Source organism: Somniosus microcephalus, chromosome 1 (genome assembly GCF_052327205.1).
Source record: "Somniosus microcephalus isolate GS21.2 chromosome 1, FLI_Smic_1.0, whole genome shotgun sequence".
Taxonomy (NCBI): domain Eukaryota; kingdom Metazoa; phylum Chordata; class Chondrichthyes; order Squaliformes; family Somniosidae; genus Somniosus; species Somniosus microcephalus.
Window position 1 is genome coordinate 163,502,585 of NC_140987.1, and position 72,089 is coordinate 163,574,673.

The 72,089-nt window shown below is 44.5% G+C and overlaps 1 protein-coding gene across 1 annotated transcript; it reads left to right on the plus strand.

Moving 5' to 3' along the window:
- The first annotated feature begins 385 nt into the window (after positions 1 to 385).
- On the plus strand, positions 386 to 29,823 carry cdo1 (cysteine dioxygenase, type I). Its single transcript, XM_085987076.1, has 5 exons — positions 386 to 641; positions 17,635 to 17,712; positions 18,561 to 18,715; positions 25,450 to 25,619; positions 29,363 to 29,823. Exons 1-5 carry the CDS (start codon positions 472 to 474, stop codon positions 29,390 to 29,392), a joined length of 603 nt encoding a protein of 200 aa, XP_085843202.1. The 5' UTR covers positions 386 to 471; the 3' UTR covers positions 29,393 to 29,823.
- Positions 29,824 to 72,089: the final 42,266 nt, after the last annotated feature.

Below are 72,089 nucleotides of genomic sequence, written 5' to 3' on the forward strand. Positions count from 1 at the left end.
CTCCTCAGCGCCTGCGGTGCCTGTTGTAGTTATGCATTGCATTCTATGTCATACACTCTACTACTTCCCCGTACCATTGGAGACATGTAACAAACATCTAAATCATCTCAGTCTCCGGCCATTCACGCTGAAATCGCTCTTCGTAAATCAAAGGGGGTAATTGTGTGCGGGTTATTCATTAACTTAACCAAGTGAGATAACAATTTTTTTATATATAACTATGTGCAATAACATTACTTTATCAGCTTACATCACTTCCACGCGTTGCACTGAAAAGTTGGAAAACATAAATTAGTCAGCGAACGTAATTAGACATCCCCTTGAGCCGCATTGGTTCTTTCCCAGCTTGCTAGATTCTATAAATAGCAGGACGCCAGCAGCCCCCTGATTGACTGAGGTTGGAGGAGTGGTTGTTTGTCAGCAGCAAACGAGAACGGTGTTATTGGGCTAATCGGCTCAGTCGGGTTGACCATGGAGCAGACTAAAATGCAAAAACCTCAGAACCTGGCGGATTTAATTCAGATTTTGCACCAAATTTTCGCTAATGACAAGATTGATGTGGACGAGGTGCAGACTCTTATGGAATCCTACCAGAGCGACCCTCGCGAATGGATGAAATACGCTAAGTTTGACCAGTACAGGTGAGGGGTTGGGCAGGGGGAAGAAGAGAACTGCATTGTATCACAAGTAGAGGCTTGCACTCAGTGAGGGCTGGTGGGGGGGATAGTTCACGTTGTACACAAGCAGAGGCTTAAACCGGTGAACAGTGAGGAAAGATTTAGCTCCTACTGTACCAGCCTAATGGAGCCTATGATCCTGCAAAGGCCTGCAAATGACCAGTAAACATTGGTAAGGCTGCTGTGGGACCCTTTGCAAGACCATTCCCTCCGCACAAATTTGCAGGGATCCTGCGCTGGTTTTCTCCAAACTAGTGAAGGAATATTGCAGCTTTAAGTTTCTGTAACTTCCGACAATTGACACGTATACAACTATTTTGTAACTGGCTCCTCATTTTTGCATTTGCCCGTTTGTATTTCATGATCATTGCTGAATTATATCTTTCAAATGTTTTTGACCACGGCATGTTGTCCTTGGGCAAGATTTTTTAAATTCTCCAATCCAGTCTCTAAGCTAAACTCGAGTTGTTTTTCTAAAAGTCTTGTGTACTGTGGTATTTCTGGAACGTGTGCCATTGGATTGTTCGCACGTTGCTGCCTGACTCTTGGGATTGGGTATTTGCGGCTCGGAATGTGGGAGGTTATTGCAAAGCAGAATTTCACAATATTACAACTTCCCCTCGGCCTGTCTCTTCCTGGAACAAATCAAGGCACTTGGCAAATGTTGATGAAGGAGCAATGCAAATCCACAATAATAGGCCAACTTTTTAAAATAAGGTTGTAGTACACGGTGATTGAAGTGGAATTTAAGAAGGGGTCTTGACCTTTAGTGCTTTGTGTAACCTTTGACCCTGACCCTACCGTGTCATAGCCAACTCGCTCAATTTTTGGCTTTACTGATTTTACTGTAAGAAGAGCGTATCCACAAAATTCTGGTGGGAAGGGCATTAAGTGACTCGTTACAAGATTTTTTGTTAATTGGTTCTGCCAACTTCATGGTAAAGGTTGTGGAGAGTTTGGTACATTTGCTCCATTGATGGCTAGTGGGGGAGCTGAAGAGGAGCAGACAGTTGCATTGAATTCCGTGCAAGGTGTGATGAAATATTCCATTCATCACTGCCTGTGACTGTGGTTGGTTTCAGGTTCCCCCTTACCATTGTATTGCCTGTGACTGTGGTTGGTTTCAGGTTTCTCCTCACCATTGTATTGTGTATTGGAATGTATGGAATGTGTTGTGTGTAGGGCTCCGCCCATACCTGGCCTCTATGTAAGCCAGCTCAGTCTGGCCTCACAGCCAGTACTGCAGACCTCCAGGGAAGATACCTCTCTCCACTGCGTGTTATCTTCTAAGTTAATAAAAGCCTTGTTTTGTTTCGCTAACATCGAGTCTCGGGATTATTGAGGCACATCAATTTTATTAACTTATTTTTCAACACAATGGATCAACTCCTGAAACCCGAACGTTTGGATTTGGATCAGCATGCTCCGGACGCATCAGCACGCTTCGGACACTGGTTTATGTGTATGAAATTCTTCCTGGACAATTCCGCAGCCGTCAAAGACGCTACGGACGCTGCGAGTATGAAACTCGGAATTCTGCGGAATTGGGTAAGCCACCGGGTTTACCCCCTCATCCAAGACGCCGACACGTACCTGGCCGCCTGCGACATCTTAAAGGCGCATTACCAGCAGCCTACGAATGAGGTGTATGCTAGGCATCTGCTCGCCACTCGCGCACAGCGACCTGGGGAATCAGTGGAGGAGTTCCTAGGCACCCTGAAAATGCTTGGCAAAGACTGCAAGTGCCGAGATGTAAAAGCCGCAGTGTACACCGACGAGCTTGTTCGCGATGCCTTTATCACAGGCCTCAGCTCCACTTACATCCGGCAAAGACTGCTGGAAAAAACGGGATTGGACCTGAAACAGGCTGCGGACACCGCGCGATCCCTGGATGTGGCCCAGAGAAACTCGGATGCCTACTCTTCAGCCCACGCCGCCACGTGTGCACCAAGGGCGCCGCCATCTTGGAAGGCATCTTCCCCGCCCGACACCGTCGGGGCCCCGCTCTCCCCCCAGAAGCCCTACGACAGCCGCGACGCGTCGGGGACCCAACTGCTGCTTCTGCGGGCAGCCAAAGCACACCAGAAACCTGTGCCCGGCGAAAGGCACCACCTGCTTTAAGTGCGGTAAGAATGGGCACTTTGGGAAGGTGTGCAGAGGGAACCCTGCTGGAAAACCAAAACCCGCCACCGCCGCGTGTGCGCCGTGGGAGCGGCCATCTTGGACGCCATCTTGCCCGACCTCGTGGGGTCCGCCATCTTGTGAGCAGACAGCGCGGACGCCATCTTGTCTCGATCAGGGCCCTACAGTGGCATCGGTCACAGTGGACCAGACCAGGCCCCACCCGCTATCCAAATCAATGGTGGACATCGAGGTAAACGGGTGTGGGGTTAAATGTTTAATTGACAGTGGAAGCACGGAGAGTTTTATCCACCCGGAACTGGCACGACAACTCTCCCTAAAGGTGGTCCCTACTCGGGGTACCATCTCTATGGCTGATAAAACCCAGACATCGACCATTCTGGGTTACTGCACGGTACAATTGTCCGCTAACGGGACTGTATACGATAATTTTAAAGTATTAATCATGAAGAATCTATGCGCGAGCGTGATCTTGGGCCTGGATTTCCAGTGCAACCACCAAAGCATCACGCTCAAGTACGGTGGGTCCCAGCCGCCCCTCAGTGTGCGGCCTGGCTACCCTGAAGGTAAAGCCGCCTTCGCTATTCGCGAACCTCACCCCTAACTGCCGGCCAATAGCGACCAAAAGCAGGAGGTACAGCTGGGAGGACAGGCGGTTTATCGCAACCGAGGTAGACAGGCTCCTGAAAGAGCGCATTATTGAATGCAGCAATAGCCCGTGGCGCGCCCAAGTGGTGGTAGTAAGGGGTAGCGAGAAGAAACGGATGGTGATCGACTATAGCCAAACGATCAACAGGTACACCCAACTAGACGCCTACCCGCTACCCCGCATATCAGAAATGGTGAACCAAATCGCCCAATACCGGGTGTTCTCCACCATCGACCTCAAGTCAGCGTACCACCAGCTCCCTATCAGACCAGAGGACCGCCCGTACACCGCCTTCGAGGCGAACGGACGCCTCTACCAATTCCTCAGAGTCCCCTTTGGGGTGACGAATGGGGTCTCGGTCTTCCAGAGGGAGATGGATCGCATGGTCGATGACCACCACTTGCAGGCAATCTTCCCCTACCTCGACAACGTCACCATCTGTGGTCACAACCAGCAGGATCACGACTCGAACCTCGAGAGGTTCCTGAAAACCGCACAAAAACTCAACCTCACCTACAACGAGGACAAGTGCGTTTTCAACACCACGCGCCTCTGCATACTAGGCAGCGTGGTGGAGAATGGGGAAATCGGACCAGACCCCGACCGATTGCGCCCCCTACGGGAGCTGCCCCTGCCCAACACTCCCAAAGCCCTGAAAAGGTGCCTGGGGTTATTTTCTTATTATTCCCAATGGGTCCCCAACTACTCCGACAAAGCCCGCCCCCTCTTGAAAGCATCCTCTTTTCCGCGCTCTGCTGAGGCCCACGCCGCCTTCAAAAGCATTAAGCAGGATATTGAGCGGGCCACGCTACAGGCAGTGGACGAGAACACTCCATTTCAAGTGGAAAGTGATGCGTCTGACTTTGCCTTGGCGGCCACCCTCAACCAGGCGGGGCGGCCCGTAGCTTTCTTCTCGAGGACCCTCCAAGGGCCCGAGATCAGACACTCCTCCGTGGAAAAGGAGGCCCAAGCCATCGTGGAGGCAGTGCGCCACTGGCGCCACTACCTAGCCGGCAAACGCTTCACCCTACTTACCGACCAGCGGTAGGTAGCGTTTATGTTCAATAATAAACAGAGGGGGAAGATCAAAAATGATAAGATTCTTAGGTGGCGGATCGAGCTCTCCACCTTCGAGTATGACATCATTTACCGGCCAGGGGCCCTTAACGAATCCCCAGATGCCCTCTCACGAGGGATGTGTGCCAGCGCCACCGGGGATCGGCTACAGACCCTCCACAATGACCTCTGCCACCCAGGGGTCACGCGGCTGTTCCACTTCATAAAGTCCCGCAACTTACCCTACTCGATTGAGGAAGTTCGGTCTCTGACCAGGAACTGCCGCACTTGCGCTGAGTGCAAGCCTCTGTTCTACCACCCTGATAGAGCCCACTTAATCAAAGCTACACGGCCCTTTGAGCGGCTCAGCTTAGATTTCAAGGGCCCCCTCCCGTCCGTCGACCGCAATGTTTACTTCCTGAACATTGTGGACGAATACTCCCGGTTCCCATTCGCCTTCCCCTGCCCAGACATGACCAGCGCCACGGTCATTAAATGCCTCAACAGCCTGTTCTGCCTGTTCGGTATGCCGAGCTACATCCACACGGATAGGGGGGCGTCCTTCATGAGTGAAGAGCTACGCCAGTACATGCTGTCCGGGGGTATCGCCACGAGCCGTACCACCAGCTACAACCCCCGGGGTAACGGTCAAGTGGAGCGAGAGAACGGGACAGTATGGAAAGCAGTCACTCTAGCTCTAAGGACCAAGGGCCTCCCTATCTCCCGCTGGCAGGAAGTCCTCTCAGATGTGCTCCATTCGATACGGTCGCTATTGTGTACTGCCACCAATGCCACGCCTCATGAACGAATGTTTAGCTTCCCCCGGAAATCCACCTCAGGCGTATCCATGCCGTCATGGCTCTCCACCCCGGGTCCGGTATTCGTGCGAAGGCATGTGAGGGGCCATAAGACGGACCCTCTCGTGGAGCCAGTGCACCTACTCCACGCCAACCCCCAATACGCGTATGTCCGGCACGCCGACGGAAGGGAGGACACCGTGTCAATAAAAGACGTCGCCCCAGCCGGTAACGACAACGACAATAGCAGCAACAACGACCACAGCAACTCTTACCTACCCACTACTCTTTCATCACCCCCGGAAGAACATCGACCAACGGCACCCCCACCAACTTACCCCTTCAACAACCCTGGCGGCACCCCCGGCAGAGACCCAGGAGGCCACCGGGGACACCCAGCCGACACCCGCGACACCACAACAGCCACGTCGGTCGCAGAGGACTACCAAACCCCCGAACAGACTAAATCTATAGAAGGGGTGAATGTGATGAAATATTCCATTCATCACTGCCTGTGACTGTGGTTGGTTTCAGGTTCCCCCTTACCATTGTATTGCCTGTGACTGTGGTTGGTTTCAGGTTTCTCCTCACCATTGTATTGTGTATTGGAATGTATGGAATGTGTTGTGTGTAGGGCACCGCCCATACCTGGCCTCTATGTAAGCCAGCTCAGTCTGGCCTCACAGCCAGTACTGCAGACCTCCAGGGAAGATACCTCTCTCCACTGCGTGTTATCTTCTAAGTTAATAAAAGCCTTGTTTTGTTTCGCTAACATCGAGTCTCGGGATTATTGAGGCACATCAAAGTTTAGTTTTCAATAAAATTAATAAAACGCCAGACTTCAATTGCAACTTTTAGCTAACTTCAACTAAAAATTTCTCCATTTCTTCTATTTGGTTTACTCACTTCCCCATTTCTGTGGATTTTAAACACTATTAAATGACTACATTTGAATTAAACTGAAAGGTGCTTGGAAAAACATAGCAGGTCCACCGATAAAGAGGACAAATTAAGTTAATGCTTCATGTGTAGATGCTGTCAGAATTGAAGTTTTATTAAGTTATGGGGAGACCTGATTGAGATCTTTAAACTATCTCCATGTATCAGTGACACAAAAACAATATACTACAGATGTCGGAAATCTGAAATAAACAGAAAATATTGGAATACTCAGGTTGGGCAGCATCTGTGGACAGAAACAGTTAATGTTTCAGGTTGCTGACCTATCCATGTGTATAAGTGAATTGGTAAATAGAGACTTGCACTCCATATCATCACCAGGAGAGGACATCTAAACTAAATGGTACAATCCTAAAGGGGGTGCATGAACAGAGACCTGGGGGTATATGTGCATAAATCATTTTAAGGTGGCAGGGCAGGTTGAGAAAGCAGTTAAAGGCTTATCGGATCCTGGGCTTCATGAATAGAGGTATAGAGTACAAAAGTGTGGAAATTATGATGAACCTGTATAAAACATTGGTTTGGCCCCAACTGGAGTACTGTGTCCAATTCTGGGCACCACAATTTAGGAAGGATGTGAAGGCCTTAGAGAAGGGGCAGAAAAGATTTGAGAATGATTCTAGGAATGACGGACTTCCGTTACGTTGATAGACTGGAGAAGCTGGGGTTGTTCTCATTTGGAGCAGAGGAGATTTACCTGGCATGGACGGGTTGTCTTATGAGGAAAGGTTGGACAGGCTAGGCTTGTATCTGCTGGAGTTTAGAAGAGTAAGAGGTGACTTGATTGAAACATAGAAGATCCTGAGGGGTCTGGACAGGGTGGATGTGGAGAGGATGTTTCCTCTTGTGGGAGAATCTAGAACTAGGTCACCCATTTAAGACAGATGAGGAGAAATTTTTTCTCCGGGTCGTGAATCTTTGGAACTCTTCCTCAGAGGTTGGTGGAAGCAGAGTCAATGTATCTACCTCTGCCTTAAAAATATTCATTCTTGGTAAGCAAGGGGGTTAAAAGTTATCGGGGGATAGGCAGGAATGTGGAGTAATTGGATCAGCCATGATCTTATTGAATGGTGGAGCAGGCTCGAAGGGCTGAGTGGCCTACTCCTGCTCCTAATTCGTATGGTCAATTTGATCGAGGTGCTCAAAAGCATGAGGGGTCTGGACAGAGTAGAGAGAGAAACTGTTCCCATTGGCAGAAGGGTCGAGAACCAGAGGATACAGATTTAAGGTGATTGGTAAAAGAACCAAAGGTGATCTAAGAAAAAAAACTTTTTTGCACAGCGAGTAGTTAAAATCTGGAATGCACTGCCTGAAAGGGTGGTGGAGGCAGACTCAATTTTATCTTTCAAAAGGGAGTTGGATATGTATCTAAAGGAAAATAATTGCAGGGCTATGGGGAAAGAGCAGGGGAGTGGGACTAGCTGAGAGTCGGCATGGGCTCGAATGGCCGCCTTCCGTGCTGTAACTTCTGATTCTATGAAAAGAGCAAAATAATTTTTTTTTTTAATTTTTTTTTTTAGGTTTGTTAGGTCATGGAATGCTTGACCAGACACAAGTGTAGAAGCAAAATCATAAGAATAGTTTTTAAGAGATAAATATTATAAAGGATAACTTAAAAGAATATGGAAAAGAGCAGGGAATAACTAAGTTGTTAGCTGAGAGCTAATGCAGTTCAGGCTGAATGGTATCTTTCAGTGCTGTTAAATTCTGATTCTAAAACTTCTAAATTTTAATCCTTTTTTGCTTTATGGTTACTGACTGTTGTATTTTCAGTGTTTTATTTCAGACATCTAGCATAGCATAGCCTAGATTTCCTATACTTGATTTTGATTACATTCACAAAGTTGCATCAAGTTTACAGCTGATGAACTACTATTAGTTAAACTTTGAACTTTTATTGGATGACTTTTTTCCTTGACACATAAATATACTTAGAAGTTAAACATTGTTTTAAAAAAACCTTCTCGCCCAATTAACTTTTAACATTACGCTTTGGATTGTCTTATTTGGACACACATTCTTTAAGTGCTTTGAACATTAGTATGTCGAGCTAAAGAACAGAAAGGGTCCACACTTACGGTGGTTCTGCTTTGCACTGACACTAAAGTTGTGCAAATCTGTATCTGGTTTGGGCCTTGACTGCAGATTTACACTATAGCTTCCGGCAACATTGCAGAGCAAAACTGATGCTATAGTTGCACTCTAAAATGTGACCTCTGTCTAATTTTAAACAGCAGTAAACAAAACTAATTTTGAGACTCTAATGGAGATTCACAAAATTGCTGTTGGTCTGCAGACCTAATGCTATGCAAACTCTTATTTGCTTTCCTGGCACTCAAAATATTTTGGTGGAAGAAAGTTGATACTTCTGTCCTCTAATATTAGTATCTCTGCTATGACATTCAAAATATATGGAATTGTACACACTTTGTTGTATTTTTTTTTTGTGGGGTTTTAAAGACAAATCTTGAATGTTTTTAAAAAAAAAAAAAAAAAAAAAAAAAAAAATTGGCCAAAGTGTTGAAAACTTGTTGAAGTTATGGTGCTGGGTAGGGCTGGTATTGGGAGGTGTGCCTCAGGGCTTGGTGTTGGGCAGTTTAAATTGAATTGTACAAAATATGTATGATTTTTGTCTACCCCCCCCCCCCCCCCCCCCCCCCAATCACCCTACCTCTTGTACCCATCAGGTATGGTTATTGCTAAATAATATAAATCCAGTAAATTTTCCTGCCTCCTCACTGGAGTGCATAATTGGGCTGGAGAACCAAATTTTAATTTGATTATTAAGGTTTATTTGAAGTTTTATTGGTTTATTTACAGTTTTTAGTTGTCTAAATTTATGTTTTCTCAAAAAAGAGGATGCCTGGGCATGAGGTAGGAGTGGAACCAAATTTATGCAATTACTTGAACCTGCCTGTAATTCCAGATTTAGAGCAGTATGCTTCTGGTGTGCCTCCTGATGGGGACTTGCAGCTGGAAATGGGGGTAGAAATAGAGACCGAGACTTGAGCAGTAGAATAGACACTGGCTTCAGGGTGTCTTGGCTGCTGTTTAAAAACCGCAACCAGATGGCCTCCCTGTACAAAGATCTAGGGGGTGCCTGAAAAAGTTACACAATTTTTGGGTCTCCTTTGCCTTGTTAATTGCCCTTCAATCTTCTGGTCTGAGGAAAGACTGGTGCAATTAATTAAACAATTTAATGATTCCTCTTCTTTCTTGTCTGTTAGTCTTGAGTTTAATGTTAAAACAAAGTGGCTAAATTATTAGGTCATTAGCTTAAATTGGTACACTCTGCTAAACAATAGGACTATGAATGCTTTTCAGAAAACATTTTTGCTGGTCACCTAGTGCATCAACTCCAGCATTCCTGATTCTTAACATCTATCTTCCTTTTCCTGCTCCTTGGGGTGGGGTGGTGTGTGAGAATGTGCAAGTGACGAGCTGCCTGAGACGTGAGACTCTTGCCTCGTGATCCCATTCTGCCTTCTTAAAGCATGAGGTGATCAGTTTTGAACCTATCTATTCGCCCGTGTTTCAAATGCTGATTTGCTTACCTACTTGAATTGGATTTTTAGGAACATTCATCAAACTCCCTTATTACCATCTCCCCACCTGAGACCAGACCCAAACCAATTTAGAGCCCAGGTCGAAAATAGGTGTCTGGTTTCCACACTTAACCTCTGTCTTTAGTTTTTTTTAAAGAAGGAAACTCCAATGGCCTGTTCTCTCTCGGCTTCGGTTCTGTTAACTAGTTAAAATGTAATCTGGCTGAAGTATTTGACAAAAGGGGGGGTGGGGGGGAAATGCATGTTTGAGATTCCGGAGTCAGTTCCTGCACACACCAGAATAGGTATGAGGAGAGAAGGAAAGTGCTCTGAGATAGGGCATACTGGGGTCAGTAGTGGCTCTAGTAAAGGAAATTCAGTTTCACAAGTAATTGGAAGATGGAGGTTAGAGTAATATGGAAATGATAAACGGGGCACCGCTGCATAGTATAGTGGCACTACTGCACTCTACCTCTTTCCTCTCTTTTCCACCCCCCCACAATTCTATTTACAAATTTACATTTTCACCAAATCTGCAAAATACAAGCAAAATATTGCAGATTCTGGAAATCAAGAGAAAATGCTGAAAATATCCAGTGGGTTGGTTAGGACCTGGGAGAACAACTGGTCTGTTTGGGTGTGTACCCTTAATCATTGAAAAATGAGATGGACAGGCATATTATGCATCAAAAAAATTGATGTATGAAGAAGTGTCCGTACAATGATGTCACATCATCTCTATCAAGTAATAGAAGCAAAGGATGTGTAAATATCTTGAGGAAATGAGATCGGAGGTAAGTGAGAAAATGGCAGAGTTGGAAAACCTGGGGTCAGTTATGAAGTTAGAACTTGTTTGAAATTGAGGATGTAACTGAAGTCTGAATTTTGAAGAAAAAGTAATGAAGCCTGATTCACCTTAAACTGCATACAACACTTTTAATGCATTGGGGAGAAAAAAGCATTGATTTTCTTTTTCCTCCAACCCACAATTGGCTGCAGTCATTGTCTCATGAACATACAACATGTCTCACTCCAAACTTGGAACCTGCTCAACAAAAGTGAGGGCTTCAATCAGAGTCCAAATCATTAATGTAAATAGTGAATAACCGTGATCCCAGCACTGATCCCTGTGGAACACCACTTCCCATTTTCTGCCAGTCTGAGTAACTACCTTTAACCTCCCTACTTTCTGTTTTGTAGCCAGCTTGCAATTCACTCTGCTCCCTGCCCCCCTGACTCCACATGCTCTGACCTTGGTCATGAGTCTACTCTGCAGTACCTTATCTAAGGCCTTTTTGAAAGTCCATGTATAATATGTCCACTGCCTATAGATAGACTGAGTGGGCAGTAAGGTGGCAGATGGAGTATAATGTGGGGAAATGTGAGGTTATTCACTTTGGTAGGAAGAATAGCAAAACAGAATATGGTGAGAAACTTTCAAATGTTGGTGTTCAGAGATTTGGGTGTCCTTGTGCAAGAAACACAGAAAGCTAGCATGCAGGTACAACAAGCAATAAGGAAGGCAAATGGCATGTTGGCTTTTATTGCAAGGGGGTTGGAGTATAAGAGTAAGGAAGTCTTGCTACAATTGTACAGGGCCTTGGTGAGATCACACCTGGAGTACTGTGCACAGTTTTGGTCTCCTTATCTAAGAAAGGATATACTTGCCTTGGAGGTGCTGCAACGAAGGTTCACTAGATTGATTCCTGGGATGAGAGGGCTGTCCTATGATAAGAGATTGTGTAGAATGGGTCTATACTCTCTGGAGTTTAGAAGAATGAGAGGTGATCTCATTGAAACATACAAGATTCTGAAGGGAATTGACAGGATAGATGCTGAGAGGTTGTTTCCCCTGGCTGGAGTGTCTAGAACTAGGGGGCATAGTCTCAGGATAAGGGGTCGGCCATTTAAGACTGAGATGAGGAGGAATTTCTTCACCTGACGGTTGTAAATCTTTGGAATTCTCTGCCCCAGAGGGCTGTGAATGCAGAGTCTGAGTATATTCAAGGCTGAGATGGATAGATTTTTGGTCTCTAGAGGAATCAAGGGATATGGAGATCAGGCAGGAAAGTGGAGTTGAGGTCGATGATCAGCCAGGATCTTATTGAATGGCGGAGCAGGCTTGAGGGGCCGTATGGCCTACTCCTGCTCTATTTCTTATGCTCTTACCCTTGTCTACTTTCTGTTAGTACTTCAAAAAATTCAATAAGCTTGGTTAAGTATGACCTTCCCTTTTGAAATCTGTGCTGACTACTCTTATACTTTTGGTTGCTAGATGTTTTCCTTTTCCATCTTTCAATAAAGATTCCAATATCTGTCCTACCACTGATAAGCTAACTGGTCTATAGTTCCCTGGATTTGTTGTATCTCCCTTTTTTTGAAAATAGGAATAACATTTGCTGTCTGCCAGTCCTCTGCCACTACTTCCTTTTTCTATTTTTTTTAAATTTGTGTATCTAGTGCCTCAGTTCTTGCTTGCAGCTCATAACTCCTAGGATGCAATGGAAAGGCTTTTTCTGACTTGTTTGAGATCTAGAACCAAGCTGAAAAAGAATTTGTGGCAAGAGAAAGTAATTGCAAGGAGGGAGGGCTCCAACCAATGTTTCCCCTTCTCCCTTCCCCCCCCCCCCCCCCCCCCCACCCCCACCAATTTCTTTTGGGTGTGTGGTCCCTTTAACTGACTGCATGCAATGTCCCATTGAAAAGCTGGTGATCAGCCTGCGCGAGACTTCAGACACTGCGTGGCTGCACAGCTTAGCGGGAACGTTGGTTCCAACCAGTCAGTGGCTAAACTGGAGGGAGGGGGTCAAGCCTCCTTTTAGCCAGAAACCCTCGTGGATTTGTGTTGAACAATTAATGAGTCAGCCATGTGGCATTGCATTTGAAATTTTGAAAGATAAGGGGCGATAACTGGAGGGTATTACTGTACCTTGAAGCTGGGTGTTTGTGCATACAGGGTTTGGTACTTACCATGATTGAGCAAAGGTAAGCACTTGTTGCTGGAGCTCTGCATTTCTAACAGGTGGAACCACCAATCAGTGGGATATGGTGTATGTCTGTGCTGTAGGCTGGTGGCAAAACACTAGCATATTTTTTGCTGAGCTGTGCTGCTCACTCTGTAGCTCCTGAGTAACAACAAACATAGAAGATAGGAGCAGGAGTAGGCCATTCGGCCCCTCGAGCCTGCTCCGCCATTTAATGAGATCATGGCTGATCATCCAAATTCAGTACCCTGTCCCTGCTTTCTCCCCATATCCCTTGATCCTTTTAGCCTTAAGAAATATATCTAACTCCTTCTTGAATATATTTAATGAATTGGCCTCAACTGCCTTGTGTGGTAGAATTCCACAGGTTCACCACTCTCTGGGTGAAGAAATTCCTCCTCATCTCTGTCCTAAATGGCTTACCCCTTATCCTTAGACTGTGACCCCTGGTTCTGGACTCCCCCACCATCGGAAACATCCTTCTTTCATCGAGTCTGTCTAGTCCTGTTAGAATTTTATAAGTTTCAATGAGATCCCCCCTCATTCTTCTGAACTCCAACGAATATAAACCCAATCTCTCCTCGTATGTCATTCCTGTCATCCCAGGTATCAGTCTGGTGAATATTCGCTGCACAGTCTCCATGGCAAGAACATCCTTCCTCAGATAAGGCGACCAAAACTGCGCGCACTACGCAAGGTGTGGTGTCACCAAGGCCCTGTACAACTGCAGCAAGACATCCTTGTTCCTGTACACGAATCCTCTCGCTATGAAGGCCAACATACCATTTGCCGCCTTAACCGCCTGCTGCACCTGCATGCTTACCTTCAGCGGCTGGTGCACAAGGACACCCAGGTCTCGTTGCACTTTCCCTTTTCCCAATCTATTGCCGTTCAGATAATCTGTCTTCCTGTTTTTGCCACCAAAGTGGATAACCTCGCATTTATCCACATTGGGCAGAAGCATGGCAGATGCAGTATAATCACCCAACCTGTCCAAATCATACTGGAGTTTCTCTGCATCCTCCTCACAGCACACATGCCCACCCAGCTTTGTGTCATCTGCAAACTTGGAGATATTACATCTAGTTCCCTCATCTAGGTCATTTATTTTTATATATATATATCTATATCCTAGCACTGATCCCTGCGGTACCCCACTAGTCACTGCCTGCCACTCGGAAAAAGACCCGTTTATTCCAACTCTTTGCTTCCTGTCTGCCAACCAGTTCTCTATCCAAGTCCGTTCCTTACCCCAATCCCATGTGCTTTAACTTTGCATGCTAATCTCTTATGTAGGACCTTATCGAAAGCCTTCTGAAAGTCCAAATACACCACATCCACTGGTTCTCCCTTATCTATTCTACCAGATAACTGCTGGTAAATGCTGACCACCCATGTCTGTTATCTACATGTCTGTTATCTGATGACTAAGTAGTGGCCAAGTTGACCCTCTGGCAGACTTGATAATCTAATACCTGAACCAGGAATGTTGGTTATACAGGGCAGTGCTCATGATTGATCAGGCATCCCGGTTCACTAATTGAGCTTGGAGGGGCAAACCTGTCCATGGGTCAGGGATTCTTTCCACTCTGCTCCAGGAAACCCTATAGACCGAAGCACTAATGTGTAGCGTGTTCCCAGCTGGCCAGGCAGTGGAAAGCTTAGCAGTTACTTCTTGTGGTAAGCTACTGGTTAAAATCCAGCAGTGCCTTTATGCACACTTGGGGTTGTGGTGGTGTCCCTTATTATGGCTCTGCCAATTTGCACCCTAGACTTGAGAAGGTGGAATGTGACCTTGCATGGACAGTGCTAACTCTATTGTGCAAACAAACTAAAGATGGGTTGAATTGGAGACTGTTAAACAGGGTTATGGATTTGTGTGTCACACCATTCTGGCCAAAAAAAATCTTGACCAATTCAATGCCAGCTTCAGAATGCATCTGGTCTTCCCCCATAAACTAGTGGAGAGGTGGGAGGGAAACCTTAACCAGGTTTCCTTGTACACAAATTACAGAAAGTTAACATGCAGGTACATCAAGTAATTGGGAAAGCAAATGTTGTTAGCCTTTATTACAAAGGGATTGGCGTTTAAGAGTAAAGAAGTCTTACTGCAGTTATATAGGGCCTTGGTGAGAACACACCTGGAGTACTGTGTATAGTTTTGATCTCCTTACCCAAGGAAGGATATACTTGCCTTTGAGGGAGTGCAACAAAGGTTCATTAGCCTGATTCCTGAGATGAGGGGATTGTGCTATGAGGAGAGATTGAGTAGACTAGGCCTATATTTTATAGTTTAGGCCTATAGTTTAGAAGAATGAGAGATGATCTCATTGAAACATATAAAATTCTTACAGGGTGGATGCTGGGAGGATGTTTCCCCTGGCTGGAGAATCTAGAACCAGGTGTCGGTCTCCGAAGTGGTCAGCCATTTAGGACTGATGAGCAATTTCTTCACTTAAAGGGTTGTGAATCTTTGGAATTCTGTACCCCAGAGAGCTGTGGATACTCAGTTGTTGAGTAGAGATCGATAGATTTTTGAATACTAAGGGGATATGGGATAATGTGGGAAGGTGGAGTTGATCCTATTGAATGGCCGAGCAGGCTCGAATGGCCTACTCGTGCTTCTATTTCTTGTGTCCTTATGTTCGTGTACACCAAGTGTGAAATTCAAGTAACCGTTTAGTGTGTTTCCTTCTGGTTTCTACAGCAGATCTTAAGGTAACACTATTTATTGGCTTCCAACTTCATTTGTATTGACTGTATTTATTAATGTTAGGTGATTCATTTTTAATCTTTGCAAATAAATGTTAAAGTTAATGTCACTACAATGTTGCAAAATGGGGAGGTACATATTATTTAACTTGATTTTTCATCCACTTTAATTTAAAAATGCTCCCTATGGGGAAACATCTCATTTTCAAATAGTTACAGTCTACAGCACAGAAACAGGCCATTCAGCCCAACTGGTTTCTGCTGGTGTTTATGCTCTACACAAGCCTCCTCCCATCCCTCTTCTTCTAACCCACTCAGCATATCCTTCTATTCCTTTCTCCCTCGTGCTTATCCAGCTTCCCATGAAATGTATCTATGCTATTTGCCTCTAACTCATCGTGGTAGCAAGTTACACATTCTTACCACTCTTAGGTTAAGAAGTGTCTCCTGAATTCCCTACTGGATTTATTAGTGACTGTCTTTTATTTATGACCTCTAGTTTTTGACGCCCCCACAAGTGAAACATTTCCTCTTAAGTCTACCCTATCAAACTTTTTCATAATCTTAAAGACCTCTACCAGGTCACCCCCTCAGTCTTCTCCTTTCTCAGAGCCCCAGCCTGTTCAGTCTTCCTGATCGGTGTATCCTTTCAGTTCTGGTATCCTCCTTGTGAATCTTTTTTGCACCTTCTCCTGTGTCTATCATTTTAATAATATGGAGACCAGAACTCTGCACAGTAGTGGTCTAGCCAAGGTTCTGTACAAGTTTAACATAACTTCCAAGCTTTTCATTTCTATACCTCTAGAAATGAACTGCAGTTTGTTTCCATTTTTTTAATGACCTTATTAATCTGTGTTGCTACTTTGTGATTTGTATATCTGTACCCCTAGATCCCGTTACACCTCTACCCTGTTTGGACTCTTATTATCCAAGTAGTATGTGGCCGCCTTATTCTTCCTACCAAAATGCACCACCTCACGCTTATCTATATTGAAATTAATTAATTTCAGTATAGATTAATATAGATTAATTTCAGTATAAATCTCAGTTGTGGCTCAGTGGGTAGCACTCTTGCCTCTGAGTCAAAAGGTTGTTGGTTCAAGTCCCACTCCAGGGACTTGAGCACAAAAAGCTAGGCTGACATGCTAGTGCTACACTGTCGGAGGTGCTGTCTTTTGGATGAGACCTACAACTGAGGTGCCGTCTGCTCTCAAGTGGACGTAAAAAAAATCCCACAGCACTATTTTGAAGAGCAGGGGAGTTATCCCTGGTGTCCATGCCAATATTTAATCCCTTAATTAACGTAACAAAAACAGATTACCTGGTCATGATCGCATTGCTGTTTGTGGAACCTTGCTGCGTGCAAATTGGCTGCTGCATTTCCTACATTACAACAGTGTACACGACAGAAAAAGTACTTCATTGACTAAAGCGCTTTGGGACATCTGGTCATGAAAGGAGCTATATAAATGCAAAAATTTTTTGTGGTACCATAGGCAGGATTGGACACTTGCCCCGTGAGGAATCTGATCCCTGGCACAGATCCTTGAAGCACCATTACGGGACATTATGTTGACCATTTGACCTGTAGTTCAAGTAAATTCCAAATTCTGTTCATCTGTTTTAGTTGAACCTTGAGACTTTAGCCTAGATTTAACATTTTAATGCCAACATTAACCTGGAAAATCTAGGCTATCAAGTCTTGTATATCCAACCCAAAATTAGTACAGTTGAGCTTAACATCTGGTAGTCAGTCTTTCTAGAATTTACCTTCTGAGCTTCTCTTTGGCTTATAAACATATTGAGAGATTCTCACCTTGAATATCTCTTAATGTCTCTTCTTTCATCCCCTCCCCCATTTCCCAGCCCCCCAAACTGCCTTTTGTTTCATTTCCTGCCTTTTCTCTCAGTTCTGTCGAAGGGTTTCAACCCGAAACATTGACTCTGTTTCTCTCTCCACAGATGTTACCTGGCCTGCTGAGTTTTTCCAGCATGTTCTGTTGTTTTGGATTTCCAGCATCCGCAGTAATTTGCTATCATATTGATCTGTCTTTCTGGCTTGAACCTCGCACTATAAAATTTAACTACGAATGGCTCCTCCTTTGTTTACAGGTACACAAGGAATCTTGTTGATGAAGGAAATGGAAAGTTTAATTTGCTGATACTGTGCTGGGGTGAAGGCCATGGCAGGTGAGATATTTAACTAAATGATTCGAGAGCCTTTTCTTGCATTGGCTTAATATTTCATCATCACTTAAGGCTTTTCTACACAATAGGTTTGCTTTTCTCATGGAAAGTAACCTTCCAGGAAAGGTATTATCACTGACCTTAACAGCAGGTTTAAAGATTAAGTAAATCCAAGAATATTTATTGACTTCTAACTAATTTATAATGGACAACATATTTGAATGTTAGAAGATTAATTTAATCACAAAGATCAGTTGTAAAACAGGAAGTTGCATATAGTGCTTAGCTGCTTTTGGAATGTGTTTCCTCCTTACTTTTGAAAAATGAAGTCAATTTCAAATATTATCATTTTCTTCTGTGGCTGTACTCAGTGGTGAGCATTAGTGGACTGGTGATGTTCTCTCAGCTTTCTGACAATATTACTGTGGCCTCTCTGGAAAAGGGACGAGAATGTGAATAGTCTTGTATGGCTCGCACTTCCTCCTTCCCTTCCCCTTCTTCCTCTTCAATGGAAAATGCCTGACCTTGACTCTACCTCCTATAGGATGTTTTTGAAGTGGTGGTTATGGATGTGAACCTATTGCCCTCCTTCATAACACGGGGTGTAGATGTTCTAATATGCTGTCTCTTCACTCATATTTTGATGAATAGTAATAGTTGAAGGTGTGATGATTTGAAAGCTGCTTAAGATGATCCTAATTAAAATGCAACCAATTTTGAGAAAATGAGATGACTTGTGTTAAATCCAGTGTGCATTCATGTTCACAATATTGTCAAAGAATCAAGCTCAAAATTAAAATAGAACTAGTATTTGAAGACTCATGACTATCTCTTGTTTTTCCACATTATAGCAGTATCCATGATCATTCTAATTCCCACTGCTTCTTAAAAATGCTTCAGGGACAGTTAAAGGAAACACTCTTCAGTTGGCCTGAGGCTGAAAAAAAAGAACTGACCAAGAAAACTGAGGCAATCCTGCAAGAAAACCAGTGTGGTTACATCAGTGGTAAGGCTTCCATATTCAAATAAATCTCAAAAGGATATATAGCTGTACTGGGTAAAGATCAAATTTGCATTTGATGTTCTAGGTACACTAAATTTCCTGTGATAATCTTGTTTTATTTTTATCTTTTATTTTTGATCTGTTGTTTTCTCTCGCATACCAAAACCATTCAATAACTAGCTGCAAGAACTGTCTAGGTTCATTGTTCTGTTTTTCTCTTTCCTTAATTCAAATAGTCTGGCTAATATCAAATGTACTTATTACAATGTGTGTGACTGGTTCTAGTTTGACACCATTAAAATTGGTACATTTTCCAGCCATTGCTACAGAATGCTAAATTCTAGAATTTAGCAAGCTTTTAACAGATTATTATCCCTCCTCCTTCTTTTCGACCTCTCTGCAGCCTTTGACACAGTTGACCACACCATCCTCCTCCAACGACTCTCCTGTTGTCCAGCTGAGTGGGACTGCCCTTGCTTGGTTCTGCTTTTGCCTATTCCGTTGTAGCCAGTGAATCTCTTGCAATGGCATCTCTTCCTGCCACCAAACGATTACCTGTTGGGTCCCCCAACGATCTATCCTTGACCCCCTCCTATTTCTTATCTACATGCTACCCCTTGGCCACATCATCCAAAGACAGTCAGGTTCCACATCTACACTGACACTCAGCTCTACATCACCACCTCTCAACCCCTCCACTGCCTTGGTGTTGTCAGACTGCTTGTCCAATGTGCCAAAATTTCCTCCAATTAAACATTGGAAAGACTGAAGCCATTGCCTTTGGCAGCTGTCACTAACTCCACACCCTAGCCACCAATTCCATCCCTCTTCCTGGCCACTGCCTCAGGCTGAGCTGACGGCTTGAACTTCGGCGTCCCATCTGACCCTGAGCTGAGCTTCCGACGCCATATCCTGTCCATCACAAAGCCCATTACTTCCACCTCTCTTGTATTGCCTGCATCTGCCTGTGCCTCAGCCTATCTGCTGCTGAAACCCATGCTTTTAATACCTCCAGACTTGGACTGTTTCAATGGTCTCCTGGCAGGCCTCCATCTTCAAGCCTCTATAAACTTGAACTCATTCAAAACTCTGTTGCCTGTATCCTAACTCACCCCAAATCCAGTTCACCTGTCACCAATCTTCCCTCTGGGAGAGATCCTGAGCAGGCTGCTCACTGGCTTCTCCATTGTAAATATAGTGCATGCACAGAAATTTAAAGGGACTGTGCACTAAAAGAAACAGGTGGCAGCAGGACAAAGTGCAGTTTACTGGGAAAGTTGCCTGTCACCCTTGTGCTCACTGATCAAGCGTAGGTCCCTTGCACTTGGAATCAGGGGAATTTATAATAGGGAACAAAGAAATGGCAGACCAATTAAATACATATTTTGGTTCTGTCTTCACAAAGGAGGACACAAATAACCTCCCAGAAATGTCGGGGAACATAGGGTTTGATGAAAGGGAGGAACTGAAAGAAATCAGTATTTGTAGGGAAATGGTGTTGGGAAATTGATGGGATTGAAGGCCGATAAATCCCCAGGGCCTGATAATCTACATCCTAGGGTACTTAAGGAAGTGGCCCTAGAAATAGTAGATGCATTGCTGGTCATCTTCCAACATTCGATGGAATCTGGAACAGTACCCATGGATTGGAGGGTAGCTAATGTTATCCCACTATTCAAAAAAAGGTGGTAGACAGATAATGGGGTATTACAGACCGGTAAGTCTGACATCGGTAGTGGGGAAAATGCTAGAGTCCATTACAAAAGATGTAATAGCAGAGCACTTGGAAAACAGTGACAGGATCGGACAAAGTCAACATGGATTTACAAAAGGTAAATCGTGCTTGACTAATCTACTGGAATTTTTTGAGGATGTAACTAGTAAAATAGATAAGGGTGGACTTTCAGAAGGCTTTCGATAAGGTCCCGCATAAGAGATTAGCATGTAAAGTTAATGCACATGGGATTGGGGGCAAGGTATTGACTTGGATAGGGAACTGGTTGGCAGATAGAAAGCAAAGAGTTGGAATAAACGGGTCTTCGAGCGGCAGGCAGTGACTAGTGGGGTACCACAGGGATCGGTCCTTGGACCCCAGCTATTCACAATATATATTAATGATCTAGACAAGGGAACTAGATATAATATCTCCAAATTTACAGATGACACAAAGCTGGGTGGGCGTGTGTGCTGTGAGGAGGATGCCAAGAAACTACAGGATGATTTGGACAGGTTGGGTGATTGGGCAAAAGCATGGCAGATGCAATATAATGTGGATAAATGTGAGGTTATCCACTTTGGTGTCAAAAACAGGAAGGCAGATTATTATCTGAATGGCAATAGATTGGGAGAAGGGGAAGTGCAATGAGACCTGGGTGTCCTTGTGCACCAGTCGCTGGAGGTAAGCATGCAGGTGCAGCAGGCGGTTAAGAAGGCAAATGGTATGTTGGCCTTCATAGCGAGAGGGTTTGAGTACAGGAACAAGGATGTCTTGCTGCAGTTGTACAGGGCCTTGGTGAGACCACACCTTGAGTATTGTGTGCAGTTTTGGTCGCCTTATCTGAGGAAGGATATTCTTGCCATGGAAGGAGTTCAACGAAGATTCACCAGGCTAATACCTGGGATGGCAGGAATGACGTATGAGGAGAGATTGGGGCGATTGGGCTTGTACTCGCTGGAGTTTAGAGGAATGAGAGGGGATCTCATTGAAACTTATAAAATTCTGGCAGGACTGGACGGACAATGCAGGGAGGATGTTCCTGATGGTCGGGGAATCCAGAACCAGGGGTCACAGTCTAAGGATAAGGGGTAGGCCTTTTACGACAGAGATGAGAAGGAATTTCTTCACCCAGAGAGTGGTGAACCTGTGGAATTCTCTACCACAGAAGGCAGTAGAGGCCAATTCATTAAATATATTCAAGAAGGAGTTGGATATATTTCTTAAGGCTAAAGGGATCAAGGGGTATGGGGAGAAAGCAGGGACCGGGCACACAACTTGGATGATCAGCCATAATCGCATTGAATGGCGGAGCAGGCTCGAGGGGCTGAATGGCCTACTCCTGCTCCTATCTTCTATGTTTCTTTCAATGCATTTAAGGGGAGGCTAGACAAGTGTATGAGGGAAAAGGGAATAGAGGGTTACGCTGATAGATTTAGATGAAGAAAGATGGGCGAAGACTCGTGTGGAGCATAAATGCCGGCATCGACTGGTTGGGCCGAATGGCCTGTTTCTTTGCCGTATATCCTATGTAATTTTGGAATTGGTTTTACATGAAAATTTGAATTGAGTTTTTACATCATTGCTGTTGCCATCACCTCACGATCCCTGTTGTAAAGTGGATGTTGGATAATGTTGGCACTATTGAATGGTATTCAGCATAAGTTACAATCCCAGAGGTTGCGACTTGTAGTGGAGTGCTTGTCTACTAGCCATCAGGAATGCAATGTGTTATTCTAAACTCTCATTTGTTTGCTATCTGTAGTAAGTTGCAGGAGGGAGGTGAACAATCATAACCAGTTAGAAGTGAGCCTTGAAATTACTGCTTTAATTGGGATTTATATTTAGTCCTTCAATCTGGCATGCATAGAATGATTGATTGATTTTCATATGTGCGATGAGGGCTGAATTAATACCTGGATAGCTCAAAAGTGGGCCCCAAAACCAGCTAGAGAAAGTTCCTGAAACACCTTTTTTAGGAGTTCTAAGTTCTAAAGGTGAAGTTTTAAATTGGTGTGTAATGCCATCACCAGAACTGACTGACTTGAGATGGGCCATAGGCAGCACTCGCACAGCCTGATGGCTTTCTGGCTGAAGCAGTATTGCCAAACCCCACTGTCTCAAAACATGAGACAAAAATCTTAATGATGAGATTTGGTATAGAAATCGAGTTGCTATTTTATTTCCTTTCCTGACCTGACCCCTCACTGACCTTTGCTTCTGGACCAGAAGTGCATTCGGCTGTCACTAACCGATTACTGACGCAAGAACATAAGAAATAGGTGCCTTGCACCTCTGATCACAAAGTTTAAAAAAAGATTTCTGCACATGTGGGTGTGGATCTAATTTACCCAAAACAGTTACTTAGCCCTCTAGTTATACATTATCAGTAATAATTACAATGCCTTTTTTATGCTTGCTTGTTAGCTTTGGATCTAGACTGTTTTTTATTTTGCTACTGTGACTGTTCTTGGGCCATGATGGTGGCGTAATATAAATTTGATGGTGCTGATGTATGTTAAAAGTGGCTTTGGACAAGTAATCAGGCCTGGATTAATGATCCAGAGATAAGCAACTGGGGAATTTAAATTCAGTTACAGTAATTAAATAAATCTGGAATAAAAAGCTAGTATCAGTTTTATGGTCACCATTACTATCAGGTTGTCATAAAAACCCATCTAGTTCATTAATGTCCTTTTTTTAGGGAAGGAAATCTAGCGTCCTTACCTGGTCTGGCTTCTATGACTCCAGATCCACAGCAATGTGGTTGACTCTTAACTGCCCTCTGTTGTACCAAACTGCTACAAAATCAATAAGAATAAAACTGGGCGGACCACCGGCATTGACCTAGGCACCGGCTTCAGACATGACAATAGTACACCCAGCCCAGTCGACCCTGCAAAGTCCTCCTCACTAACATCTGGGGACATGTGACCACCTAGAAAGACAAGGGCAGCAGGCCACATGGGAACAGCATCACCTGCAACTTGCCCTCCAAGTTGCACACCATCCTGACTTGGAAGTATATCGCCATTCCTTCATCGCTGGGTCAAAATCCTGGAACTCCCTCTCTAACCGCACTATGGGAGTACCATGGACTGCAACGGTTCGAGAAGGCAGCTCACACCACCACCTTGAGGGCAATTAGGGATGGGCAATAAATGCTGGCCTTGCCAGCGATGCCCACATCCCAGGAACAAATTAAAGCGGAAACTCTCACATGGATCCAATTAATATATTTGCATCTCTCTCCCTCTTTCCCCTCCCCTCCCCCGTCGCCCAGTAAACAATAAAACATGCAGTTAGTGCTGAGATGGCTGCCAATGAAATGGGCGCACTCTCACACACGCTTTGCAGCCCTATTCCCCTCTCGTTCTCATTCCCACCTTCCAGATCACTTTAATGCAGTCCTGTGTTTATCCTTTCTCCCTGATCTTTTATTGCAAACCGCAGCTTGGTTTTTTTTTCTCATAAAAATCTTCCTTTTTTGCAGTAGGATCCCTTCCCAGTTATAGTATTAATTTGGATGTGCAAATAAAAAAAGTACCCAGACAGCCAATTGCAGGAGGGAGGCTCACTTTGGGAAATCTACCTCCAGAAAACAACATGACCATCCAATACTCCACTCTACAATCGCTGTATTCTTTTCTCATGCATGCACAAATCACAGGTTTTTATTCACTCATGCATGCATTAAAAATATCCCGATATAGCTGTTGCGAAGAGATTGAGTGATGCTTTATTTCACTCCGAAATCCCATCAAGATTGTGAGAAATCGCGTCTCTCACTCCAAGTTGGCAATACTGCTGAAGTTACAAAGGTGCAGTGTTGTGTACGTGCAAGCACTGCTTTGTACGCTTACTAAGCAGCAGATGCTGATTCATGATGGCTTGCTGGTTATTCCTTATGGAAGTCCTTGCTTACAATGGATAAGCTTGTTTTTTTTGGAATACAACCAGCAGGACTGAGGTCTTGGGCTGCTTAATTTCTTTTTTGGATCAACATGTTCCTACAAGTTCTCTGTAAATTTTAGTTGTTCCCACTCTTGCACCCTTTCATTGTATTTGCTATATTTAACAAGACTGATTAGATGTTTTGTTCAAGGAGGAACAATGTGTTCTCAACTTTAGTAACATCAAGTTGCATTTATATAGCACCTTAACATAGTAAAATGTCTTAAGGAGCATAGTTAGGCTCTTAAAATTAGACAAAGTTTAAATATTGGAAATACTGAGCATGCACATTATTTAAGCGGTTGGATGTAACTGCCATAGTTCCTAATGTCTGAAAATGGTATTAAAGGAAACTAATGCTTATTCCCTTTTTTAAATTGAATAGCCAACCCACAATGCCATGGCAGTCATTAGTCTTCTGATCAGAATGTCAATGGCCTGAATTTCATGCTGCGCCTTATTACTTTGCTCATTTGGTAAAACTTGCCAGTAGATGTACTTGAATCTTTTTGCATCCTATTGTGAGGACACCTCTGGCATCAGTTGGATTCACATTTGAGTATAAAGTTCCAGTAATCCTTTGCTGCATGAAACTTATCAAACTATGCAGTAAGGGAACTGGTGCATTTTTGGGTAACATTGACAGCCCAATAGAGGCAAATTTACAAACCTTCAATTTGACAAACGTTGGAGTCTATTTCCTTATTTGTGAATTTTGGATTCACAAATAAGGAAATAGATTATTTTCCAAGTAAAGCTAGTGGATGAAAAGTGAGTCCAGACAGTGCAAGTTCTAGTTTGTTGCTCAAGTTGAGATTTTTAGGAACATCGTGGCCATCAGTTTTGTTATAGTGGTTGGGTGGGGGGGGGGGGGGGGGAAGGTTTAGAGAAATGGGTTTCTTCAACAAATGAAAATGTCCTTCAAGTTGCTCAGAATGAACATCAATAAAAGTTGTATATTTGATTCTAGGTGTGAGTAAATTGCATGATTTCCATTTTTCTTGAAGCTAAAACAATTAGTGTGCAGGTACAAAAACTTAAATCACATGCTGTTTTTTTACTTTTTTAGATTCAATTGGGTTGCACAGAGTGGAAAATGTGAGTCACACAGAGGCGGCAGTCAGCCTTCACTTGTATAGTCCTCCCTTTGACTCTTGCAACTGCTTTGATCAAAGAACTGGACACAAAACGAAAGGGAGTGTTACTTTCTCAAGCAAATATGGAGAATTAATTCCTCTGGTAAGTAAACTATTGTGTATCTTCCAGTCCATTTGACTGTGTAAATGGAAGAAATTGTGCCCAGTACTAAATGGAATCTTGGTGGAATTTCCTGTGTATTTGTACTCCATATCTAATCTGGGCATAAAGCATATATCTGACTTAAGATTGAAGAAACTCTGGCGCAATTGTGTAACACATAATTATGCTACGCCCCAATTTCCTTGCTCTTGTGCTCGTCTATTGATCCCTTCTGCCAAACTCATCTCTGCTCATTATTACTGCTCCTTTCTTCACCCCGCCCCCCCCGCCAAAGGCTAAGGAGTCATATATGCACATTTCTGCTATTGCACTGGTTTGAAATGAAGGCAGGAACTTTAGGCGCAACAGGAAACCGTTCTTTATCGGTTTCATCGTGCACCCGAGCAGAAACTCCAGGCCGCTATGCCTAAAGTTTCAAGCCATCAAACCACCATTTTCATATTTTTAAAAAATAGTGAATTCAGCACTTTTCTTGGGCCCTGATTGTTTGTTTACGCTGATTTCTGCTTGTTTACACCTATTTTTAATATTTGGTCATGTTCGATTGGTAGGAAATTTGTTAAATAGTTGCATCAATTGGTGTAATTTTGGGTGTAACTCCTCCCCCTCTTGAGGCAAGGGGATACAATGTTCCAGGGTGGGATTGGGTTTGGAGGTTTTGTAGGACTCATTCTGGTTCTTCAGAAACAGTGAGACCAAGATCCACTGGTTAAAGATAATTGGACCTTTACTATACTGAAACATGATCGAACTACTGCAATATAGTGGAATAAAATGAATATATTGGAATTAGTGTGTAGGGGAAGGAACATCACAACTTAACTCATTAGCAGTTTAGCCATCTGATCTCTGCTCTTTTTTTAGCTTCTGTGAATATTTTGTCTTAAAAACCCAACATTTAACTAACTTTTCCCAAACGTGGAACCTTTAACTGTCTTTCAGTAGTAGTCTGAAAATTGAGCCAAATTGGGAGATGCCGATGTAAGATTATCTAGCAGTATTTTCTGCTTGAATGGGGATCCTTTTCGGTATAAACTGAAACTAATTAGGTTGTCTTCCCCTCCATTTGGGAATTGAAGGTGACAGGCTAATTTAACTCTTGTATATGTCAGAAAAGACATTTAGATAATCTTGCACTGTTTTCCATGGGGGTGCAAATTTTATTTTACTGCTTTGCAGGAATATGTGGAAACTGCCTGGCCTGCTGAGGGAGTTGGATGATCCAGAGTTTAAAGACCTTGTAAATATTTGAATTAAACAGTGTTGACAGGGTGAAAGAATAATTGCCAATTTTGGATTTACCAGCAAATTGATCAAAATGTATGCCATGTCTATACCAGAAGTTTTAATTAATTGCTCACCAAAAAGATAAGGAGGGCCAGAAAAATACAGCTGTGGCAACCTCCTGATATCCATTACATTGACTGTTACATAGGATAATATGGCACAAACACGCCATTCAGCCCAACTCATCCATGCTGGCGTTTATGTGCCACTCGAGCCTCCTCCTGTCTTTCCTCATCTTTCAGCATAACCTTCTCTTCCCTTCTCCCTCATGCTTATCTAGCATCCCCTTAAATGCATCTATACTATTTGCCTCAACTACTCTGTGATAGCAAGTTCCACATTCTCGCCACCCTCTGGGTAAAGAGGTTTCTTCTGAATTCCCTATTTGATTTGTTGGTGACTATCTTCTATTGATGGCCTCTAGTTATGCTCTTCCCCACAAGTGGAAACATTCTCTCTCTATCCACTCTATCGGAACCTTTCATAATTTTATAGACATCTGTTAGGTCACCCCTCAGCCTTTTTTCAAGGGAAAAGAGACCCAGCCTGTTCATCCTTTCCTCATGTATACCCTTGCATTTCTGGTATCATCCTTGTAAATCTTCTCTGCACCCTCTCCAGTGCCTCTCTATCCTTTCTATAATATGGTGACCAGAATTGTACGCAGTACTCTTAAGTACGGTCTAACAAGGTTCGATGCAGGTTTAGCATAACTTCGCTACTTTTCAATTCTCTCCCTCTAGAAATAAACCCTAATGCTTGGCTTTTTTTTATGGCCTTGTTGACCTGTGTTGCTACTTGTAGCAGTTTGTATATTTGTACTCCGAGATCCCCTTGCTCCTCTACCCCACCCAGACTCTCACCCTCCAAGTAATGTGACCTCCCTATTCCTACCAAAATGTAATACCTCACATTTATCTGTGTTGAAATTCATTTGCCAATGATATGCCCATTCTGCAAGTTTATTTAATGTCTTCCTGTAATTTGTTGCAGTCCTCCTCAGTATTGACTCTCTTCCTTCCCCCCCCCCCCCCTTCAATTTGGTGTCATCTGTGAATTTAGAAATTGTTTTTGATTCCAAAGCCTAAATCATTAATATAAATTGTGAACAACATTGATCCCAGCACTGATCCTTGTGGGACACCACTTTCCACCATCTGCCACTCTGAATAGCTATCCTTCACCCCATCTCTCTGCTTTCTGTCCTTGAAGCCAGCTAGCTATCCAATCTGCATTCTCTGACTTTATTCGTTTAGTCTATTATGTGGTACCTTATCAAAGGCCTTTTGAAAATCTAGATAAATTACATCTACTGCATTACCCTTGTCTACTGTTACCTCTTCAAAAAATTGAAGAGGTATTATTTTTCATAGTCATTCTAATCCAGTTATTCCAATTTTTTTTTCTGCTCTTGACCAAGCTGGATTAGGAAATACTGTGTTAAAATATGCTACACATCGTGGACTCTAAGACACCATATCTTGATATTTAGAGCAACTTATTCTAGCAGTTGTAGAATAAGTACTTAGCCTTGGCCTTTTTGTAAGGGTGTGATGTTGTATTTTTACATGTAAGTAAACTAGAATATTTGCGACTATGAAAACAGCAAATTGTTCACATTGCTAATTGTTTTTGTTCCTGTATATTTAACTGGCCCTTGTCAGCAAGCCTTATTGTTTGCTACTGAATCTGTAGCAGTACAATGAAGACATTTTTTTCTTCTGCAGTTGTGAATGAGTAATTGGAAAGTATGTGGGGGGTGGGGAAGAAGTATTCTTTCTTTCCACAATAAGATAAAACACTTATAACAAACTGAGTTTGCAAAACAACATTTGACCCCGGCAGTGTTCATTTGATCGACTAGGCAGTACAAATTGTGACCCCCCACACTGCACTCTGAACTTCACTATGCTTTCCTGGCTCCAGTGTGTGTGTTGTCAGTGCCTTGCATTGTGCTGTTGAACTTTAAATAACACAACAGAATGATGCATAAGATTAACTTTTACACCAGCTACTGTCCCTACAAAATTAGTTCTAATCATGGATTGCTGAGGCATTTCTGTAGGGAGTTGCATTTGCCACAACAAATGTTATGTTGTCCAAAACTGGATTATAAGGTGTATTGGATTTCTTTTCATCGTGGTTATTTTGGCTGTGGAAAATAAACTACCTTAAATAATCAGACCAAATGCCTAAAATCTGGGTTACTCATTAATCAGACCAGTGTGACTATCAAATACCCCTTAATTATGTTTTGTCAAAAATGCATGTGTTTAGTAACTATTGGTAATGGACTTTGCTCCATTTCAGCCTGAAAAAAAACAGCAGTTTTTAAACTACTGTTGGTTTGTGTTGCACAATACATTGTGAATAAAAGGAAAAACCATAGCCATTTGCAGTGTTGTTACTGTCTAATTTTGTTTTATTACTTGCAGGCAAAGGCTGTTTCTCAAGAAAACAACTGATCGATTCAGGCCAGCTCAGTGGAATTTTTGAATATGCCCATGTAATGTTGCAATACACATGAAGCTGTAGATGTCCTCATTTTGCTTCAGCTTTTTTTGAGGGGGAGGGAAAAAGAGAAATGTGTAATTCTGATCTGAACCACTTTTTTCTGTATATTTTTAAATACTTAATCATTAGACTGAATTATTTTTAGCAAGAGTCTGATTAAGCAAATATGAAGTCTTTTTACATAGAGGCAGTCTTAATGTTTCACTTTTTTGACAGGTGTGGGGGTAAATGGTTTGATTGTTTCATTAAATCTATCACTCTGTACATTGGTAACAATGTGCCAATACTCTATGAAGACTGTCCACTTTAATGCTAACTGGATTTCCTAATGTTTACCACATTATTATTCAATTCTGAAATAAAGTGCCAGTATTGTTCCTTTTCTTGGCATTTGGAGCTTACATATTGTAATGTGATAAAAATTATACAATATATTTCCTGCAACAAAACACAGCTGTAAATGTACTGATTTTTATTGCAGACCTGTTGGTTTGAAACCTTTACTGATGTTTCATTTAACAATGTCTAAAGCAATTTTAAAATGTGTATATATTTTGAAAAATCATTATAGTTTTATGTTGGATATTTTGGTAGATAAATAAATTATGGACGTCGTGAAATTCCTGTATACAAAGTGCATTTAGTGTGTATAGGTAATGCAAATATAGTACAGTCATCCATATTGGTGTAATAAGTAACTTATATACACTAAATAAACTCCCCTAAATAAAAGCTGCCTTAGACAATCCTCTTTTGGATACCAGAGAACTCCATTGAAGCAGACAGTATAAATGAGTTCGAGAGGAATTGAAGAATATGGTGGGTAGGTTGATATCTTAACATTGTGGAAAATGGATGCTTTCACAATAATGCTTGCAGGCAGTTTGCATTCATTGAAGGGTGAATTTAATTTCTATCAACATTTTTATGTCTTGAGTTTTTAATATTTACAGCAATATTTCTTAATTGTATCAAGTGCTTGTTGGCTAATGGAAAACAAACAAAATGCCATGTTAAACAGAACAATTCAGTTGTTAGGCTTAATGACCTTATGTTCTAAGAATGCTGCTGTTCAGGATAATTTGATTTTGTACACCATTCTATGCCTGACGCACATTTAACTAACATTACTGTGTTCAATTAGGATAACGGCAGGGGATTACTATTGAATGAGATCAGTGCAGGCAAGAGCCATATTTAGAATGGAAACAACCCTTCTGTGGGGTTTGGAAACTGAACAAAGACCTAAAAATGCAGTTCTGTTACATTGCATTAATTTTGTTGTGAAAACTGTGATGCAGTCAGGTCACATCTGAATGCAAAATGCAGTAGTTGCAGCTCTCCCTCTCCAAGCTCTCGCTCCCTTTTAAACTGAACTGAAATTTTAAAAAATTAATAAATTGGAAGCTTTTACAGCTGCCTTTTCCTATCATTTTCTAAAGGGAGGGTGTGTTGCTAGTGGTAGAATTTCCTTGGGCACATGCTAATTTGGAGATCAATTCAGTGTTCTCTACAATGTTAAAATCTACTGGTGGAAACATTTAACCAGCTTCTAATCTGGAAACTTCCATCTGGTGTCAGTGAGCTGGAGCACCACTATTAAACCATGGACTGGTTGAGACAAGTTAGATTTTTCCACCCAGGTGAATTTCCAACCTTACCCTTGATCTTGAGGAGTTGCCAAGTAAAGAGCAGTAAATGGTGCGGAGGGGTAAAGTCAAAGCAAGTGATAGCCAGGCCCCTTCGGTGGCTCAAAAGTACTATTAAGGTTCGAGAGCCAGTTTCTTGTCTGCTGCAATAGTTGTTGCCTGGTGAAATGTTTTAGGAGCAAATTAAAAGCTAAGCCACCTTAAAAGTTTATAGCTTTTGTTTTTGCTTGATATTTTTCTCCTGTAATGAGCTTGGCAAATATGCAGCCTTGCACAACTTTTTGGGATTAAGCCACTTCTGTGCCTTAAATATTGAGTCCCCATCCCTTGGAGTGATTGCCTAATATTTTGTCACCAAGACCAGTTTAGTAAAAAGCAACACAATCACACCATAAAGGATTTTAATCTGGCTTGACCTTGGCCTTTGTAGTGAATAAATTCAGAAAGTAGCACTTAAACTAGCTAATGAGCCTATTAACAGGAGATATAGACTATATCAGATGTTGGATGTAATTGTACTTTTACACTCATATAAACTGGGGTTGTTATCAGCGCAAAGATGGTTGAGGAGATTTAAGTGTTCAAAATCATGAATGGTTTTGATAGAGTAAATAAGGAGAAACTCCAGTGGCGGAAGGATTGGTAACCACTGGACACAGATTTATGGTAATTCCCAAAGGAACCAGAGGTGAGATGAGTTTTTTATGCAGCAAGTTATGATCTGGAATGCACTGCCTGAAAGGGTGGTGGAAGCAGATTCAATAGTAACTTTAAAGAGGGAATTGGATAAATACTTGCAAGGAGGAAAAAATTGCAGGGCAATGGGGAAGGGCAGAGAAGTGGGACAAATTGGATAGCATTCAAGAGTATGCATGATGGCCGAATGGCCGCTTTCGATGCTGTATCATTCTGATTTGAAGAATTTGTACATTTGAAAAGTTAAGATCTTAACTAAATGACGATCCAATTGCTTCAACATTTGCTTTATTTTGAGATGACTGCTTGCAAAGCAATCAGTCTACAAGGGAGTAAGTTGTTGCAAATATTTGAGAAATCCTATTGAAATGTGATCATGCTGCTCCATAACAAACTGATCAAAAAGTGCAATCTGCTAATGTATTCCCAACCCTGTGCCAATGAGAGCCTGGGCACCTAGTTTGTATTCAAGTCAAATACTGATGCTGTCACTCATGGGTTAAAATCTGAAAACTAAACTTTGACTCTTTGGCCATGATCCTGTTTGGTTGCTCCAATGGTAGAAATGTATTTTGGTTCTTTTTTCAACACATGAATTGGTGCTGTTTGAAGATGGCATCAGTTTAAGAATGTGTCCAGCTGGCATATGCTGCCTTGCTCATTGCATAACATTTAGGTGGAGTAATGAAAGTGGTAAGGAATGAAGTAACTTTTTTTTTCAGGAATAACAAAATGCTGGAAACATTCAGGTCGGGTAGCATCTGTGGAGAGAAAAATACAGATGCTGCCTGACCTGAGTGTTTCCAGCATTTTCTATTTGATTTCTAGCATCTGCAGTATTTTGCTATTGTAACTTTTCAGGGATGTTTATTTTAAATAAAAATGCTTTTGAACTTTACTCATGATTGAGCTGTGAATGACCTGACACTGAAGACGAGACCAAATCATCCAGAGAAATTTTTGTAGCTTTGTTTTTCTACATGTAGCCAAGGATTGCTCTTCCTCCAGGTTTATCCTGCCCTGTGGCCAAATCAAATCTTTGCATAGCATTTATCTATGACAATGTGGCTGGGATCAGTAACTCACCACATGGAGAACTGTGGCCAGAAACCAGCACCTTACCTTTCCATGCAACAGTAACAATTGGTCAAACATCCTGCTCAACTACACGACTGACTCTATTTCCAAAAATGCCTGTTATGGTTGGGTTTTGATTTTTTGTTTTGTCTAAAATTAACTTTTGCTTTCAAAAGTTTGTTGCAGGATTCATTAGCTGGATAGGACATTTTGAGGATCAGAACAGTCTTTAGCTTAACAGCAATAAAGTACACTCGCATTTTATTTCAAAATAAACTTGTGGATATGTATATAACTACAAAGAGAATGCAATGTGATTGCTATCTGAAAATACAGCATTGTAATGGGTGGTCTCGCTGCAATTCCTAGTACAGATATTTAGAGAATGTTTATAATGTTTAATGTATGCAAGATAGTTTTCCAGCTCAGTATGTTGAGAACCAACTAGAACAGGCTATTTTAGATCTAGTATTGTGCAACGAGAAAGTTTTAATTAATAACCTTTGTGGTAAAGGGGCCTATAGGGAAGAGTGACCATAATATGATAGAATTTTACATTGAGTTTGAAAGTGACTTGGTTAAATCTGAAACTAGGGTCTTAAATCTAAACAAGGCAAACTACGTAGGTATGAGGGATTAGTTGGCTAAGGTAGATTGGGAAACTACATTGAGGTATGACTGTGGACAAGCAATGACTAGCATTTAAAGAATTAATAAATAATTTGCAACAAAACATACATTCCTTTAAGGCAAAAAAAACTCCCACAAAAAGTGGTCCAACTGTGGCTAAAGAGAAGTTAAAGCTAGTATTAGATCAAAGGAAGAGGCTTATAATGCTGCCAAAAAGAGTAGTAAGCCTGAGAATTTTGGAATTCAGCAAAGGAGGACCAAGAAATTGATAAAGGGAAGATTGAATGAGAGTAAATTAGCAAGAGACATATACAGACTGTAAAAGCTTCTATAGGTATGTAAAAAGGAAAAGATTAGGGACAAGTAAATGTGGGCCCCTTACAGGCTGAGACAGGAGAAATTATAATGGGGAATAAGGAAACTGCAGAGAAATTAAACAAATACCATCTGCCTTCATGGCAGAAGATACAAAAAATTTCCTGGAAATAGTGGAAAACCAAGTGTCTAGTGAGAATCAGGAACTGAAAGCTATTAGTAAAAAGGTAGTACTGGAGCAATTAATAGGACTGAGCCAATAAATCCCCATGACCTAATGGCCTACATCCTAGGGTTTTGAAAGAGTTGGCTATAGAGATAGATGCCTTGGTTGTCACTTTCCAAAATTCCATAGATTCTAGAATGGTTCCTTTGGATTGGCAGGTAGCAAATGTAGCCCTACTCTTTAAGAAAGGCAGGAGAGAGAAAACTGAACTACAGAGCAGTTAGCCTGACAACAGTAGTAGGGAAATGCTAGAATCTATTAAGGACATGGTAACAGGGCACTTAAATAATAGGATTGGGCAGAGTCAACAAGGATTATGGTCACGATGCGGTCTCCTCTACATTGGGGAGACCAAACGCAGATTGGGTGACCGCTTTGCGGAACGCCTCCGTTCAGTCCGTAAGGGTGACCCCGAGCTTCCGGTCGCCTGTCATTTTAATTCACCGCTCCATTCCAACTCGGACCTAACATAAGAAATAGGAGCAGGAGTAGGCCAATCGGCCCCTCGAGCCTGTTCCACCATTCAAAAGATCATGGCTGATCTGATCCTAACCTCAAATCTTCTATCGCTCTCCATCCCACCCGAACCCATGTGACCTCCCGGGAGAGGCGAAAAACCCGACAAAAAAACCCAATGGCCAATTTGGGAGAAAAAATCTGGGAATTCCTCTCCGACCCATCTAGGCGATTGAAACTCGTCCAGGAGATCACTCTGTCCCTGTATTTTCTACAGTACTTACCTTCTGTAAAGGCGATCTCCACTCCAGCCACGAACAGGAATAAAACCATCTCCTGAAATCTAACACAGAATTAGAACACAAGAAGTAGGAGTAGAACCAGGCTACACGGCCCCTGGGCCCGCTGCACTACCCACAGGGCCATGACCAGTCCGAACCTAGACTCATGTCAAATTTCCTGCCCGCTCCCCAAAACCCTTAATTCCCTTCTAGAAAACTATCTATTTCTGTTTTAAATTTATTAAATGATGTAGCTTCCACAGCTTTCTGGGGCAGCAAATTCCACAAACCTACCACCCCCTGAGTGAAGAAGTTTCTCCTCATCTCAGTTTTGAAAGAGCAGCCCCTTATTCTAAGACTATGCCCCCTAGTTCTAGTTTCACCCATCATTGGGAACATCCTCACCGCATCCACCCGATCAAGCCCCTTCACAATCTTATATGTTTCAATAAGATCGCCTCTCATTCTTCTGAACTCCAATGAGTAGAGTCCCAATCTACTCAACCTCTCCTCATATGACCACCCCCTCAACCCCGGGATTAACCGAGTGAGCCTTCTTTGTACTGACTTGAGAGCAAGTATGTCTTTTCTTAAGTATGGACACCAAAACTGTATGCAGTATTCCAGGTGCGGACTCACCAATACCTTGTATAACTGCAGCAATACCTCCCTGTTTTTATATTCTATTCCCCTAGCAATAAAAGCCAACATTCCATTGGCCTTCTTGATCACTTGCTGCACCTGCATACTAACTTTTTGAGTTTCGTGCACCAGGACCCCCAGATCCCTTTGTACTACAGTACTTTCCAGTTTCTTGCCATTAAGATAATAACTTGCTCTATGATTTTTCCTGCCAAAGTGCATAACCTCACACTTTCCAGTATTGTATTCCATCTGCCAAATCTCTGCCCACTTACTTAGCCTGTCTATGTCACTTTGCAGATTTTTATGTCCTCCTCACTCACTACTTTCCCTCCCATCTTTGTACCATCTGCAAACTTTGATATGTTACACTCGGTCCCCTCCTGCAAATCGTTAATATAGATTGTAAAGAGTTGGGGACCCAGCACTGACCCCTGCGGAACAACACTAGTTACTGATTGCCAGTCTGAGAACGAACCATTTATCCCAACTCTCTGCTTTCTGTTAGAGAGCCAATCCTCCACCCACGCCAGAATATTAGCCCCAATCCCGTGATTTTTTATCTTGAGTAATAATCTTTTGTGTGGCACCTTGTCAAATGCCTTTTGGAAGACTAAATACACTACGTCCACTGGTTCTCCTTTATCCACCCTGTATGTTACTTCCTCAAAGAACTCAAGCAAATTTGTCAAACATGACTTCCCCTTCATGAAACCATGCTGAGTTTGTCCTATTAAATTATGTTTATCCAAATGTCCCATTACTGTCTCCTTAATAATGGACTCTAACATTTTACCAACCACAGATGTTAGGCTAACGGGTCTATATTTTCCAGCCTTCTGCCTACTACCCTTTTTAAATAAGGGTGTTACATTAGCAGTTTTCCAATCTGCCGGGACCTTTGCTGAGTCCAGGGAGTTTTGGAAAATTATTACCAATGCATCCACAATCCCTACCGCCACTTCCCTCAAGACCCTAGGATGTAAGCCATCAGGTCCAGGGGATTTATCCGGCTTGAGTCCCATTATTTTACGAAGTACCACTTCCTTAGTGATTTTAATTGTATTTAGCTCCTCTCCCCCTAGAGCCCCCTGTTTGTCCAGTGTTGGGATATTCTTAGTGTCCTCTACCGTAAAAACTGTTACAAAATATTTGTTCAGCGTTTTTGCCATCTCCATGTTTCCCACCATTAATTTCCTGGTCTCATCCTCTAAGGGACCAACATTTACTTTAGCCACCCTTTTTCTTTTTATATAACTATAGAAACTTTTGCTCTCTGTTTTTATATTTTTTGCTAATTTACTTTCATAATCTATCTTCCCTTTCTTAATCAATCTTTTAGTTATTTTTTGCTGTCTTTTAAAGACTTCCCAATCTTCTATCCTCCCACTAGATTTGGCTACCTTATATGCCCTTGTTTTTAGTCGGATACTATCCTTAATTACTTTACTTAGACACAGATGGCTATCTTTTCTTTTGCACCCTTTTTTCCTCAGTGGAATATATTTTTTTTGGAAGTTGTAAAATAACTCCTTAAATGTACACCACTGATCATGTACCGTCTTACCCTTTAATCTATTTTCCCAATCCACTCTACTCAATTCCGCTCTCATACCTTCATAGTCTCCTTTATTCAAGCTCAGCACGCTTGTTTGAGATCCAACCTTCTCACCCTCTAATTGAATATGGAATTTAAACATGTTATGGTCACTCATTCCAAGGGGATCCTTTACTAGGACATTTTTAATTAATCCTGTCTCATTACACAGGACCAAATCTAAGGTTGCTTGCCCCCTGGTTGGTTCAGTTACATACTGCTCAAGAAACCCATCCCTAATACACTCAATGAACTCATCCTCAAGGCTGCTCTGCCCAATTTGATTTGTCCAATTAATATGATAGTTAAAATCCCCCATAATTATAGCTGTTCCCTTATTACAAGCCTCAACTATTTCCTGATTAATACTCCGTCCAACAGAGTTGCAACTGTTCGGAGGCCTATAGACTACGCCCACTAGTGTTTTTTTCCCCTTACTTTTCCTTATCTCCACCCAAACTGTTTCACTACCCTGCTCCTTTGACCCAATATCATTTCTCTGTATTATAGTGATTCCTTCCTTTATTAACATAGCACTGTAAGATTCGAAAATTTTCATTAAATAATCACGCAAGAAAACAGGATTAATAATACAGCTTTATTGACCAAAAGAAGCTTGTACAGGAAAAAACCTTTTGATAAAAGGGCATACAAAATGGCCGCCGGACCTCGTGATCAGTTTCTGGGGCCATTTGATTTCTGTTACTGCAAGCCAGACAGGCTTGTGGATTGAGAACAGTAAGCCCGCGAAAGCCAGTATCGGGAAACCGAAACTCAGGGAAATGGGCATACATATTCAATTGGATTCTAAGTACAAGACAGTTTCAGGCAACAGGATGGGGCCCATCAAGATATGGGCGGACAATTGAATGAACACTTAAACCCATTTACTGTACAAAGGAAAAACCGTTTAACAGCCATCAAGGGCAATCTCTAGACCGATCAATATGCGAACCGAGTTACGGTGACAAAGTAAAAGACATTATCGGCCAGGAAGGCCAGTTAAGCTATCACCAGCTCCCGTTACAAGCCAAAGCGCCCCTGCAGAGATTTCTGCCCACCAAAAATATTACAAAGACTGGACTATGATCTGGCGGGAGATAAGACTGTCCCAAAAGGGTATAACTGTGGATTGAAAAGTCCATCAGTTCGCTTCACCTCGACGCTACGCTTCGCTTCGGACTTCACTTCGGTTTTCATCTTCTTCAACGTTTGGGAGTACGCTTCGGCGCTTCGCTTCAGATTCACGTTTCGGGACGGACTCTTCGGTTAAGGCAGCGTGGTCGGTGTTCGGCCAGGCAAGGTTCAGCCACAACGGGAAGACGAAGGAGGGTGGCCCGGGTACTTTTGTCGGGAGATCATCGACGACCCAGGCCGAAGGAGAAGACACCCTCTGGAAAAGCCTAAGCCAGGCGGGAAAGAGAAATAAACGGACTCTCCCATGTGCATCCAGTTATTCAGCAGGTTTCAACTGATTTCAGTCATGACGAGCGCTCATCAAGGCTGTGTCCACTGCCTCCTCGCCTGAGAGAGAGAGAGAGAGAAAAACAAGCTGCGTCAGAAGTTTCCAAATCCACGTGATGACGGAAAGCTGTGCCAAAAGGCTGCGAACCCCCTATTTTGCGAATCTGAAAGTGGTGAGCATGATTCCGAGTTCCTCAGGTCGAAACTTAGTCTAGGTATAGGGGAGGGAGTAAGGGTAATCGTAATGTGTTCCCCCTTTTTCGATGTGCCGTGTGTTTCCCATTTCCATGGAATTAAGTTTATAGATATGTGCATGCTTGTAGTTACTTTGATTTGTGCTTATGACATGTATTTTATAATGCTGCAAACTGTTTAATAATAAAAGCCTCCATTTCGTGCTATTCAACCTGGTCTATTGAGTTTTTCTCTGCACTACAGTTCCCTGCACCTAAGTCCAAGGTCTAGAACCGTAGGGGAGAGTGGGTCGAACCACTCAAGGGTAATTATTGCACGAAGCCTGGTAGGAGACCAGAACGAGCAAGAGAAACCCCCTACAATAGCCACCCTACCTCCCATCCCTTCCTGCCTGTCCTTCCTGATTGTTAAATAACCTGGTATGTTTAATTCCCAGTCATGGTCTCCCTGCAGCCATGTTTCTGTAATGGCCACAAGATCATACCCATTTGTAGTTATTTGTGCCATTAACTCATTCATTTTGTTACGAATGCTACGTGCATTCAGATAAAGAACTTTCAAATATGTTTTGTGACACTTAGTTCCTATTTTTTCCCCTTTTACTACTTTACCTTTTACTCCATACCTTCTGTCCCTTCCTGATACGTTCTGTTTTTTAATTTCCCCACTGCTACCTAAGTCTATGACCTTTTCCGTTGTCATTTCTGTTATTTGCTCTCTAGAAACCTCCCCCCCCCAACTAATTAGTTTAAAGCCTTCTCTACAGCCCTAGTTATATGATTCGCCAGGACTCTAGTCCCAGCACTGGCCAAGTGGAGTCCGTCCCAATGGAACAGCTCCCTCCTGTCCCAGTACTGGTGCCAGTGTCCCAAGAAGCAAAACCCATTTCTCCCACACCAGTCTTTGAGCCACGCATTTAACTCTAATTTTATTTATCTTAGCCAAATTCGCTCGTGGCTCAGGTAATAATCCAGAGATTATTACCCTTGAGGTTCTGTTTTTTAATTTGAACCCTAGCTGCTCATACTCCTTTAATAGAAGCTTCTTCCTTCTCCTATCTATGTCGTTTGTACCAACATGGACCATGACAACTGGATCCTCCCCCTCCCACTGCAAGTTTCTTTCCAGCCCAGAAGAGATGTCCTTAACCCTGGCACCGGGCAGGCAACACAGCCTTCGGGACTCCCGCTCTTCACTGCAGAGAACCCTATCTATCCCCCTAATGATACTATCCCCTACCACTACAACATTTCTTTTTACTCCCTCCACTTGAATGGCCCCCTGTACTGTAATGTATATACCTTTAAGGGGGGAATGATCTTTTACAGCTCATGTATACTGCAGTACTGGCAGTGACCACACCTGTATATAGCACTGAGTAGTAATCTGTACAGATCAGTTCCCGTGTGAGCCACGTTGAGTAAACACCTGTTATACCATTCTCCTGCAGTCTGTGACTTATTATACACGGACACAACATTGGCGACAAGGCAAGTTCGAACCTACCTGCAACTCTGCATCACCTCCCAGGGATTCGTTCCTGGAGATCAGTGGATTGGAGGTCAAGGCCAGAGACTCGGGCGTCGACCACGGGCAACCGCCCAGTCATCCAGCAGAGACTCGAGAATTGTGGGGGAGGCTGTCGAGAGCCAGGCTTGGCTTTCCAGTCGAGGTGGTCCAGCGAAACGGGCTGGCAACAGGTAGTGCGCAGACCCTTCCTGGGCAGCGGCGGGCTAGAGCCCGACCGAGCGGCACAGCAAAGGGCCAAGCAGCGTCGACGGGGGAGAGAGAGAGAGGGCAGAGCGCACAGGGCGCAGCCGGTGTTCAGGGGCCCAGCAGCGTCGAAGAGAGGGAGAGAGAGACGCACAGAAACCCGCGAGGCGTCGCCATTGCCACGAGGACCGCCGAGAGCGGCTTTGGCAGCAGCACAGGAGAAGCACACGAAACATACAGGGCGCCGCCATTGCCACGAGAACCACCGGGAGCAGCGTTGGCAGCAGCGGGGGAGGAAGGAAAACAAGGGAGATGCCATTTTAAGCCATTGGGAGACGCCATTTTAAACCACACGCAAAATGCCGAAGAGTGGCAGTATCTCCGCATTTGACAATGAAGTCGAAGATTGGACTACATATGTCTAACGAATAGAGGTATACTGCAAGGCAAATGAGGTGTCAAATGACAAGAAAGCGTCAGTATTGTTAAATTTAATGCGTGCAAAGACATATGGTTTATTACGAAATCTAGTAACCCCAACGAAGCCAATGGAAAAGAGTTTTGAAGACATAGTAACGATACTACAGGAACATTTAAACCCCACAGCGCTGCTGATAGCAGAAAGATTCAAGTTTCACAAACGGAACCAGCATAAGGATGAAAGCAATGCTGATTATTTAACAGAACTGCGCAAACTATCGAAACACTGCCAGTTTGGAGCGGGACTGGCAGATACCTTAAGGGACAAGTTTGTGTGTGGGCTTCAAAGTGAAGGAACCCAGAAACGGCTTTTATCTGAAAAGGACCTTAAGCTGGAAAAGGCTTTCAGCATTGCGGTATCATATGAAGCAGCAGCACGGGGCGCTGCAGTGATACAACAGAGACCGCAAGAATATGGCACAAACGAAATGTCATATGGACCAGAGAAGTGCTATCGCTGCGGCAGAACAACACATGACCAGAATGATTGCTGGTTCAAAGACAAAGTGTGCAGACAGTGTGGAAAAGTAGGACACATAGCACGAGTCAGCAGGTCGGGAAAGAAAACCAGCAATAAGAAACCTGCCAAAGAAAAGTACAAGAAGGTACATAAGATGACGGAGAATAGTTCAGATGAACAAAAGAGTGATAACGACTCCGAAAGCAGGGAACTGAGTTGTCTGAAACTACATAATGTGATCACAACGGAGGATCACCGAACCATTTGGATCACTCTCAAGATAGCAGGAGTCCAGGTAAAGATGGAATTGGACACAGGATCAGCCCTAACAGTCATAAACCGACGGGACTATGAGCGGCTATTCTCACACATACCCTTGAGAGACACAAAAATTATTTTGAAGACGTACACGGGGCAAAAAGTCTACCCCAAAGGAAAAATAAGGGTGACCGTTATATATAACGGTAAGGAAACACCAAAATTGGACCTGTATGTATTGCAAGATGGATGACCACCATTACTGGGACGTGAATGGATTCGGAAAATACAACTGGATTGGCATTCCATACAGGCACTGACTGTGGCTGACAAAAAGGATGACGACGTCACACCTGGGCGACTGTCAAAGATCCTAACTGACGCGAAAGAAGTGTTCCAGCAAGGACTCGGAACACTAAAAGGCATGACAGCGATGATTAAAATCGAAGAAAACGCAAGCCCAAAATTTTTTAAGGCCAGACCGGTACCTTATGCGATCCGCCCAGCCGTCGAAGCAGAGCTGGAGAGTCTGGAACGTTCAGGTGTACTGTCCAAGGTAGACTGGAGCGAGTGGGCTACACCCATCGTCCCTGTGATGAAAAAGTCGTTGAGCAGCACGCCTGGGGAACCAAGGAAGGTTCGAATCTGTGGGGACTTTAAGGTAACAGTGAACCCGGTCCTTCACACCGTACAATATCCACTTCCGCGGATTGAAGATATTTTCACCTCGCTATCTGGAGGGAAACGCTTCACTAAGATTGATCTGGCCCAGGCGTATCTGCAAATGGAGGTAGAAGAAGCATCAAAAAAATACCTCACAATCAACACCCATAAAGGTCTCTACCAATACAACAAGCTGGTATTCGGGGTAGCATCAGCTCCGGCTATTTGGCAGAGGGCAATGGAACAAGTCCTGCAAGGGATCCCAGGGACCCAGTGTTATTTGGACGACATCCTGGTCACGGGCAAAAATGACAGTGATCACCTTGCCAACCTGGAGCAGGTGCTCACTAGATTGCAGGAATATGGGCTCCGAGCTAACCGCCCCAAATGCGAGTTTTTTAGAACACAGATCTCGTATTGTGGTCACGTTATCGATAAAGAGGGGTTACATAAGTCACCAGAGAAGATTGAGGCAGTAGTCAAGGCTCCAGCACCAGAAAATGTGTCACAACTGAAGTTGTTCCTGTAGTGTCTGAGGATCAATAATACTCAGACTGCAGGAGAACAATAAAACAGGTATTTACTGAACAGAGAGTAATTCAAGACTGAAATACAGAAGCCTGCTATGGCTTTATATACAGGGGTGGTCACTGCCGGTACTGCAGTATAGAATCAGTTCTTCTCTTAAAGGCACATACACAACAATTCCTCCCCTTTTAGATAAACAGTACATAACATTCATTTAACAATTAATAATAACTAATTACAATTACAATTTTCTCTGTACTATATACATCAACTGAAATAATCATTTATAAGTTCAGTCTTTGAGGAGGCTTCCTGATCCTGACTGGATAGCACCTTTCTCGAGTAGCCTGTTCTTGCAGCGGAGTTGATTCTGGCTCATTGTCATTGGTTGGTTCGTCAGCTTCCAATACCACTGCTTCTGAGGTAGACGCAATCTGTACTTCGGGTTGATTACCAGGTGCACATGCTCGTGGTATGGGTTTGGCTTGTTCCTGTGACTCTAGAATCTGGTCAGCATGGCATAGATAGAGTCATAGAGTCATAGAGTTATACAGCACGGATAGAGGCCCTTCGGCCCATCGTGTCCACGCCGGCCATCAAGCCCTGTCTAATCTAATCCCATATTCCAGCATTTGGTCCGTAGCCTTGTATGCTATGGCATTTCAAGTGCTCATCCAAATGCTTCTTAAATGTTGTGAGGGTTCCTGCCTCCACAACCCTTTCAGGCAGTGAGTTCCAGACTCCAACCACCCTCTGGGTGAAAAAGTTCTTTCTCAAATCCCCTCTAAACCTCCCGCCCTTTACCTTGAATCTATGCCCCCTTGTTATTGACCCTTCTACTAAGGGAAAAAGCTCCTTAGTATCCATCCTATCTATGCCCCTCATAATTTTGTACACCTCAATCATGTCCCCCCTCAGCCTCCTCTGCTCCAAGGAAAACAAACCCAATCTGCCCAGTCTCTCTTCATAGCTGAAGCGCTCCAGCCCTGGTAACATCCTGGTGAATCTCCTCTGCACCCTCTCCAAAGCGATCACATCCTTCCTGTAGTGTGGCGACCAGAACTGCACACAGTATTCCAGCTGTGGCTTAACCAGTGTTTTATACAGCTCCATCATAACCTCCTTGCTCTTATATTCTATGCCTCGGCTAATGAAGGCAAGTATCCCATATGCCTTTTTTACCACCTTATCCACCTGTTCCGCCGCCTTCAGGGATCTGTGCACTTGCACACCCAGATCCCTCTGACCCTCCGTCTTGCCTAGGGTCTTACCATTCATTGTGTATTCCCTTGCCTTGTTAGTCCCCACAAAGTGCATCACCTCGCACTTTTCCGGGTTAAATTCCATTTGCCACTGTTCCGCCCATCTGACCAGCCCATCTATATCGTCCTGCAGACTGAGACTACCCTCCTCGCTATTTACCACCCTACCAATTTTTGTATCTCCAATGTCCACTGTGTACATTAGTGGTCCCTGCTGTGTGCATATCGTTCCTGGCTGCCATTTTTCTGTTCGGGCCAAGACTGGTTGCCCTATCTTGAAGCTCCTGGTTGGCTTCTCATTTATGTGCTGGAATTGCTTATCCTCAACATCTCGTCTTATGTTTGGTTTGAGCAAATCCAGGCGACATCTTAGCCTTCGGTTGAAGAACATTATGGCTGGAGCTTGGTTGGTGACTGCATGTGTCGCATTCCGGTAAGCAAACAAGAAATTATCCACCTTGTGTTGTAGTGGTATGTCGTCATTATGCATTGCCTTTATGGCCTTTTTAAAGGTCTGAACAAACCTCTCAGCCAATCCATTTGTGGCTGGATGATATGGGGCAGATGTGTAATGCTTCACCCCATTAATCCTCAGAAACCTCCGGAAATCCTCTGACACAAACTGTGGCCCATTCTGGCAAGCCATTCCTGGCGATGATGGACCGTAGGACTGCAATAGCTTTCTCTGTGGTGGCAGAGGACATTTTGATGACCTCTGGCCATTTTGAATGGGCGTCCACAGCGATTAGGAACATTGAGTCCATAAATGGACCAGCAAAATCAATGTGTACCCGTTGCCATGGAGATGAGGGCCACTCCCATGGATGTAGCGGGGCCTGTGGTGGAGCGTTTTGGACCTTCTGGCATCCTGTGCATCTCTTGGTCATATCCTTGATTTCTTTATCGATTCCCGGTCACCACACAAACGCCCTGGCTAGGCTCTTCATTTTTACCTCTCCCAGGTGACCCTCATGAAGCTCATTGAGCACTCTATCTCTCAACTTGGGTGGAATTACCACTCGGGATCCACACATCAAGGTCCCCCGGCACACTGACAGCTGTTCTCTCCTTGGCGAGAATGCTGGCAACAGTGAGTCGCCATGTGCTGGCCATCCCTTCACCGTCAAATCATAGACCCGAGAGAGTGTCGGGTCATTTCGGGTTTCCTTCTCTATACTTGAGTTTGTAACAGGTAGACATTCGACTATGGTCACATGGAATATCTCAACAGGGTCCACTGCAGGTGCTTCCTCTACCGTAGGCAACGGTAGGCACGACAGCCCATCAGCGTTTCCATGCTGTTTCGTACCCTTGTACTCTATGTCGTACTGATGTGCCCCTAGAAAAAGTGACCATCTTTGCAGCCGTTGCGCCGTCATCACCGGAACGCCCTTCTTTGGGTTAAAAATGGAGACCAGGGGCTGATGATCAGTCAGTAGGGTGAATTTCTGCCCGTGCAGATAGTGATTGAACTTCTTCACCCCCCACACCAGGTTGAGGGCCTCCCTGTCAATCTGGGCGTAGTTACGCTCGGCTGAGGTTAACGAGCGCGACGCAAAGGCTATTGGCTTCTCTGAACCGTCAGGGAATTTGTGTGACAGCACCGCTCCAATGCCGTAGGGAGACGCTGTAAGGATTTCGGGGGTTTCTTTTAAACTGGTTTAAGGTAATCTACCTGGCCAGCAGTCTTTTTGCTGCTGCACTCTAAACCAATTTACAAACAGCGGTTTCGAATCGCTACCCCTCCTTTAGTTCTGAGTGGAGGAACTTATAATTAATGATATTAAAACGGAACACGTGGTTTGGATGAGAGAAAAAATCAAACTTTATTAACTAAAAGAAACTACAATCACAATATCAAACTATCCCACACGAACACAGTAAAATTGTAAAACTATATATCGAGGGGGTACACGCGGCTAAAACGAGGGGTACAATGGCTACAATGTATTTAAACAATCTTAGCAATTCCCTTAAATCACCATCCCCCCCTTAACTCCTGCTAGGTTGCCTTGTTGAGAGTCAGAAAATCTCTGCTCACATGGTCCAGCGAAGAGAGAGAGAGAGAGAGAGAGAGAGAGAGAGAGCTTACCTTATCGTCCCAGGAAGTCAAGCGAAAGAGCTGGCTTCAGCATCTATCTTTATACCTGGTGAGCCCCCCTGCCGTTCTGCCTTGCAAGGGCTGTGTGCAAAATTAACCCCAAAGCTGTGATAGGCTAACTCAAAGTGGTTAGATTGAGTTAATGTGATTTTCAGAGCTCCCTTTGCTGAAACAAAAGGGAGATACATCTGCTCCATTGTCCAGTACTGGGTGTCTTAAAAATCCTTTCAAATGTCAACGCTTCCCATTTAAGATACAAAAGGTCACTTCTGCAGTTTAGATGTCCTTTGGATCCACTCGACATAAAAACAAATGCTAATAGCATTCAATTGCTTTGTAAACAAAGCATTGTCCTTTGTCTTCATTGAACCTTACTTCCAGACACAGAAAGCTGCATTCCAAACCTCTTTTGTCATTCGGCCATGTGGTGTGACAGCCATTTTATCTTTGGAAACTTAAAAGTACCTCGCCCAGGGATACTTTAATCAAAAAAACATGAATCTTCAGAACTGTAAATTATTGCGAATTCTTACAACGCATCACATGCTAACCGAATCGGTAGTGTTGGATTGTAGTGGGCCAATACTTCTTTTGAAGTGATTAGGCATTTACATTTCTGAAAGGCACGCTTACACTCATCACTCCATTTCCATGTTACTCCAGTTTGCAGTAGGGCGTTCAGTGGGTGCAGAATTGTAGATAAATTCGGCAAGAACTTATGGTAGTAGTTCACCAACCCGAGGAACGACCTCAGTTGCGACACATTTTCCGGTGCTGGAGCCTTGACTACAGCCTCAATCTTGTCCGGCGACTTATGCAACCCTTCCTCACCAATCATGTGGCCACAATACGAGATTTGTCTCCTGAAGAACTCGCATTTGGGGCGGTTGGCTCGTAGCCCATATTCCTGTAATCTCGTGAGCACCTGCTCCAGGTTGGCAAGGTGTTCACTGTCATTTTCGCCCATAACCAGGATGTCGTCCAAATAACACTGGGTCCCCGGGATCCCTTGCAGGACTTGTTCCATCGCCCTCTGCCAAATAGCTGGGGCTGATGCTACCCCGAATACCAGTCGATTATACTGGTAAAGGCCTTTGTGAGTGTTTATCGTGAGGTGTTTCCTAGACGCTTCTTCCACCTCCATTTGTAGATACGCTTGGGCCAGATCAATCTTTGTAAAGCGTTTCCCTCCAGATAGTGAGGCGAAAATATCTTCTATCCGTGGAAGTGGATATTGTACTGTGTGCAGGACTGGGTTCACAGTTACCTTGAAGTCCCCACAGATGCGAACCTTCTTCGGTTCCCCAGGCGTGCTGTTCAATGATTTCTTCATTACAGGAACGATGGGTGTGCCCCACTCGCTCCAGTCCACCTTGGACAGCACACCTGAATGCTCCAGACTCTCCAGCTCTGCTTCAACGGCTGGGTGGATCGCGTAAGGTACCGGTCTGGCCTTAAAAAAATTTGGGTTTGCGTTATCTTTGATTTTTATCGTTGCCGTTACTCCTTTTAGGGTCCCAAGTCCTTGTTGGAACACCTCTTTTGCGTCAGTTAGAATTTTTGACAGTCGTCCAGGTGTGATGTCATCATCCTTTTTATCAGTCACAGTTAGCGGCTGAATGGAATGCCAATCCAATTGTATTTTTCGGATCCATTCACGTCCCAATAATGGTGGTCCTCCATCTGGTAGTATATATAGATACAGTTTCTGTGTTTCCTTGCCGTTGTATTCAACTGGCACCCTTATTTTTCCTCTGGGGTAGACTTTTTGCCCCGTGTATGTCTTCAATACAATGAACGTGTCCTTCAAGGGTATGTGTGAGAATAGTCGCTCATAGTCTCGTCGATTCATGACAGTTAGGGCTGATCCTGTGTCCAATTCCATCTTTACTGGGGACCCTGCTATCATGAGGGTGACCCAAATGGTTCAGTGATCCTCCTTTGCGATCACGTTGTGTAACTTTAGACAACTTAGTCTCCTGCTCCCGGAGTCCTTATCACTCTCCTGATCTTCCGAACTGCTGTCTGTCAATTTCTTTACTTTCTTGTACTTTTCCTTAGTAGTTCTTGTAGTGTTGGTTTTCTTTCCCGACCTGCAGACTCTTGCTATGTGTCCCATTTTCCCACATTGCCTGCATACTTTGTCCTTAACCCAGCAGTCCCTCTGATCATGGGTTGTTCTGCCGCAGCGATAGCACTTTTCTGCTCCATACGCCATTTCATTAGTGCTGTATTCCTATAGTTTCTGTTGTATTTCTGCAGCTCCCCGTGCTGCTGCTTCGTAGGATACTGCCACGCTGAAAGCCTGTTCTAGCGTCAGGTCCTTTTCCGAAAGTAGTCGTTTCTGGGTTCCTTCACTCTGGAGCCCACAGACAAACTTATCCCGCAAGGTGTCTGCCAGTCCTGCTCCGAACTGGCAGTGCTTCGATAACTTGCGTAGTTCCGTAAGATAGTCAGCATTGTTCTCATCTTTGTGCTGGTTTCTTTTATGGAACTTGAATCTTTCTGCTATCAGCAGCGGTGTAGGGTTTAGGTGTTCCTGTAAGGTATTAACAATCTCTTCAAAACTTTTCTCCATTGGTTTAGCTGGGGTAATTAAATTCTGCAATAGGCCGTACGTTCTCGCGCCCATCAAATTTAATAATACCGACGCCTTCTTTCCATTGGCCACCTCATTGTCATTGCAGTACACTTCAATTCTTTCCACATACGTGGTCCAGTCTTCTACCTCGTTGTCGAAAGCAGTGATACTGCCACTCTTCGGCATCTTGGGTGATTTAAAATGGCGCCTCCCGCGCTTTGTCTTCTTCCCCAATGTAATAAAATGGCGCCTCCCGCGCTTTTCCTTCTTCCCCAATGGAATAAAATGGCGCCTCCCGTGCTTTTCCTTCTTCCCCTTGCTGCCACGCTGCTCCTAGCGTTCTACAGGGTAATGGTGGCGACCCGTGGCTTCGGCGCATCTCACTTTTCCTTCCCCGCATTCTATCCTCTCCACGCTGCCCTGTTCTTGAGCACCAAGCGCGCCCTGTGTGCTCCACCCTCTCTCTCTCTCTTCCTCCCGACGACGCTGCACGGCCCCTTTGCAGAGCCGCTCGATCAAGCCCGAGCCCGCTGCAGTCCGGAAGGGTCAGCGCACTACCTGCTACCAGCACGACTTGCTGGAACACCTCGACTGGGGAGCCAGGCCCAGCTCTCCACAGCCTCCCCTGCAACTCTCCGATGGATCCCTGGCCGGTTGCCCGCGGTCGACGCCCGCCGTCCTGACTTCGACCTCCAAGAAGCTTCTCTTCAGGGAAAAGATCCCCGTGAGGTGATGCAGTACTGCAGGTGAGTTCAAACCTGCCCGTCGCCAGTGTAGTTTCTGAGGATCAATAATACTCAGACTGCAGGAGAACAATAAAACAGGTATTTACTGAACAGAGAGTAATTCAAGACTGAAATACAGAAGCCTGCTATGGCTTTATATACAGGGGTGGTCACTGCCGGTACTGCAGTATAGAATCAGTTCTTCTCTTAAAGGCACATACACAACAGTTCCTCGGGCTGGTAAACTACTACCATAAGTTCTTGCCAAGTTTGTCTACAATACTACACCCACTGAACACCCTACTGCAAACTGGGGTGCCATGGAAGTGGAGTGACGAATGTAGACGAGCTTTGCAGAAGAGCAAAACACTAATCACATCGAAAGAGGTATTGGCCCATTACAACCCGGCATTACCAATTCGGTTGGCATGTGATGCGTCACCCTACAGCATTGGAGCAGTGCTGTCGCACAAATTCTCGGACGGCTCAGAGAGGCCAATAGCCTTTGCGTCACGATCACTTACCTCAGCCGAGCGTAACTACGCCCAGATTGACAGGGAGGCCCTCAGCCTAGTGTGGGGAGTGAAAAAGTTCAATCACTATCTGCACGGGCAGAAATTCACCTTGCTGACTGATCACCAGCCTCTTGTCTCCATTTTTAATCCGAAGAAGGGCGTTCCGGTGATGACTGCGCAACGACTATAAAGATGGTCACTTTTTCTAGGGGCGCACCACTATGAGATTGAATATAAGGGCACGAAACAGCATGAAAATGCTGATGGGCTATCACGCCTGCCACTGCCTGCTGTGGAGGAAGCACCAGCAGTGGATCCAGTCGAAATATCCCATTCGACTATAGTTGAATACCTACCGGTAACTAATGCTTGTATCGAAAAGGAAACCCGAAATGACCCGACACTGTCTCGGGTATATGATTTGACGGTGAAGGGATGGCCAGCACATGGCGACTCACTGTTGCCAGCATTTTCGACAAGGAGAGAACAGCTGTCAGTGTGCCGGGGGACCTTGATGTGTGGATCCCGAGTGGTAATTCCACCCAAGTTAAGGGATAGAGTGCTCAATGAGCTTCATGAGGGTCATCTGGGAGGGGTAAAAATGAAAAGCCTAGCCAGGGCTTATGTGTGGTAGCCGGGAATCGATAAACAAATCGAGGACCTGACCAAGAGTTGTTCAGGATGCCAGAAAGTCCAAAATGCACCACCACAGGCCCCGCTACACCCATGGGAGTGGCCCTCATCTCCATGGCAACGGGTGCATATTGATTTTGCTGGTCCATTCATGGACTCAATGTTTTTAATAGCCGTGGATGCGCACTCAAAATGGCCTGAGGTCATCAAAATGTCCTCCACCACCACGGAGAAAACTATTGCAGTCCTACGGACCATTTTTGCCAGGAACGGCTTGCCAGAACAGATTTGCTCCGACAACGGACCACAGTTTGTGTCCGAAGAGTTCCGGAGGTTGTTGAAAAAGAATAGGGTAAGGCATTACACATCCGCTCCGTATCATCCAGCCACAAATGGATTGGCTGAGAGGTTCGTACAAACCTTTAAGAAGGCAATAAAGGCTATGTACAATGACAACATTCCGCTGCAGCACAAGGTGGACAATTTCCTGTTCACCTACCGGAATGCGACACATGCAGTCACCAACCAGGCCCCAGCCATGATGTTCTTTAACCGAAGGTTAAGATCTCGCCTGGATTTGCTCAGACCAAACGTACGAAGAGATGTTGAGAGTAAGCAATTCCAGCATGTCCATGAGACGTCAACAAGGAGCTTCAATGTAGGGCAACCAGTCTTGGCCCGCGACTACCGAACAGAAAAATGGCAGCCAGGAACGATATGCACACAGCAGGGCCCACTAATGTACACAGTGGACGTTGGGGAGAGCATCGTGAGACGCCATGCTGACCAGATCCTGGAGTCACAGGAACAAGTCAACCCCATGCCTCGCCCATACGTACCTGGTGATGAACCCGACGTACAGGTCGCATCTACCGCAGAAACAATAGCATCGGAAGCTGATGAACCAACCGATGACAGGGGGCCAGAATCGCCTCCGCACCAAGAGCAAGACACTCGGGAAAGGCGCTATCCAGAAAGGATCAGGAAGCCTCCCCAAAGACTGAATATATAAATAGACTATTTTCAGCTAATGTTGCATGTTAAAAGTGTTAATTGTAATTAGTTTGATATTTAATTGTTAAATGAGTGTTATGTTATGGTACTGTTAATCTAAAAGGGGAGGAATTGTAATGTATATACCTTTAAGGGGGGAGCTATCTTTTACAGTTCATGTATACTGCAGTACCGGCAGTGACCACACCTGTATATAGCACTGAGTAGTAATCTGTACAGATCAGTTCCCGTGTGGGCCACGTTGAGTAAACACCTGTTGTACCGTGCCCCTGCAGTCTGTGTCTTATTATACACGGGTACAACATGTACCACGGTGCTGTGGCCAGGTTGCTCATCCTCCCTGCAGTCCCCGCTCCCGCCCTCACAGGGAGTAAGAACCTCGATCCTGCTTGACAAGAGCAAGGGCTGTGGCTCCTTCAACACTACATCCTGGACCCCTGTACCTTCCTCACTCGTAGTCACACCATCCTGTCCCTGACCACGGACTACATCTGCAGTAATTAATTTCATAGGTGTGACCACCTCCTGAAACATAGAGTCCAGGAACATCTCCCCCTCCCTGATGTGTCGCAGCGTCTGAAGCTCAGCCTCAAGCTCTTTAACATGGAGCTTGAGTTCCTCTAGCAGCAAACACTTATCGCAAATGTAATCACCGTGAGCCTCAATGGGGTCCACCAGCTCCCACGTTTCGCAACAGTAACACATCACCTGTTCACCCATATCTGTGTAATTAATTAAATTTCTTATTATTAGTTATGAAGACCCTCTGCCCCGATATAGATGATACTATTACACCACTATTTAATAGGACTTACCAACTTAAAGGTATAGAAGAGAAGGAAGAGGACCTACCAACCAGCTGATCGCCAACTTCCCTTGTGAATGCTGTCTGGGGGACCTGTCCGGTTGAATTGTCTCGCTGCTCCACGTCCTCAGAGTTGGATTAGCCTGAGAGAGGGAAGCAAAACAGAGCAAAAAGCATCCCCTCACCTCCCACTTGCCCGAACTCCCACTTACCAAACTCTACTTACACTCAATGCGACCGCACTCAGCGCTACCACACTAAGCCCGCCCCTTTTTATACCCGGATTCTACTTCCGGTTTAAACTCCCCAACAGCTTAATTTACTCTAAAAAATTTAACTTACTTCAAATAATTCACTTTTTTATTCACTAAAATTCAGTAAATGCACTTAAAAGACTTTTTCTGCCACTTACCAAAGTCTGCTTAAGCTCAACCCTAACCGTCTTTGGCCCCTTGTATTGTTCCACGGAAGCTCAACGTAAACTCGAGAAACAGCAACTCATCTTCCGACTAGGCACTTTGCAGCCTTCCGGACTCGATATCGAGTTCAACAATTTCAGATCATAACCTCGGCCCCTATTACTTTTTTACTTATAATTTTTCCACCCCTTTGTTTTGGGTCCTCCTTTTCCCCCCCTCCCTCCTTTTCTTTTGTTTCTCTCTCTCACCTGGCAGCTGTCTCTTACCTGCCAGTACACTTCACACCTAATCTCAGCTGCCTTTTGTCTCCACGGGCCTATTACCATCTCGTCTGGCTTCGAATACCTTTTGTTGTCTCTTTTGTTCGATCGCAGCCTTGCCTTCGATCTATTTTATTTTCTTTCCAGTTTTGAAGAAGGGTTTCAACCCGAAACGTCAACTCAATTTCTCTCCACGGATGTTGCCTGACCTGCTGAGTTTTTCCAGCATTTTCTGTTATTTTTATGAAAGGGAAATAGTGTTTGACAAATCTGTTGGGAGTTTTTTGAGGTTGTAACTGGCAGAATAGATAAGGGGGAATCAGTGGATGTGGTGTATTTGGATTTTCAGAAGGTATTCGATAAGGTGCTGTAGTGTATGTAACCGTCTACCTTTAAGAGACTATTGTATGTAACCGTTCACCTTTAAGAGAACTATTTTAGGTGTGGCACTGCTTGTTTGGCTTCTGTATACGGTAATACCGATGGTGACCACACCGGTATATAAGTGCTGTGGCATGATTTATAGGGCAGATTCGCCCTGACCTTCGAATAGTAAAGCCCTGTTGTATGTTACTCCTGAAGTCTGTGTCGTAATTAACTGCACAACCCACAGACTTTACAGTGGCGACGAGTCCGATCGTACCCTGCGGCAACAATAATTTCAAAGCAACGAAAGAGCATCGAAAAGAGGCAACCGCCCTCGTCATTCGGCTGGGAGAAAACTCAAGGCTGCAGCAATAGAAAGGAGGAAGACTTTAGCGACAAAAACTTCCATCAGCAACAGGCACTGGCTGTCCCTTCTGCCACGGTGACTGTGAGTAAGGGAAAGTGAAAAGAATAGCCGAAGGATAAGGGCTGGGCACTCGACCACGGTCGAGGGGGAAAAGGAGCCGGACAAAAAAAAAAGTCGGGTCCAACGGCGTCGTGAGAGACCGCGACCGGCGGGAAAAGCCGGGCGGTGACCGAAGCCACGAAGCGCTGCGACCGGGAGCGTAGGCGCGGGAAGAGAGAAACTCAGCCGCAGCCGGGGAGAGAAGCACCGGACTGCGAGAGGGCTGGGAGGTGCGATTGGGGTCCGAGCGAGCGGGAGAGGCAGAGCCGACCAAGAGAGACTGCGCGAGAGCCAGTCCAGCGGCTGAACTGTCCTCCGTCAACGGGGTGTAACCAGCGCCGGTAGAGCCGAGCAAGCGGGAGAGAGGCAGAGCCGAGCAAGGGGAACTGTGCGAGAGCCAGTCCAGCGGCTGAACTGTCCTCCGTCAATGGGGTGTACCCAGCGCCGGTAGAGCCGAGCGAGCGGGAGGGAGACAGGGCCGAGCAAGGGGAACTGTGCGAGAGCCAGCCCAGCGGCTGAACCTGTTCGCCGTCAACGGGGTACCCAGAGCCGGTCGCCCTGCCAATAAATAAAAAAAAAAGGGAAAGCCTTGAAGCCGACGCGCAGGCTGTGAACCTGAAAGCCAGCGGCCGTCGCCCGTGGGGGAAAGTGTACCCCTCCCGCCAGGGAAGAAACGCGGGAAGCCGCCATTAGGCGGGGAAGAAGACAGAAGCGGGAAACCGCCATTGAAGTGGGCGGGGAGAGAAGATAAGAGCGGGAAAATGCTATTTTCGCGGGAAAACCGCCATCTTAGAAAAAAAAAGGAAATAATAATTTAAAGAAATACTTGTGTTGTTCCCAAAGAGAGGAAGATGCCTAAGCGTGGTAACATCAACGATTTTAATTCGGAGATAGAAGACTGGGCCACGTACGTGGAACGCATTGAGATCTATTGTGAGGCCAACAAAATAGAAGAAGACGACAAAGCTATAACCTTGCTAAACTCGATGGGCGCAAAGACATACGGGCTCTTGAAGCATCTACTATCACCAGCTAAACCGGCGGATCAGACTTTCGATGAGATAGTGGCTGTTCTGAAGGATCACTTGAACCCCACACCGTTGATGTTGGCTGAACGATTCAAATTCTATGCGAGAACGCAACGGAAAGACGAAAGCAACGCGGAATACTTGGTCGAACTGCGTAGACTAGCGAAATACTGCCAGTTTGAAGGGAATCTGACAGAGGCATTGCGAGACAAGTTCGTATGCGGACTGTCCAAGGAAGGGACGCAAAAGCGACTACTCGAAGAGAACGACCTTACACTTGACAGGGCTGTCCTTATAGCAGCATCGCACGAAGCCGCAGCGAAAGGAACTGCGGAAATGCAGCTAAAGGCGGCGGCACTCGGGGTGGACCAAATTACCTCGAGTATAACAAAATGCTATCGCTGTGGGAAGACAACACACGATCAGAACCAATGCTGGTTTAAGAACCAGGAATGTAGGAAATGTGGCAAACTGGGTCACATCGCTAAGGTATGCTGGTCAGGGAAGAAGACCAACAACCAAAGGAAGCCATCACAGGAAAAGTACAACAAGGTACACAAGGTGGCTGAGTAGAGTTCAGACGAACAGAATTCAGACTCAGACCCAAACGGCCAGGAGCTGGGTAGTCTGAGAATTCATAATGTGAGTAAGGAAGCTGACCTACAAACTAGCTGGGTCATGCTAAAAATAGCTGGAGTCCAAGTGAAAATGGAGTTGGACACTGGATCAGCTGTATCAGTCATAAATCGAAGGGATTACCACAGGCTATTCTCACATATACCCTTAAGAGATACCAAGTTCGTATTGCAGACATACACGGGGTACAAAGTATACCCCATGGGAAAGATAAGAGTCAAGGTGAGAGATAGGGGTAAAGAACACCCAAGAATGAACTTATACGTACTACCTGAGGGAGGACCACCACTTCTAGGATGGGAGTGGATCAAGAAAATAGACATGGAATGGCACTACCTACAAGCAATGACGAGTGAGGACTCGGTGCAGACAAGCAGCTCAGACTCTGAGCCGGAAGACGATAAGTCCAGCCCAAGTATGAAAAACAAGGTTAACATGAACTCACTGACTAAGGTTGGAAAAACGATGGCGTGTATAAAGACAGAGAATTCTGAGTCTGTTCAAGTTACAGACATATGCATTACGGAGGAACACCGGGCTCGAACTCAACGTTATCTCAAAGTACGACAACAATTAGTACAATTGAGTTACCGTCTCGTACAAGAGATGAAAACAATGAAAAAGTTCTATGACACCGAATGGGAGAGTCTGGAAAGACAACAGAACCTGCTGGCTCAAGCAGAGAGCAACCATAGAGCCATCGTGACCAATTACCGATCACATCTCCCTTATGATGTTCAGGAGTTAGAATATTTGCATGATCTAGAGATACAGCATAAAGGCAAACCACGCTACACTGAGGATTTTGTCCTGCAATTGGAGACGGAGCTAGTGCAGGCAAGGTTAAGAGAAGCTGAATCGCAATGTGCACTTAAAGAGATGCAGAAAAAAATCTTGGACATAGAAAAGAGAAACGCTTCTTTACCTGATGAGAATAATGTGGCCATGTTGCAAGAGGAGCTTATAGGGGCGAAACTGAAAGAAGCTAAGCAAAGGATGTTGGAACTTGAAACACAGAACCAAATCAGCAGTAACCAGCTATGTCGAGCAGAGAAGGAGTGCAATGGTCTACAGGAGAAGGTGCAATATCTCTCAGCCCAGAATAAGGGACTACTCACTCAGTTAAATGAAAGTAAAGGGAAAATGGCTGAGATAGACTGCAAGAATAAAGAAGATTTGATGGCAATGAGACTTCGAGAGGCAGATAGCATAGCAGCCTTGGCTGAACTCCAACAGAAAATTGCGAAAGAAGCAAATGAAGAGGAATCTTCAGGAAGCCAGGATTTTATTCCAGTTCTTCTCTACGACTCCTTACAAGCAGAGTGTGAGAAGTTGAAAGAACAGTATGAACAGGCCCAGGCTATAATTCTGGAGGGGGTTAACTCGGCAACCTCCGAAAAGCTAGTTTCAGTAGAAGCATATGAGCAACTAAAGGTTGAACATGAGCAAGAAGTCCAAAGGCTGCAGGAAATTCTTGATGAGCTCAAGGCCAAGACAGACTCATCGGTAGAAGTTCCATCCATAGATGAGAAATTAGAGGTGAAAGACTTGGCAGAACATGAAAGACAAGATGTCCAAGAACTCATAAAAATATTGAAGGAAACCCAAGACAAATATGAGGCGGCAATGACCGAGGTTCAACAACTTGAAGAACAGATTCAACTGGGAATCCTTTCAGTGGAAGAAAAGGAAACTGTAAGAAACACAGAGACTGTAAGAATGGCCCCTGAACATGAGCTAGAGAGCATCAAGGCGCAACTTCTCCGAGCGCTGAAAGCCAAAGTACAAGAGGAAAAAAAGGTGGATGAAATGGAGAAGACTCTGATCCACAGTGTTCCCGTGGAAGAGTTAACGGTCAGCCAACTCCTTCATATGCTGAGGGACAAGACTCTGCAATGGGAACAATCTGAACACGAGCTTCAATCTTCAAAGGGAAGGAGTTCGGAGCCCTCAAAAGTTATGGAAATAGCTGAGGTTGCAACACAGATTTTACTGGGATGCCAAAAGTACGCTGAATCACGTCTATGTGAACAACAGAATGTTGAAACAGCTGCTCCAGTAGAAGGATTGAATAGCCCGATCAATCAATCCCCGATGGAAGGGGAAGTGTTGAAATCAGAAATGAGGTCCTTAGTGAAGGATTTGCAGGAAACCCAGGAAGAGCGGGATGACTATGAACGCATGAAGAAGTCCCTTCAGGAAAGATGTCTAGGGAGGGAACAACAGTCGGCTAACATCCAGTTGGGTAAGGAAGAAGTAGCAGGCCCTCTCGCTAGACTAGCTCAGGATGACACCGAATATTACCATGACCTGTTGAGTGACACGGAATATTACGAGGACTTGGTCTGCCCAGCTTGTGATGAAAACTCCCAAAGTGCAGAAATCAGGATGAAGCACTTAAAGTCTAAGGAACATAGGGAGATGGTGGCGCTACAGCTGGCAGCTGAGAAGGGAGCCCCGAGAGTCTCCAAGAAGCAAAAAAGGAAAAGACGAAGCCGAAGATGATAACCATCTAAATCATTATCACTTCTAATGGGAAAGTAGGGAAAAATTACTAAGGCAGTCCAGCTGTTTGTAAAAGTCAGCACTGCTGGTTCAGCAGGACGGAAGTTCAAGCTGTTACGTCAAGGGAAAGACTATTGGATGAGTCATGCTAGCAATGTGAACCGGCTACACCACAGAGATGTTGTTCGGACGGAGTCAAGACCAGAGACTGAATCTGTGAACTGTTCCCACAGAGACTGAACCTGTGAACTGTTTTCCGCAGAGACTATATCTGTAAATTGTTTTACATGAAGTTGAATATATGTTATGTTTAATGGGGAATACGTATGTTGTAAGCTAAAAAGGGAGGATTGTAGTGTATGTAACCGTCTACCTTTAAGAGACTATTGTATGTAACCGTTCACCTTTAAGAGAACTATTTTAGGTGTGGCACTACTTGTTTGGCTTCTGTATACGGTAATACCGACGGTGACCACACCGGTATATAAGTGCTGTGGCATGATTTATAGGGCAGATTCGCCCTGACCTTCGAATAGTAAAGTCCTGTTGTATGTTACTCCTGAAGTCTGTGTCGTAATTAACTGCACAACCCACAGACTTTACAGGTGCCACACAAGAAGTTATGAAACAAGATTGGGGGTAATATACTAGCATGGATTGAGGATTGGTTAATGGACAGAAAACAGAGAGCAGGAATAAACTGGCCATTTTTGGGTTGGCAGGCTGTAACTAGTGGGGTACTGCAAGGATCAGTGTTTGGGCCTCAGCTATTCACAAACTACATCAATGATTTGGATGAGGGGACCAAATGTAATATATCCAAGTTTGCTGATGATACAAAGCTGGGTGGGAATGTAAGTTGTGAGGAGGATGCAAGGAGGCTTCAAGGGGATATAAACAGGCTAAGTGAGGGGACGAGAACATGGCAAATGGAATATAATGTGGAGAAATGTGATGTTATCCACTTTGGTAGGAAAAAGCAGAGGATTATTTAAATGGTGAGAGATTGGGAAATATTAGTGTTCAGAGGGACCTGGGTGTCCTTGTACACGAATCACTAAAAGTTAACAGGCCGGAACAGCAAGCAATTAGGAAAGCAAATGGTATGTTGGCCTTTATTCCAAGAGGATTTGAGTATAAGAGTAAAGATGTCTTACTGCAATTATATAGGGCCCTGGTGAGACCACACCTGGAGTATTGTGTACAGTTCTGGTCTCCTAACCCAAGGAAGGATAAACTTGCCATAAAGGGAGAGTAACGAAGGTTTACCAGACTGGTTCCTGGGATGGGGGGATTGTCCTATGAGGACAGATTGAGTAGACTAGGCCTATATGCTATAGAGTTTAGAAGAATGAGAGGTGATCTCATTGAAACATACAAAATTCTTACATGGTTTGACAGGGTAGATGCAGGTAGGATGTTGCCCCTGGCTGGGGAGTCTAGAACCAGGGGTCACAGTCTCAGAATAAGGGGTCGGCCATTTATGACTGAGATGAGAAATTTCTTCACTCAGAGGGTGGTGAATCTTTGGAATTCTCTACCCCAGGGGGCTGTGGAGGCTCAGTCATTGAGTATATTCAAGACAGAGATTGATAGATTTTTAAATATTAAGGAAATCAATAGATATGGGGATAGTTCAGGAAAGTGGAGATGAGGTAGAAGATCAGCCATGATCTTATTGAATGGTGGGGCAGGCTCGAAGGGCCAAATGGCGTAATCCTGCTCCTATTTCTTATGTTCTTATAATAGAGATGTTTAGTGGTGATATTATCAATGATAAGCAAATGGTGGACATGTTGAATAATTACTTTGCATCAGTATTTACAGTAGAGGATGAGAATAGCATGCCCGAAATCCCAAGGAAACTGAATCAGGAACAGGGACACAATAAAATTAATGTAAGTAAAATAACAGTAATGGACAAAATAATGGCACTAAAGTGTGACAAATCCCCAGGACCAGATGGTTTCCATCCTGGGCTTTTAAAGGAAGTAGGTGAGCACATTGCAGATACCCTAACTATAATCTTCCAAAGTTCTCTTGATTCAGGAACCATCCCTTTAGATTGGAAAATTGTGCATCTCACTCCGCTATTTAAAAATGGTGAGAGAGGGAAACCAGGGAATTATAGAGCAATTAGCCTAACATCTGTTGTCGGGAAATTGCTAGAGTCTATAATTAAGGATAGGGTGACTGAACACCTCATAAATTTTCAGTTGATCAGAGAGAGCCAGCATGGATTTGTGAAGGGTAGGTCATGCCTGACAAACCTGAATTAATTTTTTGAAGAGGTGACTATAGTAGTGGACAGGGGAATGTCTATGGATGTTATTTATGAGGACTTCCCGAAGGCATTTGATAAAGTCCCACATAAGAGACTGTTAACTAAGGTAGAAGCCCACGGAATTGAGGCCAAATGATTGACCAGGTTAGGAAATTGGCTGAGCGACAGGAGACGGGCAGTAGGCATAATGGGTAGGTACTCAAATTGGCAGGAGGTGACTAGTGGTGTCCCGCAGGGATCTGTGTTGGGGCCTCAACTATTCACAGTATTTAATAATGACTTAGATGATGGAATAGAAAGTCATTTATTCAAATTTGCCGAAGGCACAAAGATAGGTGGAATTGTAGGCAGTGTGGATGGAAGCACGAAATTACAAAGGGATATCGACAGATTAAGTGAATGGGCAAAACTGTGGCAAAGGGATTTCAAGGTAGGCAAATGTGAGGTCATCCACTTTGGACCTAAAAAGGATAGAGCAGGGTACTTTCTAAATGGTTCCCATGCGCCTGCTGCCCTTGTCCTTCTTGGTGGTAGAGGTCATGGGTTTGGGAGGTGCTGCTGAAGAAGCCTTGGCGAGTTGCTCCAGTGCATCATGTAGATGGTACACCAGTGTACCGGTGGTGGAGGGAGTGAATGTTTAAGGTGGTGGATGGGATGCCAATCAAGCGGGCTGCTTTGTCCTGGATTGTGTTGAGCTTCTTGAGTGTTGTTGGAGCTGCACTCATCCAGGCAGTGGAGAGTATTCCATCACACTCCTTACTTGTGCCTTGTAGATGGTGGAAAGGCTTTGGGGAGTCAGGAGGTGAGACACCTGCCGCAGAATACCTAGCCTCTGACCTGCTCTTGTTGCCACAGTATTTATGTGGCTGGTCCAGTTAAGTTCCTGGTCAATGGTGACCTCCAGGATGTTGATGGTGGGGGATTCAGCAATGGTAATGCCGTTGAATGTCAAAGGGCAGTGGTTAGACTCTAGCTTGTTGGAGATAATCATTGCCTGGCATTTGTGTGGCGCAAATGTTACCTGCCACTTATCAGCCCAAGCCTGAACGTCGTCCAGGTCTTATTGCATATGGGCACGGACTGCTTCATTATCTGAGGAGTTGTGAATGGTACTGAACACTGTGCAGTCATCAACGAACATACCCACTTCTGACCTTATGTATTTAATACATTGTAAGCGGCTCCTTTGTAATTGATTTCTATGGTAATTGTTAATTGCCCATTATAGACATTTGCTTAAGGATGGGTATAAGTGGTGAGGACTGTACCTTCCAGAACATGTGCTCTAAAATATTATGGAGGAGCTGCCAATTACTATCACTCAGTGTGCTGGCTGTGTTGTGTCGGTACCTTTCTACCTAGGCACAATTTAGGACTCAGAACTCAGAGATTCAAACATGAAGTGCTTTATTGGAAGGAAAGGAAGTTCTGGAAAGTTCCAAACAAAGAGAGCTAAACTTAACTGAGAACACCCAACCATTTATCTCCTGTGACAGCGCCACCACAGGTGGGAGGGGAACACACAATACATAACATTTCCTCCCCTCTTAAATGGAAGGTCCACATTATTCCTCAACAGGTAAGTTACTTTCAATGCACTCAACGAACCTAGGGTAGAGGTAGACTGCCTCAACCCCTGACTTTACCCTGGGGTTTATTCTGCCCCAGTCTTGTGGGTAAGTCACTAAGCCTACAGATCCAAGCGTCTTGGAGGCCGCCGCTCTCTGACAGGATACCAGCAGTCATCACTGGCTTCCACAGCAGTAGGCATTGACACAGGCCTAGATGGAGAAGGTGCCTGTGTCAGTTGAAAGTCAGGAGTTTGCACAGGTGGAACAGTCTCTTTGACTTCCTGTGTTGGAGAAGAGCACTGTGGCAAAGGATGCTGGTTTGCGGTATCATCCGGAAACAGTTCAGGCCAACCAGCCGTTGGAGCCTCTGTGGCTGTCTCTGCTCCTAGCAACAGTTGATCTGTGTGTCTTCTCCAGACGACGTCCTCAGCAGTCCCAACTGTGTAAGACACAGGGCCCGTCTGCGCGATCACCGTAGCAGGAACCCATTTCGGTCCAGTGTTGTAGTTTCGAGCTAGGACGTGCTCTCCCGGATGAAACCATCTCTCCTTGGCTCTTTTCTCTCTCTTTTCAACTTGAGCTTGTTGTTGACGATGGACAACCTGCTCTGCCCTTGGAGGTTTGAGTAAGTCAAAACTTGTCCGCAACTGCCTCTTCATCATGAGCGAAGCGGGGGAAGTTTTGGTTGTGGCATGCGGCTCATTCCTGTAGGACAACAGGAAGCTGTTCAGACGTTGATGGATTGAGCCCTGACCTTGCGATGCCTTCAAGGCGTGCTTCAAAGTTTGCACGAACTTTTCTGCCTGGCCGTTAGTAGAGGGATGATAGGGCGCAGACCTGATGTGTTGGACACCATTCACATGCAGGAAGGTTGCAAACTCCTGTGATACAAATTGTGGACTGTTGTCACTTACGAGTTGTTCTGGTGAGCCATAACGGCTGAACATCTCACCAAGTTTCTCAATTGTTTTCTCTGCCGTGGTAGACCTCATCACAGCGACCTCTGGCCACTTGCTACGAGCGTCTACAACCACCATAAACATCTTCTCTTCGAAAGGACCGGCAAAGTCCACATGTACTCGCTGCCACACTTCTGCAGGCCAATCCCAGGGGTGTAGGGTTGCCAGCAGTGGAACATTCCGGACCCTTTGACATGGGGAACATGTTTTGGCTTTCTCCTCAATATTCCCATCGAGACCTGGCCACCAGAAGTGGCTTCTTGCCATTTCCTTCATCCGAACCATCCCACTGTGGCCTGTATGAAATTGTTGCAGTATAGGTTCCCTCAGAGGTGGCGGAATGATGACACGGCGTCCCCAAAGAAGACAACCTGCCTGGACGGAGAGCTCATTTCTTTTTGAAACGTAAGGTTTCAAACTAGGAGAATCTCCTATCGCTCTCCCTCAAATGACATCGTCCATTACCTCAGACAGGACTGGATCGTTGCGGGTGTACCTTCGCACCTGAACTGCAGTGACAGGTGCTCCCTCCATTGTCTAAAGTAGAAGATGTCTATCTGACGAGGCTCTGGGGGAGTAACAGGCAAGGGTAGCCTCGAGAGACCGTCTGCGTTGCCGTGCAAGTCTGATTTGCGATATTTGATGTCGTATGTGTGTCCTGACAACAGTAAAGCCCACCTTTGCATCCTGCTTGCAGCGAGAGACGGAATTCCGGTGTGGGGCCCGAAGATTGCAGTCAATGGACGGTGGTCCATCAGGAGTGTGAACCTTCTCCCAAACAGGTACTGATGAAATTTTCTAATTCCAAAAACGATTCCCAAGGCCTCGCGCTCGATCTGCGCATAGTTACTCTCGGCCTTGTTCAAGGTGCGTGATGCGAAGGCGATAGGTTTCTCTTCACCCGAAGGCATGATGTGGGATATGACTGCTCCCACACCATATGATGATGCATCACATGCTAGCTGCACGGGTAGCTTTGGGTCGAAGTGGGTCAGGACCTCCGATTTCAGCAATGCTTTCTTTGCTTGGGCGAAAGCATCGTTGCACAGTTCAGTCCATTTCCATGTTTTGCCTTGACATAGCAACTGATGTAACGGCTTCAGCAATGTTGCTAAGTCTGGAATAAACTTCCCATAGTAGCTAAGTAGCCCCAGAAATGAACGTAACTGGCTCACATTCTGGGGTGCTGGGGCCTCCACGATCGCCTTGACCTTTGACGGCACCTTATGCAGGCCAGTAGCGTCAATCACATGCCCCAGGTACTCAACTGAAGACTGAAAGAATTCACATTTGTCTTTACGAACTCTGAGTCCATACTCCTTCAATCGTTGTAGTGTCGCATCCAAGTTCAGAAGATGATCCTCCTCATTTGTCCCAGTGACAAGAATGTCGTCCAGGTAGCACTGGACTCCTGGCAGTCCACTCAAAATCTGATCCATTGCCCTTTGGAATAGAGCAGGGGCCGACGTAATTCCAAACGGAAGGTGGCAGTACCTGTATAGCCCCTTGTGTGTCACAATTGTCAGCAGCTCCTTTGATTTGTCATCGACGTGCATTTGTAGATAAGCCTGGCATAAGTCTATTTTGCTGAACTTTTGCCCTCTGGCCAGGCCCGTAAAAAGATCATCAATGAGGGGAAGAGGGTACTGTTCCGCAGACAGCACCGGGTTAATAGTCACTTTAAAATCCCTGCAGATTCGAACAGATCCATCCTTTTTCAGGACAGGAACAATGGGTGTGGCCCATTTGCTCATGCTCACAGGCTCCAGGACTCCATTCTCGACTAAGGCCTCCAAGTTAGCCTCAACTTTTGGCCTAATTGCATAGGGTACAGGTCGGGCTTTGTGAAAGTTCAGCTTGCTGTCAGGTTTAATGTCCAGTCTCACGCTGATCTTTTTCATGCTCCCAAGTTCCCCATTGAAGAGTTCTGCATGTTTGTTTAACACTGCAGTCAGACCTGACTCCCCTTTTGACATCATGTGGACTGCAGGCCAGTCCAGCGTGATTTTCTCTAGCCACGCACGTCCCAGTAGAGATGGGCAATTTCCCTTTACCACATATAGTGGCAGTTTTGCAGTCCGTCCATTCAATTTAACTGTCACCTCAATGGTGCCTCTCATGGCCACAGGTTCGCCGGTATACGTCTTTAGTACAATGTTTGTTGGCTGAAGGGTAAGATGCTTTAGCATTTTGTTGTAGACAGTGTCTGAAACAAGGGACACAGCTGCGCCTGTGTCCACCTCCATCCGCACTGATTGTCCCTCCACCAGTGGTGACACCAGTAGCCATTTGAATCACCTGCAACCGTCAGAATGTGCACCTCTTCCTCCTCAGAGGTGTCGCACCGCTCTGTTTTGCTTGTTCCATCATACTGCACTGAATGAATACTCTGTTTCCTCTCTTGTCCAAATACAGACATTTTGCTTCCATGCTTCCCAGCTCTGTCTGTTCTTTTTTTACCTCTACAGGCACGTTCAATGTGACCCTTTTTGCCACAATTTTGGCATTCCAGCTCCATACACCAGCAGTCATTAGCGTGATGGGCCGTTTTCCCACAATGGTAACATGTGCCGTTCCGCGCACATTTAGGCTCAGACGACACCTTGTGAACTCTCCCTGTTGAACTCAACTGGTGAGCCTCCTTTTCCGCCATCTCCATGGAGACACTAACTTCAATGGCCTTTTCAAGAGTAAGGTTGTCCTCAGTAAGAAGGCGCTTCTGTGTGGCTGCATTTTGCAGACCACACACGAGTCTGTCTCTAATGGTGTCCTTCAGCACCTCTTTGAACTCGCAGTGTTCTGATAACCTTTTTAAAGCAGCAATAAACATCATCACTCATTCCCCCTCCTCTTGATTCCGTTTGTGAAATCTAAATCTCTCAGCAATAACCAGAGATTTTGGTGAAAAATGTGCTCCAAGAATTTCCACTAGTTGCTTATATGTTTTAGTTCCTGGCTTATCTGGCTGCACGAGGCTGCGAAGTAAATTGAATGTCTTCGGCCCGATTACACTCAAAAAGGTAGGCACGACCTTTTCATTTGCCATCGCATTCGCCAATACAAAATAGTCAAAACGTTCCGTGTATGCGCTCCATTGCTCCACATTTTCATCAAAATCACCGATGTTTCCTAATATAATAGCCATCTCACGTTTCAAATTAAAATTTCTGTTTACTCTCTGCCGTAACATTAATGTGATACTGCAATCTCTGTTCCAAGTGTTTTGTAGTCGAAAACAAGAAAGTTCCCACAACCCAGATTCATCCGATCCTCGTCGCCACTTGTTGCGTCGGTACCTTTCTACCTAGACACAATTTAGGACTCAGAACTCAGAGATTCAAACATGAAGTGCTTTATTGGAAGGAAAATAAGTTCTGGAAAGTTCCGAACAAAGAGAGCTAAACTTAACTGAGAACACCCAACCATTTATCTCCTGTGACAGCGCCACCACAGGTGGGAGGAGAACACACAATACATAACAGGCTGCAATGGTGGGTTCTGCACTATTGTTGAAGGCTAGGTCATGATTTTTTTTTCAAAATGTCAACAGGCCAGGCACTGGTTCAAATCATGGCTAAAACTGAGTTCAGATGGACATAATCAGTTTACTGGATACTGCATTGCAGAGTTGAAGATCATAGTACCTCAAATTCCCCTCCCAATCCTTAATTTCCTGGTTCAGTACGTGACTCATTATTTAGTTTGCTATCTTGAACTTCAGCCTGTTAATTAGTTCAACACATGTTGATTAATGTTATTTATTTTATTATGGGATGAAGGTTAACTATTTTCTGATATGAAATTTATTATTTTTTATCTTGATTAGGATTTTTTGCCCCAAACGAAACTGATTGCGAACTGTCCTTTAGGCCATTTTCTAATTTGACTATATTTGCCTGTATTCCTTTCAGAACATTGTAAATGATGTGTTTTGCAAAGCATTTGCATCTGGTGCTGTGTTAGAATTGCTTGAGCGCTGGCCGTCCTCTGGTACCTAATTCAAATGAACATTCTTTGAGAGTATAAACAGTGAGAGTTGACAGGTGATTTGACCATGGGAGTGATGTAAGCCCCCAAAGTGCGGACCAAGTGATATACAAGGTCGACGACACCGGCTTGTTGTAAGAAAGACAGACCCAATAATTGAAGTCAAAATGGTTTATTCAGGCCTGGAGAGATATGGCTCTTGCGTCCCAACACAAGGCTCCGACTCCACCGAACCTCTTGAGGTTCACACAGTTATACACATTTTCCGAGACCTCCTACTCCAGAGGCCCAATCGATTTAAAAGTCTGTACATTAATCACTAACTAGGTGTGTCTAACTTATACAAGGTAGCCTATAACATAAGTTTCACTTTTCACTGCAGGGGCCTGTGGACCCTCTGATTTCTTGGAAATGAGTCATCCAGGACATGTGATTTCTGAGAAATGAGTCATTCTCTCTCTTGACCACTACTAAGTTTCGTTTTCCAAGAAAAGGGTTATGTCAGTGTCTCTTTTTGTAAGTTTCATCTTTCTAAACTGGTATGGTCATTTCTGCAATTAAACATAGAATAATTAGTACATTTCATCTTTACACATTTTGCTGCCGCAATTGCGTTCTACTAAACGTGTCCTGTTACGCTCATTTTTTAATCTTACTTCAGTCCCTCCTTTTGACCAATTGTTCCAAAACAGGTCAACATGTATTTCCACTGCCTGATGTCTGCCAAAGCGTGCACTCCCTGGCCTTCTACCAGTCTAGGTTATACATGTATATATCCTATCAATTTGGAGGCCGACTTCCCCCCCTGTGGTATGGTAGCCTTTCCTTTACGGTGGGCTTTCCTTTAGGGTGGTCTTTCCTATATGCACTCCTTCCGGTGTAACCATTCCCGGGGCCCTTTAGACCCTGCATTAATGGTTTAGGCTTTCTGCTCAAGCTTGTCCCTCATTCCCGCGTTGGGTGTGTGACGTGCCAATTCGAGACTGTCATCACACACCAATCCTCATTCACCACCCTCCTTCTGCCACCTGCCTTCCGCCACCTCCATCTTACGGTTGGCCGGCCCGGTCCTTAATTACCATGCCCAATTAATCCCTCCTAATTTCAGGGCTTCCTATCACATCTTACACCATTTGCCTTGGAGAGGCGGGGGAGTTGTCCATTCTTAACTTCGCTACCTGCCCCTCCTCAGGCTCGACTTCTTTCACTGCACCAATATCGGCCTTACTCATTCTGGTACAGAGGCACTGGAGCAGTAAAAATACACAAAATATCGTAATAACAATCATGAGGAATATCATTATGCCTTGTATCACTGAGGCGCCCAAAGTCCCCGACCATCCTGATCCCCAATTATCAAAATATGAGGAAGTGGATGAGTTTCCTCTAATGTTGTACTAATGTCTTTTTGTTGTTTCTTTAAGCCTTCTTCTATTTTATGATAATACTTTAAAATTTCCTTCGTTTCCTGCCGTAACTTCTGCCAAGCTTCCTCTAACTTAGGAATTGCCTTGGGCTCTGGTATGACATAAGTTTCAACCCTTTTTAGTAAGTCCCATATTATCAAATGACCAGGTTTTCCTATCTGTGTAGGTATCTTTAGACCAAAACAACGGTTTGGTTGGGGAATGGTATAAGCCATATCTTGATATTCATATTTCTGTTCAATTGTGGTGACACAAAATGTCCCATTGTTCCTTGGTGCTACCCATGTCCGGTGTATCCCCCTTGGGTGTACCTCGAGGTTGCAATTGGTAATTTTCGCAAATCCGCACTCGGATGTGTCTCCCTCGGTGGGGGGGTGTGTGCACACCCATGTCCTTCCCTTGTGGTGGCACCCGTCCACTACCACCCCCCTTTAGGTTTCATTCTTCTGTTTATTATCTTCATCCCTTTCCCAAAGCGCATTGGTAGGGACATCATGATATTTAACCCACTTTCCCTTTGTACTTCTCCTATATTAATCACATCGTATAGGGGTTGTCCCCCTTCTGGGAATTGTGGGATGGCCAGTACAAAGCCAATCATCTTAGTCCATGGGGTCAGACAATCGCCTGCCCGGTATACTTGTCCCATTTTACATCCTTTGCATAGGCTTTTATTTGTGCCAATCAGGGATCTGTTCATTATATATTTGCCTCATGTTATGCTGAGCATTCGACAATAGCCATGAGCCCTATGTGGCACATATTAGTTCCTTATCGGTTTGGCGAGAAGCATTATTAAGTCTATCAATAATTGTATTGATTGTTTCTGCATGGGGGGCTACTATCTCTTCCACCCCCGACAATTGCATTATTGTTTGGTTTCCCTGCCAGTGTCAATTGCTGGCTATTTCCAGTAGCTTGTTTTAGTAACTTCTCTATTTTTGCTTGTAATTCTTCTACTCCTTTGTTTACTCCTTCTATGTCCAAGCTATTAACTGTTGCTAACCCGGCCGCATACCCTGCTCCGGTCGTTTCCAATACTCCCCATTTCTTACATCTTTGTGAGATAGATTTTTTTTTTTGTGGACCCTCTAATTGTTTTACCCACAGGGAGTTCCATGTTTGTTTTGTATCTCAAAAGTACTCATATTAATGGCAAGCTTAGTAACTCTATGTGCTACACTAAAATACACCTCATCCTGTGTTCTCCTTATTACTAATCCCCCTCGATAATGGCAATACTTATGTTCATCCCTAGGATCAAGGCGAGGATGCTCCATCTTATTCCGGACGTCCAATGTTCCTGTAATTACAAAAAGGGGCTGGTCGTCACCAGCCAGTTAGAATTATTCTCCTCTTATCCATTTTATCAGTTCAAAATGCTGTACATCGGGTTCATTTCTTGTTCTGTGGCTCTGTCCCCAGACATACCTGAAGATGTAAACTATGGCATATAATATTATCATCATACACAGCCTATTATCGTCATACACAGCCCTATCATTGATATATGTAGTAACTCCCCCTTCCCATTCTTTATATCTTCTAGTATACTCCTCACTCCGTCAAAAAGGGCACCATCTCTGGTTTACTCATTGTCCTTCTTATATATTTTTAACTGAGTCCAGTGTTTCCACCTTCCTTTACCCGTTCCAGACCCATCTACATGAACACATGTGTCACTATTCATTAATACTTCATAAGGTCCTGACCATCTGGGTGCTAGCCCTGGTTTGGCTGGTATTATTTCTGCTATCACTTTGCTATCTATTGCTAAAACCTCCTTCTGGTCGTCCCGTGTATCCTGTTCTCGATCCCGTGTAATCTGTTGGTCTTTGGCCTCATGTCTCTAACTATCTGTCCAGATTTATCTTTGGGTAACAGGACAGCCTCCCAAGCAGTCTCCCAGCCATTTGAGATGGTGCTGCCATTAGTTTATAAGATAACTTCCATTTATCAAATCCTAATTTTCCTTCTATCACTGTGGGGTAATATTAACTCAACATTAAGAAATTTACATTTATTAATGTCCAATATCTTTAACTTCTATTCAGTAATACTGAAGTTGTTGCTTGGTGAACTCAAACAGCTGTCAGTGGAAAGGGTTAACTCCTTCGCAGGCTTTTGAAGGTGGAGCTAAACATTATTGCGTCACTTCACGCAACCCAAACAACATCCCTGACTGAAAGACAGTTGTGGTTTCACACTTTGATTCAACATGAACATTTGGGCTTCATTGGTCAGATTCCCTCTCTCAATTGCTCGTTTAGCTGCCCATCCTCTTGTGTGCTTTAATTTATTATTACGCACTCTTTGGGTAGGAGAGAGCTTCCTACTCATTCCTTGATTATATTCTTGTCTCTTACAGGTCTTCCTCCTGGTGTCATATATCCCTGCCTACTCCCGCTATCATGTAATCAGACACCACCCCAAAGGCATTCCGACTATCTATATAGGTTTACACTTTTTCCTTTGGCTACCCCCCTTTGATCAAATCCTGTATAGGCTGGGCCATTTCTACTTTGTTTCCCGGGTCTGTCTGTTTGTTTAACTTATAATCTGGGTGCCAGTACACTTCATTCGCTTTAGGGTCGACTAAAGCTCCTACTTCTCGCAGTAGCAATCCCTAGGATTGTTCCTTCGGTGTTCTCGCATACCCACAACTGTGTAGGTATTATTATACGTCCAATTTCTAGTAAGACTGTTTCGCTCTTATAAGTCCTGATTCTTCGTCCACCGATTCCTGCTATACTAACTGAAAGTTTCATTTGGGGTAAGGGTAAGTCTGTCAATGAGATTGTGGTTCCTGTGTCTATTAAAAAATTTTCATTGTCGGCCCCCTACCAATGCGTCAACAAACATCCTCGGATCCCCCTCCCCTCTCTGGTGCAGTCCCTTCCTGTTGCCATCCCTAGCAGCTTGCAAGCAATCAAAGCACGCAGCCAGCCCTAATGCCACTCCCATCTGTTTTTGGGCATTTGTCTCTTCCCTTGTGTCACTATGTATCCTAGGTCGACTACTTCATCCTTCCCTACCTATACCTTTCTAAGGTTTAACTCTAGTCCCGCCTTCTATACGGCTCCCAGTACCATAGTCAATTAGTCCCTGTGTTCCTGGGACTAGGGACAGGGTCACGGGCTAAGGCTTAGGCTTGGAAACTAAGCTAGAGCCAGGCCTGGTTAGTACCTGGAGGGGTGACCATCAGGGAAGACCAGGTGCAGAAGGTCACGGAAGGAGCCCCGAGGAGGGGCGGTTGGTGAGAAGGTCACGGAAGGAGCCCCTGGGCTGAAGATTGTCGGACAGGAGGAATGGTGGAAATGGAATGGCGGCGCGCACAGACGCAGCGGCTTTGCTTCTCCCGGGACGGTGCTATTTACGTTTAGAAACATAGAAACATAGAAGATAGGAGCAGGAGTAGGCCATTCGGCCCTTCGAGCCTGCTCCGCCATTCAACAAGATCATGGCTGATCACGGTGGCATAGTGGTTAGCACTGTTGCCTCACAGCGCCAGGGACCCGGGTTCAAATCCGGCCTCGGGTGACTGTCTGTGTGGAGTTTGCAGATTCTCCCCGTGTTTGCGTGGGTTTTCTCCAGGTGCTCCGGTTTCCTCCCACAGTCCAAAGATGTGCGGGTTAGGTTGATTGGCCATGATAAAAATTGGCCCTTAGTGTTAGGGGGGATTAAATACGTGGGGTTACGGGGATAGGGCTTGGGTGGGATGGCTGTTGGTGTAGGGACCGGGTGCTAGGGTGTTATTTGTACTGGACTCATGGG

Bases quoted from the DNA above. Each gene is read 5' to 3' on its own strand.
- cdo1 (XM_085987076.1), top strand. From the start codon at position 472: ATGGAGCAGACTAAAATGCAAAAACCTCAGAACCTGGCGGATTTAATT. The intron at 17,713-18,560 runs GTGAGATATTTA...TCCACATTATAG, and splicing joins TGGGGTGAAGGCCATGGCAG to CAGTATCCATGATCATTCTA. The intron at 25,620-29,362 runs GTAAGTAAACTA...TATTACTTGCAG, and splicing joins ATGGAGAATTAATTCCTCTG to GCAAAGGCTGTTTCTCAAGA.